The sequence below is a fragment of the Dipodomys merriami genome, unplaced genomic scaffold (genome assembly GCF_024711535.1).
Source record: "Dipodomys merriami isolate MVZ:Mamm:240054 unplaced genomic scaffold, mDipMer1.0.p SCAF_7, whole genome shotgun sequence".
NCBI lineage: Eukaryota > Metazoa > Chordata > Mammalia > Rodentia > Heteromyidae > Dipodomys > Dipodomys merriami.
Window position 1 is genome coordinate 35,594,687 of NW_027206290.1, and position 72,089 is coordinate 35,666,775.

At 37.3% G+C, this 72,089-nt stretch overlaps 2 protein-coding genes across 5 annotated transcripts in view; one reads left to right on the forward strand and one right to left on the reverse strand.

Annotated features, from left to right (window-relative positions):
- Positions 1-521: 521 nt before the first annotated feature.
- Positions 522-40,171, forward strand: Gtf2b (general transcription factor IIB). 3 transcript variants are annotated; one of them, XM_070006340.1, is made up of 8 exons: positions 1,362-1,461; positions 4,799-4,905; positions 20,863-20,996; positions 22,486-22,632; positions 22,765-22,894; positions 24,443-24,724; positions 26,876-27,015; positions 39,969-40,171. In XM_070006340.1, exons 1-7 carry the CDS (start codon positions 1,439-1,441, stop codon positions 27,007-27,009), a joined length of 957 nt encoding a protein of 318 aa, XP_069862441.1. In that variant the 5' UTR covers positions 1,362-1,438; the 3' UTR covers positions 27,010-27,015; positions 39,969-40,171. The 3 variants fall into 3 exon arrangements, with proteins under 3 accessions (XP_069862442.1, XP_069862441.1, XP_069862440.1); XM_070006341.1 differs by lacking the exons at positions 1,362-1,461; positions 39,969-40,171 and adding an exon at positions 522-621 and having other exon boundaries at positions 26,876-27,287; XM_070006339.1 differs by lacking the exon at positions 39,969-40,171 and having other exon boundaries at positions 26,876-27,287.
- Positions 40,172-47,936: 7,765 nt separating this feature from the next.
- Positions 47,937-72,089, reverse strand: part of Pkn2 (protein kinase N2) — a 117,523-nt gene continuing 93,370 nt past the window's right edge. For both annotated transcript variants that reach the window (XM_070006344.1, XM_070006343.1), the window contains 8 exons: positions 71,033-71,124; positions 62,362-62,538; positions 59,548-59,610; positions 56,021-56,097; positions 54,534-54,676; positions 53,279-53,386; positions 50,473-50,553; positions 47,937-50,378 (listed from right to left, as the gene is read on the reverse strand). In XM_070006344.1, the coding sequence (XP_069862445.1) occupies positions 50,175-50,378; positions 50,473-50,553; positions 53,279-53,386; positions 54,534-54,676; positions 56,021-56,097; positions 59,548-59,610; positions 62,362-62,538; positions 71,033-71,124 (945 nt within the window). In that variant the 3' untranslated portion in view covers positions 47,937-50,174. The remainder of the gene's footprint in view (positions 50,379-50,472; positions 50,554-53,278; positions 53,387-54,533; positions 54,677-56,020; positions 56,098-59,547; positions 59,611-62,361; positions 62,539-71,032; positions 71,125-72,089) is intronic.

Here is a 72,089-nt window from a genome sequence, read left to right on the forward strand (position 1 = left end):
CAACTCTAACAGGGTATATAAGGCAGTTCCTATTACCTCTTAACTCGGATGAACATGTCTAAGAATTCATAGCATGCTAGATGATGACAGAGCTTGAATGGACACTTGTTCTGGATGACGTAAGCTAATTGTTCTTTTTCTTCCAAATAACATAGTAAGGTAGAATTAGCCCTCAGGGCAAGTATGCAATGCAATCATGCAGGCCAAATTGACTCTAGGATGGAAATGGAAAGCAGTGGTTTGTGGTTGGGGGTGAGCTTTGCTCTCTCCGAGAGACCAGGATTCCCATCTTGTTTTAAGTCCGTTGAATTGAGACCAGCTATGGTGTGATCTGTTGGCAGAATTCGGAGAGCCTTGTCCTGGATAGTTCCGTCGACTTAGATTGGCAACGTGTGAATGACAGAAACGGAGTCGGGAAAACGCCAAACACAGGGCGCACGGGGAGCTCATTCTTCTTGGCCTCTCTGGCGACCCGTAGCCACGCCCGGTTCTGGGACTGCGTCAGCGACCCGCCTATAAAAACCGGCCTCGGCGCGTCCGGCCGCCACAATCGCTTCCTGTTTTCGGCGCAGCTGTTGTTACCTAAGCCACAGTGGCGGCGAAGATGGCGTCTACCAGCCGGTTAGTATGTCGGGCCGAGCCGGGGTAGTCGAGGGGCTGGCGGCGAGCGCCGGGGCTTTCTCGGCCTTCCGCGGCGGCCACGACGACCGGAGGTGCCCGGCGGAGGCGGCGAGGCGGCGCGGCCCGCCCGGACCGAGGCTCGTCCCGACCGGCGGGGCTGTCAGGGGGTCGCGGGGCAGCGCGCCGGCCGCGCCGCCTCGGCCGAGCGCCGCCCCGGGGCCGGACGAGCCTCGGTCCGGGCGGGCCGCCCCCCTTCCGAGAGGACCTCGGCTGTCCCCCACCCCCCGCCCCGCCCCAGTTTCCCCCGGTTTTGTTGTGTTTTCCCACGCGATTTTCTGTCGACGGCCCTTAACCCACCCCAAGGGGCTGGGATCCCTCTTCTCGGAAAAGCGGGGGAAAAAAGGGACGTCTCCGCGGCGCCGGCGGCCCTGACACCCTAGGAAGCTGAGCAACGTCAGCTCGGGTTAGCCGGAGGGGAACGGATCGTTTTCCCCAGTAGCCCAACCGAAGTGGAATCCAGAGCCCAATTCAAGAGTTGATTCATTTCCCACTAGACCCTTTTCGTCCTCCACAACCCCCCCCCCCACCCCCCCACTCCCCCACTCCCCTGGCCCAGTGTGGTTGTCTGCGTTACTCCTGGAGGAAATCCATCTTGACCTTGCTGGGAACTTTTTTTCTTTTTTTCTTTTCTTTTTTTAAAGCTGTGTTATAGTTTTTGAGTGTGATGCACTCCTATCTTCAGGAAATGGATGCAGATGCAGTGTCTTCAGAGACAGCCTTTAATCATGTGACCTGAAAATGCTGGCAGACCCTAATTATGTCTCTCATAATCACTATGAGGTAGATATTTGTATTTTTGCGTTAGTGTGAAACGAGTCATGTCACTGCTGACCCTTCCAAAATTAGTAATAGAGTGCAGTCTTAAATTGCCTCTTGTGGCCTCTAGTTAACTCGTAAAAGTATCACATGAAGTCCAGCTTCTGGAAGGCAGCGTTGGCATAGTTTTTCTGAGCCCATAATTATCTATGCAATGGTTAAATTTCACCATTGGAAAACTTGTTTACAAAAACAGGCTAATAATGTCTAGTTAACTGTCCCAGACTTAGTGTTTTATGATTGCACAGAGCGAAGGGGGTATTAGCAACTTCAACTGGTGTCTAGTTTGAAATCACTCTTAAATAAGTCTACTTTGTTTACTGATTCCAGTGATTTAATAGTCTTAGCACTCTAGGTGTGGTTCAGTAAGTAGGAAACTGCAGTTTCTTCAAATACCTGATGCTACCTAAATTTCTTTCATAGAAGTAAACCTGGAAGGTCAATGTAGTCATATATAGACACAACCTTTGCATAGTATAGAGGAGGAAATTTTTGTTAGTAGAGAATTAGTTGTGGCAGTTAAGGTAGTACACATAGGAAATTTACTGGCCTAGGGTATTTTCAACCTTTGTATAGTATAGAGGAGGAAAATTTTGTTAGTAAAGAATAAGTTGTGGCAGTTAAGTAGTACACATAGGAAATTTACTGATTAGGGTATTTTCGTTCAAAAAATTTTTTGAAATAAAAATCTTTTGGCATCCAACTTTTAAGTGTATGTGTTATTGCAACTACTCATTTCTCAAGTTTTTCCTGCCAAAGGAAAGAACAACAGTGAATATCACACCAATATGTTTAGCATTCTTCCTCCTAAGGATTATTGGGTTGTGAAACTGCCTGGTGTTCTCACAGACAGCAACATGGTTTGGTTCGAAATTTAAGTCTACCATTTATTCCATGACCAGATAAATAATTTTCTGAGATAGTCCTTTAAGAGGAGATAGTCCTCTTTCAGGATTGTTGTGAATACATAATAAATGTATAGTGCTAAGAAACCCAATGGGCATCCAGTAAATGATAACCATATAATGAGGTTCTTGATTATCTGGTCTCTTGGTAGTCTTAAATTGTTTTAATATCAGTTGGTGGGGTTTTCCCTGTCTCTTCTCCATTGTTTCTCTACTACTGCCATTCCATTCCTGATTCCTTCTTTATATTTGTGGATAACTTGATTAAAAGTTTACTACTTTTCATAATTTCATTTTATTTTGGATCTATAATAAAAGTATAAAAGATTACACAGTAAAATAATAGTATGCCTTCTCTTTGTCCCAGACATCTAATTTCCCCATAGCAGCCTTTGTTACCCATTTCTTGATGTTTCTCAGTGACTATGCTTTAACAAATGTGCAGTTTTAACTTCTTTTCCACCAAGAAAGTGGTCTGCTGTAAACCTTGTTTGCTTTCTTGATTCCTTGCCTTTTTATGAAGTTAGCACAAAATTTAATTATACACAATTCATCTATAAGGTGAGCACATAAAAATAGCCGCCTCCCAGGTCCAGTCAGTTGTCATTTGTAGTCTCCCTTGTGTCCTCAGCCATTACTCCCCATCACAGAAAAACCACATGTTAACACCAGAGATTTGTTTTGCATATTTTAAAGTTTAAATAAATTATGTAAGTTTTCTACTGTCTGACTATTTAAGAAATTAGATGAGATGCTTACTCATCACTTAGTATATCTTGGAGATACTTGAATAGTGAAAAAGGTATCAAGTCTTTGCATAGTGTGTTCCATATACCTTCCTGATTTAATTTACCCATTTGTAATTACTTAGGATAAAATAATTTTCCTTTATGTTTGTTACTTTTGTTTTTCATAATTCATTAACATTTTTGTAACAAATTTATTGGATAAATATGAATACAAAGCAACATCTGCCCATTTATGTAAATTTTAGCAATATGTAAATTGAATTTTTGGTTCACCTTTTCAATCGGTAATTCACATTCTGAATTTACTTGCTAGCCTAAGAAACTAATCCATTTACATATTATAAGAACTGTTGATTTTATCATTTAGATATGTCTTTGAATAGTTATAACCATATCTAGGAACCACTTACTGTATTGCTTCAAGAAATTTTAGCAAAGGACTTTTTTGTTTGTTTTTTGTTTTTGCTTTTCCTGCGACCTGCTTGTCCTGGGCACTGTCCCTTAACTTTTGTCTCCAGGCTAGCACTCTGCCACTTGAGCCACACTGTCATTTCCATTTTTTTTTTTTTTTTGGTGGTTAATTGGCGATGAGAGTCTTGTGGACATTCCTGTCCCAGCTGTCTTTGAACCACGATCCTCAAATCTCAGATCCTGAGTAGCTAAGATTATAGGCATGAGCCAGCAGCACCTGGCTAGAAAAGGACTTATTTTCATCAGACCTCTTAGAAATCAAATTAAGCTGATTTTATAAGGTCATCACACTGTCTTCCTCAGACTGTTTCATTACTGAAAATAAAGTAATTGGACAAATTATTAATATTACAAAGATATTAAATGTATTACGGTTTGGTTTTGGTGGTATGGGCGTTTGAAATCAGAGCCTCACAATTCCCATGCAGGTGCTCTACCACGAGCTGTGGCCCCAGCCAAATAAATTGACTTCAGACTCATTCCATTTTGCTTTCCTTCCTTCTTTCCCTCCACTCCCTCTCTTTAAAATTTTCTGTAAGGTTTCTACTGCCCAGACTAGTCTCAAATTTCTGGACTCAAAGGAATCCTTCTACCCCAACAACCTCTCAGTTGCTCAGACTATTGACACGTCACCATTCCTGGCAATGCCATTTCCTGAATTCTAAAAATCTCAGTTGCAAATTAATTGCAGTCTTTAGGTTTTCAGTTCATCAGACTGCATCTCCAGTTTCATTTATGTACATATTGTATCCATGTACTATTCTAAGTGTGTTATTCAGGTAACAAACAAGTAGAAAAATACAGAGAATACCAGAGAAATAAGTGACAGCCCAAACCAGATGGTTATATATATAAATGCCTCTGGCTATTAGGAACTAGTCATTATTACACTAATCAGTTTTTAAAAATGTTAGTACCTTTCTTAAGAAACACTTGTTTTCTAATTAAGTTTTGAAAGCCTTCTATGTCTGCAAACTGATACCAACCCTAATCAAAATAATCCCAGTGGAATCTATTCACTAATTAGTAACTAGAATTTAATCTGAGATGTTTACTTTGAAATTTTAGCCTAAATATGTTAAAGTATTAGAAAAGCATTAAATTCTTTTCTCCCCAGAAGACTTTTGTTATGTGTTGGTTGGGTGGATATAAAGATATAATTCTTTCTTCATTTAGTTTGGATGCTCTTCCAAGAGTTACATGTCCAAACCATCCAGATGCAATTTTAGTAGAGGACTACAGAGCTGGTGATATGATCTGTCCTGAATGTGGCCTGGTTGTAGGTAAGTACTATTACAGGTTTAAGTTTCCATTTAGGATACTTCTCTTTTGTATATTTTATAATGCCATGTCTGTCTGTTGTTGGTTGTGGAGCTTCTGGGTCTGGGCACTGTCCCTGCAGCACTCTACCACTTGAGCTACAGCACCACTTCTGGTTTTCTGGTGGTTAATTGGAGATAAGAGTGTCAGAGACTTTGCTGCCTGGGCTGGCTTTGAACTGCAATCCTCAGATTTCAGATTTGTGAGTAGCTAGGATTACAGGCATGAGCCACCAGCACCTGGCTATAATGTCTTTTAATGAACACATTTTCACTTCACTTTATAGTTCGTATTTATGTTAAATAAAAAGTTTAAGCTAGGCACAATGGCTCATGCCTGTAATAGCAGCTACACAAGAGAAGAGATTGGGAAGATTGAGGTTTAAAGCTAGCCCAGGCAAAAAAGTGAGACCCCCATCTGAAGGCATGGTAAGGGTCTGTGAACTCATCTATATGGAAGAATAGTAGGAGAATGTTTGTCTGAGTCTAGCCCCCAGTGAAAATAATACCCTACAAAAAACTAAAGAAAGAAAGCTGGGATATGGTTCAAGTGGTAGAGCAAAACTCCAGTGGTAGAGTCCAAACTCTAAGTAGAGTTCAAACTCTAGTACTCAGGGAAAAAATTAGAAAAAAAATGTAAAAATTTAAGAAACAAATAAAAGTAAAATCCAGAGTAAGACATTAACGACTGTTCTAATTACATTTTCCATTAACAGCTATTTTGTACAAAGTATTTTAAATCTATTCTGTGTTATTTAGATCAGACCTTCATTCTTTTTGTCTATGAATTGTTTTTAGAAATAAAAGCTGAATATATTCCTGAATTGCCACACAGTAATTTGTTAGCTTACCAGTGTTGTTGCTATTCTTTTGGGTTTAAGACCAAGATTGAAATCTTTCTGAATCATTACTTCTATGACTTCTAGTACTATTATAACAACTACTACTATTGAATTAGGTTTTGCTGCAGACTTACTACTATTTTTGAGTTAAATACTAACAAATCTTACTTAACTTTGCAGGGCAAAATTAGTGCTTATTTGTGAATCCCACACAAAATCGTCAGTTTTGACAACAGCTAACATTTGGTTCAAAAGTAATGTGAACTTGTTTGTTTTTATACACATCCATTGCTGTTGGAAGTTAAAAGCTAGATCTTCATTACCATGTAGATTGGCAGCTAATATGTTTTCCATCTTGTGCTATATTTGCAGTTTTGTTAGACCTAGAAGTGAGTGTAAAGTTATGTGTCATGCTTCAGAATTCATTTTGCCCGTGTAAAGTTTCTTTCTGACTTCCAACTGGCAGTGATAAGTGATCAATGTAACAATATACTTGTCATTAGTTTTTATCAGTATATACTCAGCAGATGAACTTTTTTTTTTTGTCCGTCGTGGGGCTTCAGTACTGTCCCCAAGCTCTTTTTGCTCCAGGTTACAGGCTAGTGCTCTACCACTCTGAGCCACAGCGCCAGTGGTTTTCTGGTGGTTAATTGTAGATAAGTCTCACAGACTTTCCTGCCTGAGCTGGCTTTGCCCACAATCAATCCTCAGATCTCAGCCTTCTGAGTAGCTAGGAGCCTGACCATGTCAACATTTATAATTGATCAACTCTGATTAAATGATACGTTACTAACAAAAAGAATCCTTTTTTTTTTTTTTTTGGGTCTGGTTGTGGGGCCTGAACTCTGGGCCTGGGCGCTGTCCCTCAGCTCTTCAGCTCAAGACTAGCACTCTACCACTTGAGCCACAGTGCCACTTCCGGCTTTTTTCTTTTTTTTTTTTTTTTGCTTATGTGGTGCTGGGGAATCGAACCCAGGGCCTCAGGCATGCAAGGCAAGTGCTCTACCACTGAGCCACCTTCCCAGCCCCAAAGAATCCTTTCTTTTAGTATTGCTTTATTGACTTAGTAATTTTGAACATCAGAACTATATTGCAGCTAAGCTATTAAGTTAAATTAATAGTTTCAAATTTTCTATGATTTATAGCTGTATTTCTTTATGAAATTGATTCTTTTTTTTTTTTTTTTTTTTTTTGGATCCGGTCGTGGGGCCTGAACTCTGGGCCTGGGTGCTGTCCCTCAGCTCTTCAGCTCAAGGCTAGCACTCTACCACTTGAGCCACAGCACCACTTCCGGCTTTTTTCGTTTTGCTTATGTGGTGCTGAGGAATCGAACCCAGGGCCTCAAGCATGCAAGGCAAGCGCTCTACCACTGAGCCACAATCCGAGCCCCATGAAATTGATTCTTATGACATAAATGTAACAGCTGAAAATTCAGCAGGCTTTTTGTGACTGTGTAATTAAGTGTACTGGAAGGGAAGAATTCATTCTCTGGCCAAACAGTGGCTGCCTTAAAATTTAAATTCCTGTGGGTTTTCCTCAATAGTGGTCTCCTTGGAAACAAACATATATATCTGTGGATACCAAGATCTGCTCTATATACATGTATGGAAATTCATAGTAAAACACTCACATTGTACGAGTAATATGTGCTAATAAAAATGTGAGGAAAAGTATCATTAAGGTGAAAAAAACCATCTGAATCTTACAATTATTTTTGTATTTTAATATTCATCACCAATTTCCCTTAATATCAAAGATAAGCAAGACTAGATACTGCCCAACTTTGATGTTCATATGCACCTGTGTGTGTATGTATATGTCTATGGATGAGTAATGCTAGGGATTGAATCCAAGATCTTGTACTTACTAAGCAAATGCTTACTGAGCTACATTCCCAGCCCCCAACTTTCTTTTTTACAACAGTATATTGTCCCTTCCAACTTAGAAACTAGGAGAGTCTGTTCCAGCTTCTACTAACCATCACTTTCTCACTCCTTTACTTGGTCTCTTTGAGGCTACCACCCAGTTTCAAAACCAGTACAACATGATTTTTATTTTTCTAAAAGGAAATAATTTGTTTCATTTTCATAACAAACCACCTCAAAAATCTTAGGAGGTGGGCTGGGAAAGTGGCTCAGTGGTAGAGTGTTTGCCTTGTGTGCATGAAGCCCTGGGTTCAATTCCTCAGCACCATATAAGCAGAAAAAGCTGAAAGTGGCACTGTGGCTCAAGTGATAGAGCACTAGCCTTGAGCTGAAGAGTTGAGGGACAGCGCCTAGGCCCAGAGTTCAGGCCCCATGACCAACAACAACAAGAAAAAAACCTTAGGAGGCTTTACCCACAAATTTCATTTTGCTTATGTGTATTTATTGCTCACTTTTTTCAGAAGCTTGACTTTCTGGTGTTTGTGTTCCATAGCTTTCCTGTGTGGTCACTCATCCTCCAGGATGATAGTTGATTGCCAAGAGCAAGTATTCTAAGAGAAAAAGTGTAACCTAGACTCAAGATAGTTTAGAGCTGTGCCTAGAACTGGAGGAGGATCCCTTTAGTATTTCTGTGTCAGTTAGTACAATCATAGGACCCACCTAGATTATGAAAATAGAGAAATAGGCTCCACTTCAACTTGAAAGTGACAAGATCATATTGCAGAAGAACATACATAGAAGAGATGCTCTGCTATCTTTGGAAAATACAATTTGTCTCACATTTGTAGTGGAATTTTCTAATGTAGTATTATTCTCCAGTATATAAGTAATGTGAAATATTTGGTTTCTCTAATAACTTCTAATTTCTGTAGCTTTTAGAAAGTTATTAACTATTGCCAATGTTAGTCGTTATTTAACTTTTCCTCTTTGATAAGAATTTTCAACATATGAAATGTCTATCATATTAACTATTTCATATTACAGTGACTTTAAACAATTTTAAAGCAAAGTTCTGTTGATTTCATGAAACTATTGGTTCTACCAGCATTGTTTTTGTGGGGGTCCCCCTCCCACCAAATTCTACAAGTATGATCATGACTCTGATGAAGATGCAGTGAAGATGCAGTATACTCAAACTGACATGTTGAATTGAAACCCCTACAACTATTTAAAGATAATTATATTAGTAGTTTTTTTGTTTGTTTTTTGTTTGTTTGTTTGTTTTTCCTGTCATGGGGCTTGAACTCTGGGCCTGGGTGCTGTCCTTGTGCTCTTCAGCTGACAGTGAGCACAATACCACTTGAGCCACACTGTCACTTCTGGCTTTTGGTGGTTAATTGGAGATAAGAGTGTCACAGACTTTGCTGCCCAGGCTGGCTTTGAACTTCGATCCTCAGATTTTAGCCTCCTGAATAGTGAGGATTACAGGCATGAGCCACGGGCTCCCAGCTAAGTAAATATTTTAAAAAGCAAAAAATTAACAACAGGTGTTAGTGTAATTATATTTGGATCTTCAGTACATAAATTTGACCTTAACATTAATTTGTAATCCACAAAGTATTAGATTAGCAAGATATTACAGTATACATGAAATTGATGTTTGAGGTGAGTATTTCAAGTATAGAGCATGTGAGGCCTGGATTCAATCTCAGGCATTTCCCCTCCCTCCTAAAAAAAATAATATTGATATGTCATCACTTCTTTAAAATAGGATTTCATAGTAAAGGGTCATTTAAAACTATATAATTTCTAATTAAAGTCATTTTAATGTACTATTTTAGTTTAAATTCAGTTTTCTAAAAAGCAATATAAAGATGATAGAGTGAAAATAGTTTAAGTAGATTTTAAAAACAAAATAAGTAGCCGGGCGCTGGTGGCTCACGCCTGTAATCCTAGCTACTCAGGAGGCTGAGATCTCAGGATCGTGGTTCAAAGCCAGCCCAGGCAGGAGAAACCATGAGACTCCTATCTCCAATAAACCACCAGAAAACCGGAAGTGGCGCTGTAGCTCAAGTGGTAGAGCGCTTGCCTTGAGCTGAAGAGCTGAGGGACAGCACCCAGGCCCAGAGTTCAAGCCCCACGACCAAAAAATAAAAATAAAAAATAAAAACAAAATAAGTCATTTTGATATCTTTCCTAAATTCATTCTGGATATTATCTTTAAACATGATTTCATGAATATACATTAAAAATGAGCTGGGAATGTGTTTTAAAAGACTAGTTTCAATTTGCAGAAATTCTAATGCACTTGAGACATTGGTAGCATACTTAGGAACACAAATCTATACATTTTTAAAAATTGTTATTATAAAGGTGATGTACAGAGGGGTTACATAAATCAGGTGAAGATGTATTCTTTAACTTTATAACTTTTGAGACCTGTATTTTTACATTTTTAAATCTCTTTATATTTTCTTTGTTACCAGACCTAGACTTCAATCTCCTATAGAGCATATATCTTCTAATTTTGTGTTTCTGTTGCTCTTTATGTAACTAGGGGACAATTGTTTTACAGATTAGGCTTAGCTTTACTATTTAATAAATGTTTATCTGAAAATGGAGAGACAAAGGGTGAATAAATGCAGCAGTTGTACTCAGAATGTTGAAAAAGAACTATATAACATGTGGCCAGGGATGGGATGGGGAAACTGGGAGAGAGCAAAGGAAGGGATGACATTGCCGAAAAGAAATGTACTCATTACCTAACTTATGAAATGGTAACACCTCTGTATATTGCCTTAATAAAATATTGCCTTAAGAATAAAAATTTTCCTCCCTCCAAAATGTCAGGTTAGTTTGTAAAATACATAGTATAGTTAAGAATAAGAACAATATAGTTCAGTATAAGTTCAGTACAAGTCTACAAGCATGTGTTTTGGAAATACTAGTGGTCTTTCCCCTTTAATCTTGTCCAAAATAAAAGAGCAATTTGAGTCTGAGATTCCATTCTCAATAGCAAGTCACTTGCTACATATGTTTGAATAATTGCTGTGAATTAGCATTTTTAATATGCATAGTAACTGCTTTTTAGAGAGGAAAGATTCTGAATTTAGTTTAATTTAGCCAAGTTACATCTTAAAAAATCATATTTCCTTTCATATTCTTGCTTTGGCATTCCTTACAATCCTTCAGATACAGCATTCTTGCCTAATTTGTAATTTTTAACTAGTGTGCAATTTTCTCTTAATTGTTGGGTAATTTTACTTGATAAACATACTGCTCTTACAGGTAATTTTTTTTTTCATTTTACAGAAAGAGAAACCAAGGCTCTTAGGTAATTAGCTCAATAATCCACATGTAGAAAAGGATTCTGCATCTAGTAAGCAATACTCCTTGTGTCTGTCATGAGCTGGTCACTGAGAGGGATAGAGATGAGATATTCTAAACAAGCCCTTTTGGTAACAGCTGTGTCACAGCTCTTCCACGTAAGGTGAAAACACAAGGGAGGGAAGTCACGATTTCCTGGGGAAATTACTATTGAATTTACAGTGACTCACAGGATTAAGAATGAATAAAGGTTTATAGAGGAAAGAATAGAGAGAATAAGAATCCTGTGACATGGAGTAGTGTGAACGACTAAGGTGGTTAGGGTCTCCTCAAGTTAGATGCTGCTGCAAACACAGACCCCACTGTGTCTGAGAAAATGAGTTACAAGGAAATATTCAGAGATGGAACTCACAATGTATTTTCCTTTAGAAAACTTGCCAGGATGGCAGTTTACACTGTTAATTTGTCCAGTTGTGTTTTATTTTGTGTGGGTCTTTATTGGGGGACAATCTTGAACATCCTAGGTAGATTTTTTTAAATTTATTTTTATTTATTGTGAAAATACTGTACAGAGGAGTTACAATTATATGGGCAAGATAATGAGTACATTTCTTATCAAGCATTGTAGCCTCCTTTGTTTCCCCTTCCCATCCCTTCCCATCCTCCCCCCAACCCCCCCACCGAATCCTCTTCCCTCCTCCCCCCCTCACCAAAATTGTATAGTTCGTTTTTTGCCATAATGACTTGTACATCTCATTGTTGCAATGGGTCTATCTGTATTCCTGTTTAAACGATTTGTTTTTTCCCTTCCCCTCCACAAATTATACCAACATCAAATACAGTGAGAGCAGGTGTTATACCGTGGGGGAGGGACATACAAAGCAACAAAGAAATAATCTTATAAATATGTTAGAAACAGTCACATGAAAGAAAAAAAACATTTAAATACATATCTTAGGGTTCATTTTCCTAACATCAACTTATCTGACCTTTAGTTATTTATTTTTTGATTGGTCGTGGGGCTTGAACTCTGGGCTTGAGTGCTGTCCCTCAGCTCTTCAGCTCAAGGCGAGTGCTCTACCACTTGAGCCACAGTACCACTTCCGGTTTCTAGTGGTTTATTGGAGATAAGAGCCTCCTGGACTTTCCTGCCCAGGCTGGCTTTGAACCGAGATCCTCAGATCTCAGCCTCCTGAGTAGCTAGGATTACAGACGTAAGCCACTGGGCACCCAGCTAGATCACACAGATTTAAATATAATAATATGGAGTTAAAGAGCTTACCATCAACTAAACTGCATAATGTGTATGGGAATTAGTTTTTTCTTTTTGGCAGTACTAATGTTTGAATTCAGAGCATTGCATTTGCAAGATAGGTGCTCTACCACTTGTGCTAAGCTCTCATGCTTTTTGCTTTCGTCATTTTTGAATAAGTTGTCATGTTTATGCCCACACTGGCCTGGACCATGTATGATCCTTCTATTTAAAATATAGCTGGATAACATCTAATTTTTTATTGATTGAAGGTAGGGTGTTGGAAACTTTTGGCTTGGGCTGACTTTAAACCACAATTCTCCCATTTTATGCCCTCTCTGGGACTATAATGAGAGCTACTGCCTGTGTGTTTTGAACATTTTTTTCTTTTTTTTTTTTTTTTCCAGAGCTGAGGATTGTACTCAGGGCCTTGCACTCGCCAGGCGGGCACTCTTCCGCTCAGCTAAACCCCCAACCCCTTGAACCCCTTGAAAATTTTTTTCTTTTTGACTGTTTTGTCAATACTGTGTAATATATGTGTTAAAACGGCAGGCTTACTATATATAGGACTTTTATACAACACTATTGAAGACTGATGGTATGGCTCAAATCATAGAGTGTAAGTCATAAGCAAGAAAGCCAAAGGAAAGCACAAGGCCCTGAGTTCAAGGCCTGGTATCAGCACAAAAAAATAAAGTAAAATAAAACAGTTGGTATTCAGTTTATAATGTCATATTGTTGGTTTAGTAGTTATTTTTTTTTTTTTAATTTTTTTTTTTTTTTTGGGTCCGGTCGTGGGGCCTGAACTCTGGGCCTGGGCGCTGTCCCTCAGCTCTTCAGTTCAAGACTAGCTCTCTACCACTATGAGCCACAGCGCCACTTCCGGCTTTTTTCTTTTTGCTTATGTGGTGCTGAGGAATCGAACCCAGGGCCTCGAGCATGCAAGGCAAGCGCTCTACCACTGAGCCACCTTCCCAGCCCCCTTTAGTAGTTATTTTTAAGTTCATAAGTAATGTATTAATGAAAACCAGTGAAGTCATTGAGGCTCTATACAAACATTAAATGGTCTTTTAAGTGTTGATTAACTGATTTTACTTTTAGTAGAAATTTTATCATTGGGTGTTGGTATACTTTGTGGAGGGGAAGGGAAAAAACAAATTGTTTAAATAGGGATACAGGTGGACCCATTGCAACAATGAGATGTACAATACGTTATGTCAAAAAACTAACTTTACAACTTTCATCCTAGATAGATTTATGGACAGGTCAAGGAAATAAACTGACATGGTTTATTTCTAGGACTGAATTAATTATGGGTTTTTACCAGTTTACAATATGAGAACATAAACTGATATAGAGATTGACTATATTATATATTATTAATAGTATTTATAAGGGGGCTGGGAAGGTGGCTCAGTGGTAGAGCACTTGCCTTGCATGCTTGAGGCCCTGGGTTCGATTCCTCAGCACCATAAGAAAAAAGCCGGAAGTGGTGCTGTGGCTCAAGTGCTAGAGCACTAGCCTTGAGCTGAAGAGCTGAGGGACAGCACCCAGGCCCAGAGTTCAGGCCCCACGACCGGACCCCCCCCCCAAAAAAAAAAAAAGAAAAGAAAAGAAAAAATAGTATTTATAAGGTGTGTGTATGCTCGCACATGCACGTGCATGTCATATGGCATATGCTTGTGCTGGTACTGGGGCTTGAATCAGGTCCTTGCCCCCTCTCATGGCTTTTTCTGCTCACTTGAGTTATTCCTCCACTACTGGCTTTTTGGTGGTTGATAAGAAGTAAGAGTCTTGTGGATTTGTTTGCCTTGGTCTGGTTTTGAACTGAGATCTTCAGATCTTAGTTTCTCAAATAGCTCTGGAGCCTGGTTTGTAATATGGTATCTCTTGATCAATCAAGTTCTCTTCAAAATTGTCTTTATTGAAGTTTCTGGTAAGAATGTATGGTGGCATGACCCCAGATATAGCCAACTCTACATTCCACCCTGAAGTGTAATGAAAAAGAATGGGTGAAGAAGTCTTAAAATAGAATCCCCAGATTACTTGTTTTCACAGCTCAATTTAAAAACATTCAGCTTAAGACAACAGATTCCTTGTTCTCTTTCAACATGTTCTGATACATTGAAAGCACTAAAAATACTTGGAATAAACCAGGTTACTTAAAAAAAATCCTAGGCAAGTTTCTTGATGAAAAATGCCAAAATACAGTAGATTTAACCCCAGTTCTACTTTTTGTCACTTGGTGTGACAGTAGGTCCTGGAACTTTTTTAAATGAATGTATATCTAAATCCCTTTAAAATTCTGTTTTCTAAAGCAAAATTTAGGGAGGGAATATGATACAGCACTTTGGGAGGGAATATATGATGCAATGGTACTCCATGAGTGTGAAGTTAAGTTTGATTTTTCTGGTTTAGTTTTGGCCAGTGGATATAAGTAGAAGTGTTAATGTCATTTTGGTTCAGAAACCATATGTTAGTGCATAATTCACTATATAGCCTTCCTTCTCCCTATGATGGTGACTAGCAGTATCTTAGATGGAAGAGATTTTAGTCACCTTGAATAATGGTAGCATAAAACCCCCCCCAGCTATTCACCTAGGTACATGTAGTGTGAATAAGAAATTTTCATCTTAAGAAAACAATATCTAAAATATCTGTGGTCTGCAAAGATAATATTTAATGAACTTAATCATTTCTAATATAAAATATTCAGAATTAAAAAGGAACCATGCTTTACTAGAAGGACTATATAAATTTGTCATTTTTATGTAAAGATGTTTCCATTTGAAATTAAAATCATTGTTCCAAAAGTTAGGACCAGTGCTTTTTATATAAAAGAAATGGAGCTCAAGCATTGAAAAGGGAGGTGGTGCCACTGATGGAGTTCTGTGTCTAGAATATTCATATCAAATTTTAAAAATCAATGGTCTGTTAAAAGTTAACTGTCAGGCCTGTGAGATAAAAGTAGGAGCACCAGTTCAAGTACAGTCTGGGCTGCAAAACAAGGCTCTGCTCCAATCAATCAGTGGAATATAAGCATATCAAATAAAAGAACTGCAAGTTAACAAATGAGTTTGGAATTTGGGGTTGTATTTTGAGACAGACAGTCTCTTAGTATACCCAGGATAGATTTGAACTCAGAATCTTCCTGGCTTAGATTTCAAATTAGATGATTTTTTTTTTTTTTGTCAGTTGTGGGGCCTGAACTCTGGGCGCTGTCCCTCAAGGCAAGTGCTCTACCACTTGAGCCATAGCACCACTTCCTGGCTTTTTTTTTGCTTATGTGGTACCGAGGAATCAAACCCAGGACCTCATGTATGCAAGGCAAGCAATCTATAGCTGAGCCGCCTTCCCAGACCCTCAAATAAAATTTTTAAGGAAGGAGAAATATCAATACTTTGAGATCTGAAAAACCTTTTCTTTTTTTTATTTTTGTGCAGGTACTGGGGCTTGAACTCAGGGCCTACACACTATCCCTGAGAGCTTCTTTTGCTCAAGGCTACTGTTTTACCTCTTGAACAACATCACCACTTCAGTCTTTTTCTGAGTAGTTTATTGGAGGTAAGAGTTTCATGGACTTTTTTGCTTGGGCTGGCTTCAAACCATGATTCTCAGATCTCAGCCTCCTGAGTAGCTAGATTAGCAGAGTGAGCTTCCAGCTTGAAAGAAGATCTTAAGGAAAGATTATTCCTTTGTCTAAGATGGTTGCTGTAAGCCAGGTACTGGTGGCTCACACTCAGGAGGCTGAGATTTGAGGACTGCAGTTCAAAGACAGCCTGGGCAGAAGTGTTCGTGAGATTCTTTCCTCTTGCTTATCAGCAAAAAGCTGGGACTCAAGAGGTAGAGTGTTAGTCCTCAGTTAAAAAAAAAAACAACTTAGAAACAGTACCCAGACCCTGAGTTCAAGCCCCAGGATTGGCACAGAAGAAAAGAAAAAAACAGAGGAAGACGATTGCTGCCACAAATTATTTCATTCCCTCTCCCCGCCCCCCCAAATTAGCCTAGCTAATTTTGTCCAGGCTGTCGTTAAACTTGAGGTCCTTTTGCCCTATCTTCCCAAGAAGTTGGGAAAACAGGCATGTACCATGTGTTTCTATACATAGTTTAAAAAGAGATTCATAAACATGTTCCTCTTGATGAATATTGAAGTGTTTTCTAGTTTTTAGCTAATGCAAATAATGTGGCTGCAAACATTCTTTTTTAAAATTAAATTTTTTAAATTATATTTAAGTGGTTATACAAGGAAGTTCCCATTCTACAAAACAGTATATGAATACAAAGTATCTGATAACATTGTCACGCATCGCTCCTAACCCACTACAAACATGTGAGATTTTTGTAAATGGTTACTTAAAGGGAGAATTTTCAAGTGATAAGGTGGATTCCAGAGTGATTGAACTACCTTAAACTGTTGGGATATAGTTGTATCCCAGAGCAACTTTTAAAATCCTACCTCATTTAGATTTTCTTTAAATTAGAATACTTTATATATTCCCATTTTTTTTATCTGAATGGTTCCTTCTGGTGTGATTCTCAGTTTGATCTTAAAAAGTTAAATTTATATTTCCTTTAGAATATGATAAAATTTTGTAGAACTGCTTAGATATCTTAGCATATAGATTGAAAGCCCCATGTTTGGAAGGCATACATATGCATATATATGATATACATACTTTACTGGATAAGGGCCTTAATTAAAAGTGTTAAAGACAGGGCTGGGAAGGTGACTCAGTGGTAGAGTGCTTGCCTTGCATGCATGAGGGCCTGGGTTCGATTCCTTAGCATCACATAAGCAGGAAAAGTGTTAAAGATATAAAATAATATAAATATATGTCATATATTTTGGATGTTATAACCTAATATAGATTTCCCATCAGTGTAAAATTATATAAAGTAAATTAGTGTATAGTTTAGAAGAGAGAGAAGCTCATGTTTCTATTTCAAGAGGGTTTAAGTATATGTGAAGTTTTTTTTGTGTGTGTTTCCTAATTGGCAGGCTTCCCTGACAAAGGTTGATTATATCAAGCATTATGCATGCCTTATATCACTTATCCCTTCAGAAGATTCTGAGATGCAGTTGTCTTCCAGAGCAACTTTTAAAACCTACCTCATTTAGATTTTCTTTAAATGAGAATACTTTAAATAGTTCCATTTTTCTTTATCTGAATGGTTCCTTCTTATTTCTCATTTATTTTTGTGTCTAATTTACTGGCTAATTGCTTCATGGTATACTACTTGAGTGAGTTATTTGGGGAGTTTTGTTTTTTTGTAAATAGTATTTTGACCTGTTAAATATAAAAAGACATAATGGTTCTTATCACAAACCACAGATCCTGGAAGCTGGAATTTAGATTATTCCCTTGTATGTGGGAAAATTACATTGCAATAGTCTTATAATTATCATTTTCTAAATCCATTTTATCTTTTAAAAGGTAACATAAAGTAAGCAGTAAAAGATATTCTTGGTGAGGTACTTTCAGACCATAGGAAAATGGTGTCAAATGATAGCAAAACCACATCTTGGCTTACTATTAGTAATAACTCTTCATGGGCATACTCACCTGCCTTTTCATTTGTACTGCTCTCTTAATATATCTATCCATGTTACTTAAATACTTCAAGAGAATGATTGCATTTCCTTAAGTCTTTTGGATTTAACTATGGTTTGATCCATGTGCATGTTTGTATTTTTATTTAGATAAGTAGGAAAGCATGAGAGAATTAAGCATGTAGGAACCACATGCTATCCCTTTAATTTTTGGATTCTACAAAGGAAATTAACTTTTTCTTACAATGCTATTGTGAGCTGGGCCACTGGTAGCTCAGGCCTGTAATCCTCACTTCTCAGGAGGCTGAGATCTGAGAATCTCAGTTCAGAGCTAGCTGGGGCAGGAAAGTCTGTGAGACCTCTGATCTTCAGTTGACAACCATAAAACTGGAAGTAGCACTGTGGCTCAAAGTGGTAGAATGCTAACCTTGAGTGCAAAAGCTCAGAGACAGTGTGCAGGCCCCGCGTTTAAGTCCCAGAGTGACAAAAACAAAAACAAAAAATGCTGTTGTGCTCATGAAATGAATTTAGTGAGAACAACGTGTCATGAAAACAGTGTCTTCAGTGAACTTTGAGGCTTGTTTGTTAGAATTCTAGTAAAGTTCTAGTGCATAGACAGATTTTAGGATACTTTTTTTAAGTTTTTAAAATTAATTAGATTTGTTTCTCAAATTTGTGATGTTCATCTTTTAAGGCAGACATCTATGATTGTCCTACCTTTTGAACCTTTTTCTCCTTACTTTGGGCCAACCAATGCAACATGAAATGTTAAAATTTTAAATTTCTTTCAACTGATCTCCCTGCTTTTGCTTTCCCTGACTCTTCTCATTGTATATAGAGATGGTGGGTGAAGAACCTCCCCTCTCTCTTAACCTCAGTTCGTTCCATTGTGACATAGGTATGTTACAAATGTTAAGCTGCTTACTCCCAGATGTTTTTGGTTGATCAAAGAAAATTGAATTTATCCAGTCTATGAGAATTAATCATTCTGTTACAGGTTTTCCTGTTTTCTTAAAAGTATATCACTAAGATTAGATTGAGATCAGTCCACTCTGTTATAAAAGATTTACCATGATTTGTACCGAGATGCTTTGTTCCCTCCATTCTTCTTTTTCCTTTGGAAAGATCACTTCTATTATTTTAAAGTCTTACATGCAGATTTTAAAATGGATGCCTCTCTCAAGTCCCCCCCACCCCCCCAAAAAAAGGGAGAAACATTTACACCATCTGCTAGCTTTTTCGTAGCAGTAAACAGGTAGTATTAAACACTTACTTTGAACTATATTAAGCACTTGACACACAAATTAGCTCTTTTAATCTTTATAATTTTTAAAATACAAAGTTATGGATGAAGGCTAACGCTTAGGAAGTGGTGGCATTTAAATGAAATAATTTGTCCAAGGCTGAGCAGCAAATGGCAGAGACAACACTTCTACCCATCATATTAACTGTCTGTACCATAACATCCTATAATTGCTTAAGGTAAGTAATTTCTGCCACTCCTTTTCCTTTTCTAATTGTGGTGTATGAGAAAGTTGTTTTCTGCTTCCATTTTTATGGCAGTTTATTGAAAGATCTTATATTTTATAAATTCAGTGTAGACTAGACTCTGGAATCTGATGGGCATTTAGGTTCACAAGCAGCGTGATCCTCAATAATTAGTGTCATTTGTAAAGTGGCAATGAGGGCATAAGGATGAAATGAGAGTACTTAAAAAGGGTGCAGTGACTACCATATGTAAGTGTTCAGTGTGGCCTTTCCACACTGAAAGTATTACCAGATACTTAGCTTTTCCCCCAAAGCAGTCATCAGTGCCATGTACTCTTGTCCTGTGTTTTGACATGGTATACTTAGTTGCTTCCTCTATATGGAAGAAAAGTTTCCTGTCTGGCTTGTTCCTGATTGTAGGTTTAATGTTTACTTTATATAAATTATTTGTCTCTAAATATTTTTTATCCAACAGTACAAAACATAAGGTTAGACATATTTTTAGGCTTATTTTCTAGAGGAAGAATTCCCTATGCATATTTAGTGATTATGTGTATTAATCTAAATGTTTTATTTTGTTTGTTTCTTCCCAAGTTGAAAACAGTGATTTATGTGTGTTAACCTAATTGTTTTCTTTCTCCCATGTTTTGTACCAAACTGGAATCAGAATCATTATTATATATAAAAACTTTGCCTCATGTAAGAATAGCTTTATTAACTGGATGCTGGTGACTCAAGGCTTATAATCTTAGCTACTTTAGAGGCTAAGATCAGAGCATCATGGTTTGAAGCCAGCTGGGGCAAGAATATCTGTGAGACAAAAGCTGGAGCTGTGACTCTAGTGGTAGAGCCTTAGTCTTGAACAGGAAAAAGTTCAGGGACTGTGCCTAGGCCCTGAGTTCAAGCTCCAGGACTTGTAAAAATGTAAAAAGCTTATTTTTGGGAAAATAGCTTTATTTTGTTTTTATTTCTTTCTTGGTGCTGACCCGGGGGTTTGGCTTAACTGCTGGCTCTCTACTACTTGAGCAACACCTCCATTTCTTTTAAGATTTTGCTGTGGGGGCTGGGAAGTTGGCTCAGTGGTAGAGTGCTTGCCTTGCATGCCTGAGGTCCTGGGTTCGATTCCTCAGTACCAAATAAGCAAAAGGAAAAAAGCCGGAAGTGGTGCTGTGGCTCAATTGGTGGAGCGCTAGCCTTGAGCTGAAGAGCTGAGGGACAGCGTCCAGGCCCAGAGTTCAGGCCCCACTACTGGACCCCCTGCCCCCCCAAAAAAAAGATTTTGCTGTGTAGCCCGGTTGGTCTTGAACTAAATTCTCCTAGCTCAGCTTCCATTGAGTGCTATTATAGGTATGTACCACTGTACCTGACCTTCTTTATTCCTAATTCTCTTCTAAGAGTTATGGTTTAAGAGGATTATTATTACACTGGAACAGTAGTTAATGCTTTAGGACAAATGTTTGAATTATGAAATTTAAGCTGGAGTCTGCATGTCCATGTTGAAATTTCCTGGGAAAAGAAGAGCTGATTTAGGGATGTTAGAGGTATGAGGTAAATCCTGTCTTGACTAGATGATTTAGATATATGCTTCTATTTTAGGTGACCGGGTCATTGACGTGGGATCTGAATGGAGAACTTTCAGCAATGATAAAGCAACAAAAGATCCATCTCGAGTTGGAGATTCTCAGAATCCTCTTCTGAGTGATGGAGATTTGTCTACTATGATTGGCAAGGTAATGAGTCCATTCAGCAGGAAATAACCAAGTACGGATTGACCAGTAATCTAAGAGTTTGGGATCTTTGCAAAAGTGCCATTTACTGCCTGCCTCTGGGGATCTTAATGTAGGAATAAACTTTGCTAGTACTAAAATTATGAATGATGTGGAGGTAGAATATGAAGTCAAAATTTGAGTCTGTATCTCAGATCTTTTTCTTCATAAAGCATGTGGCACAAAAAGTTGAGTTTACTGTTATCTTTGAGTTAATATTAGTATATTCTGTGAATATCAAGAACATCCTCCTTTTTCTGTCCATACCAAATATTGTATAGAGATAATAAAGGTCTAAGGGAAATGTAAAATATTAATAACATAGTATGTAATCTCTACTATGTGCTCAGTAAATAATAGCAGTTATTATGTCACACTAATTTCCTTGACAACCTGGACTTTTTTTTTAAACTGGGTTATCTAAATTGAAAACAGTGGTGACAATATTGATCAAGGAAGTATATGATATTTTAGTATTTACTTAGTCTGTTTATATGATGAAAACAATTGTATTTTCATGTTTTTGTTATTAAATTATATATTAGATTTGCAAAACATGGTACAGAATAAGGTTTAAAATATTTAACATTAGCTGGACGCTGGTGGCTCACACCTGTAATCCTAGCTGAGGAGGCTGAGACCTGAGGATCGTGGTGCAAAGCCAGCCCAGACATGAAAGTCCCTGAGACTCTTATCTCCAATAAACCATTCAGAAGACTGGAAGAGGTGCTGTGGCTCAAGCGGTAGAGTACTAGCCTTGAGCTGAAGTGCTGAGGGACAGTGCCTAGGCCCAGAGTTCAAGCCTCACAACGGACAAAAAAAAAAATTAATTAAAAAAATAAAAAATTATATCAAGAAGTATCAAGTAAATTATGTTTGTCTTGTTACGCCATACAACATGGCAAAAAAGTATATTACAGGCATTTAAAAAAACATAGTATCCCAATTGATAGACTTTTTTTTGATGCTTAATGCCTTCTAGGAAGTACACGTCTCAAAAACAAATGTATAAAAAAAACAGAGGGTTCAAACATGTAATCCTCACTACTCAGGAGTCTGATATCTGAGGATTGCAGTCTGTGAGAATCCTATCTCCAATTAATCATCAAAAAAGCTGGAGGGCTGAGAATGTAGCTTAGTGGTAGCTTAGCATGCAGCCTTGGATTCAATTCCTCAGTACCACATACACAGAAAAAGTCTGAATGGCTCAAGTGGTAGAGTGCTAGTCTTAAGTAAAAGAAGCTCTGGGAGAGTGCCCAGGCCCTGAGTTCAAGCCCTAGGACAGGAGAGGAAAAAAAAAAAAAAAGGTGGAATTGGAGCTGTGCCTCAAGTGTAGAGGACAAGCTTGAGCAAAAAAGCTAAAGCTGAGGGACAGTGCCCAGGCCTTGAGTTCAAGCTCCACAACTGACCAAAAAAAAAAAAGGTTAATGTTTTAAAGCATTGTTTTATATAGGGCACAGGAGCTGCAAGCTTCGATGAGTTTGGCAATTCCAAGTATCATAATCGGAGAACAATGAGTAGTTCTGATCGAGCAATGATGAATGCATTCAAGGAAATCACTACCATGGCAGACAGAATCAACCTCCCTCGAAATATAGTTGTAAGTTCTCAACTATGTCCTTTAAGCCATTCTGGCATTGATTTAGCATAATTTAATGAACATATGAAATTTTGATAATGCAACTAATGAAATAGCCTAGAGTTAATTAAACTTATTTTCTCTGCATTGAAGGATCGAACAAATAATTTATTCAAGCAAGTGTATGAGCAGAAGAGCCTGAAGGGAAGGGCTAATGATGCAATAGCTTCTGCTTGTCTGTACATTGCCTGCAGACAAGAAGGGGTTCCTAGGACATTTAAAGGTAAGTCTTAAGTTGCATAAAGTAATGGACAAAAATCAGTTTGACATTCAGAAGGTAAATAATGTCTTCATTTTTATGTACAGTAATCTACCTGCACATATTTGCTACTGCCTGATTATGTTGTTCCTTGACAACATAGTAGAGTTATTTTAATCCTGTGAGTCTTCTTTGCTAGTGAGGTCTTTCAATTGACTGCATGCTTTTCAAGCCTGGCGTCATCTTACAGTAGGACTTTTGTAGGAGGTCTGCGAACTTGGTGATGAAAAAGAGCTTCTACTCCTAGCACAGAGGGAGTCAAGTCTTAGAAAGTACCAGTGAAATTTTTTTCTCTTGAGGGGTGGAATTTGCAGTTTTATACACATTAGAGGCTTTAAGTTATCTGTTTTCATTGATTTTTCATGCAGTTTCCCATAAATATTGTGAGAATCTATTCATCGTTTCATGATACTTACACTTTTACCCTTCATTAATGCACTGAATATGTTTTCTTATGGCAGTATGAAGATGGTGTCACCATTGTTTATTTCATTATTGAAGCTAAAACAGGCTTTTGTTAACTGTATTCCGAAAGTGTTTAGTGGTTGAATATTTAGAACAATAGCTCCTATTGAGCTATGGAACCATAGCAATAAGGATTTCATGTACACATGGCATTGTGGATTAGGGGGCATTCTTTAGTATCATATTTTCATTGTCTTTGTTGTTGTTGTTGGTTGTGGGGCTTGAACTCTGGGCCTGGGCGCTGTCCCTCAGTCAAGGCTAGCGCTCTACTTCTACTACTTGAGCCACAGTGCCACTTCCAGTTTTCTGAGTGGTTTATTGGAGATGAGTTTCATGGACTTTCCTGCCAGGGTTGGCTTTGAACTGTGATCCTCAGATCTTAGCCTCCTGAGTAGGTAGGATTATAGGCATGAGCCACCAGTGCCTGGCTTTCCTTTTTTTTTTTTTTTTTAATAAAACTAGTCCTGGGGCTTAAACTCAGGGCCTGGGTGATGTTCCCTTAGCCTCTTGGTGTTCAAAGCTAGTGATCTACCACTTGAACTGCGGAGCCACTTCCCAATTGTTTTAAGTAGTTTATTGGAGGTAAGTGTCTCCCAGACTCTTCTGCCTGGGCTGCCTTTGAACTTCTATCCTCAGATCTTAGCCTATTGAGTGACTAGCTAGGATTATAGGTGTGAACCACAAGTACTGGCTGGCTTCTCTTGTCTTCTTGGTACACTGCTTAAAATAGATTAATGTTTTGTACTAGTTGACTAGTTGAAGAAATTTATTACATAAATTGAAACTGAAGAGTAGTTCACATTTTGAAAGATTAAGCCCTAAATTTATCTTTAAACTGTTAAATAATTAAATTAAATATTCAAATTAACCAAGAAATTTCAAATGAGCTGTATGGGACATATTGCTAAGAGTGTTAGAATTGCATCTTTATGACATGGCGGAAACTTTTTCAGCTATAAAATATATTATTTGTAAAGTTGGAAACAGTAGATTTTAAAATGAACTATGTATGGCTTATCTGAATTCATTTACTTTTTTTTCTTTTAGAAATATGTGCTGTATCACGAATTTCTAAGAAAGAAATTGGTCGATGTTTCAAACTTATTTTGAAAGCACTTGAAACCAGTGTGGATTTGATTACAACTGGGGACTTCATGTCCAGATTCTGTTCCAACCTTTGTCTTCCTAAGCAAGTGCAGATGGCAGCTACACACATAGCCCGTAAGGCTGTGGAACTGGACTTGGTTCCTGGGAGGAGCCCCATCTCTGTGGCTGCAGCAGCTATATACATGGCCTCACAGGCTTCAGCTGAGAAGAGGACCCAAAAGGGTAGGTTCTTTATCAAGAAGGGAGACAATGTTTTAAGTTAAATACCCAAAACCCACTAGTACTTTGCCATCAAAACTTAAGAAAATAACTGTTTTGCTTTGATCAACTTGTTTCTTTATGCAAATGTCTTTTTTCTTTTTTCTTTCTTTCTTCTTAAAGTATGACTGGTGTTTTTTGGGCTTGGGGCTTCATGTTTGGTAGGCAGGCACTTTACTACATGAGCTACATGCCTCATTCTTTTCTGCTTTAGTTATATTTAAAATGAACCTCACATTATTTTTCCTTGGGACATCCTGAACCTCAGTGCGTGACAGGCATACACTACTACAACTTAGCTATGGTTGAGATGGGTATATCTCTTTTTTTTTTAATTGCCAGCCCTTGGGCTTGAACTCAGGGCTTGAGTACTGTTCCTAAGCTTCTTTTTGCTCAAGGCTACTGCTCTACCACTTGCGCCACAGAACCATTTCCTGCTTTTTCTGAGTGGTTTATTGGAGATAAGAATCTCTTTGATTTTCCTGCCTGAGTTGGCTTCAAAATATAATCTTCATATCTCAGCCTCTTGAGTAGCTAGGATTAAAAATATGAGCCTCCATTGCCCAGCTTAGATGGATGTCTTGTAAACTTTTTGTCTAGACTGGCTACCATTTTTCAGTTTTAGGTTTTTGTACTTTTCTTTAGACATTCCAGATCATTTTGAATAGGATTCTTCCCTTCCCCTCCACTCCCTTCCTATACCCAACTTAGCTTTGTAAATCTGGTTGGTCAGAAGCCAGGACATGCTGTGTCCCACTGGCTGGTATATTTCTCTAGCAGTCACCCACACCATAAATGTGTTGGCCATCACCTTTAACATTTGGTGGAGCACATTATTTTTTCATTCTGTACAGTATTATTTACAGTTTCTTAATTAAAATCCTAAAGTATGTAGACACAAATCAGTATTGCAGAAAGATATTTTTAATTGTAGTGTTGTACAGAAGCTTTGTGAGAACTGTCAAGTAAATTTATTTTACAAGTATATATTTATAGATTACTTGAGTGATTTTGAAAAGGAATTAAAAAGACAAGGCAGCAGTTTGCTTTCTGTTTAAGAAGGCCATGCATGAAATTTTATCATCAAGAGTTTTCTACAAATTTAAGAACCTTCTCAGGCTGGTGTGGTGGCCCATGCCTATAAATGAGTGCTAGGGAGGCAGAGGCAGGAAGATCCACTAGTTGGAGGACAATCTGACAGGGAGAACTGTTTCAAAGAAATAATCCTTTTTCTCTTTGTCATTAAACAGTTTCTATTCAAATGGTTATTTATCAGTATTCATTTCAAGAATACTGTAAAGCAAGGTAAGATAGGGAAATTTTAAATTATGTAATGATTAAATTAGTTAATTAGTTAATTGTGTAATGATAGCATGCATCCACACAGATAAATCAGTAAAATTTTACCAAAAGACTTAAACTGTTCTAAAAAGTGGTGGATAAGAGCCCGAAGAGCTTGGATAGTGACATACTTAAAGAGCTCATGGCTAGCTTTCCTACTCTAATTTCAGTCATATTTGAACTGATTGAAAGGTTATAAAATGAGTTTGAATTAAATATTAATTTTAATTAAAATTTAAAATTTTAATTTTGTGCAATTTTAATAAATTGCTCATAATAGTTAAATATTATAGTGGCAGTTCTTTGGTGGTTTACTAACTGTGAGCAAAAAAGCTTAGGAACAGCATCCAACCCCTGAGTTCAAGTTGCAGCGTGTGTGCCTGCGTGCATGCGTGTACACACACACACACATACACACACACACACACACACACACACACACACACACACACATATAATGTATTGTGGATTACTTCTGTTAATTCTCAAATGGATTTATAAAAACCGTAACAGTTCAAATATCATACCCAACATTGCATCTGTAACTCTCATAGTGCCATATCCTGAATTATTTTCTGAAAATTAAATCTTTTAATACTATGAATAAACCTTTGAAATATTAAGTAGTATTAACACTATTGCCCCTGCTTTCTACATGGCAGTGCTATTGTATTATCAGTGTTAAAAATCAATATTCTGGGTTTTATTTTTCCTTTTGTTAGTAAGGAGGAGGTAGACAGGTAGGTGTGCTTAATACTTGTTTTTGTCTTTTAGAAATTGGAGATATTGCTGGTGTTGCTGATGTTACAATCAGACAGTCCTACAGATTAATCTATCCTCGAGCCCCAGATCTCTTTCCTTCTGACTTCAAATTTGACACCCCAGTGGACAAACTACCACAGCTATAAATTGAGGTAGTTAAATTTAAAGGTCAAACTTCTGTACTTGAACTTTGTCTACTGTATATATTCTATACACAGTGCTGGGGTTGAGCCTTTAATGAGGACAGAGACATGGTACGCATTCCAGAGCTAAATATTATTGCTTGGCATTCTGTATATACTAGTGAAACATATTTAATGATTTTAATTTCTTACTGAATTGGCTTTCTTTTGTAGTGATCTAGGAAACTGTATTTTGGAAGATGTTTGAAATTATGTAAATCTGAAATAAAACTTTTCAAAACTAAAATTTTTGTTATAATTACATGCACTGTCTAATTAATCAATAATTTCTATTACAGCTTATACAACTTATCAAGGTCCTTGTTTTCCTTTATTTTTTGTGTATATGTATATACACATAATATATACACACATACTATATAGTTTTTTTAAGTAGCAAGAGTTTTTTGAAAACCAGTTAACATTTATAGCAAAAATGATATGACAAGGCATTAGCTTGAGAGATTTTTATATATATTTTCTCATTGAGTTATTGAGCAGCACAGATGATACTAGTAAGAAAACAGTAGCAGCTGATCAGCAGATTTGTAATGTTCTTATTTCATTTTGTAGTCAATGTCTACAATTCTTTTCTTTATTCTTGTTTGGATACTTTTTTGATAGATTATTTAAAATGGAGATTCCTGGTAATGGCCTAGAATTTTTTTAGCCAGTAACTGTAGGTGATTGTTGTATTGTAGGTATTTTGCATGTCTCACTGGGAAACATGGATAGGTGGACAACATGAGAGAAAACTAACAAAAATTTGCTGTTTACCTACCATTAGCAAATTTGTATGGTTGGCTAAATCCATGTTAAGATATCACCCATGTATGACATAGGAAGAAGAAATTTCTAGTCCATATCTTTTTCATGACCACCACCTTTGATCTTTAGCACTTCCCATTCTCCTAACCCATTGGTGGACCTAGAGCAGCAGTGCCTTCAGGTATTCCTGGTACTCTTATGGTAGACTGTACAACCAATTCAATGAGGACTGTAGACTGCACCCACAGCAAGCTCTTAAATTTTTGTAGCCACCAAAGGTCCAGAACAACTGGAAAGTAAAACAGAACCAGAAAATTTGGACAAGTGAAACAAGTCATTAAAAATAATGACTTTGGTATTTTCTTTTTAGCTGTTTTGTTTTTTAAAAAGGTGAGGTCTTATGATGTAGCTTAGCAGAAAGGTACTTGTTTAACATGTGATAAGTGCTTGGGTTAAGCCTCATCACTAAAAAACAAACAGTTGTTGTAATATGAGTACGTAGTAGGAAAAATATAGATGAATGAAAATAAGTCTGTTCATTGCCACTTGGGAAAAATCAACATTTTGGTATATATTTCACTGTGTATACATTTGTAAAATTTGAATCAGATTAATCTGTTTGGGTTTGTTGTGGTGGTGGTGGTGGGGTTTTTTTTGTGGGTTTTTTTTTTTTTTTTTGGTGCTGTGAATTGAACACAGGACGCTGTACTTGCTAGGCAAGTACTTTGCCACTGACCTACACCCCAGCCTGAATCAGATTAATCTGAAGATGGAGGGATGCTTGTGGCTTTTGTTTTTTGAAAATGAAACTTACATTCTTGTAGATAATTATGAACAAGGAATTAAAATTTCCATTTTTCTAAACTCTGCTCTCAAATAGTTAAGTCAGCTTAATCCCAGATACTGAAATGAGGAAGAATACCTATGAGAAGGATGAGCAGTGGTACTGTCAGCTAGCTTTCCCCACAGTGTATGTGTTCTGGAATGGATGTGTCTGGAATTGGGTGTCTGGAATTGGATGTGGGTTTTTTTTGTTGTTTTTTTGTTGGTTGTGGGGCTTGAACTGTGGGCCTGGGCGTTGCCTCTCAGCTCTTCAGCTCAAGGCCAGTGCTTTACCATTTGAACCACAGTGCCACTTCTGGTTTTTTGAGTGGTTTATTCAAGATAAGAGTCTCAGGCTCGGTCTGGTTACGAACCACTATCCTCAGATCTCAGCCTCCTGAGTAGCTAGGATTACAGGTGTGAGCCACCACACCCTGCTTTGGATGCATTCTTGAAGAGCCTTGGGGAAGTCATTTCCTCTGACAACTAAACCATCCTCACTTCTAACAGAGAAGTGTGTCTGTCAGTCAGTTCCTTTTTAGTACTTGGCCTTCTAGGGTTCTTTTTCTTTTTTTTTTTTTTTTATTGTGAACATACTGTACAGAGGGGTTACAATTACATGGGCAAGATAATGAGTACATTTCTTATCGTAGGGTTCTTTTTCTAAGTAGTTATTGTTTTCCATTTCTTCTGAGGCTGTTCAATCTTTTTAATATACATTGAAAGAGATGGTCAGAAGGTGTTCTCAAGTCTTCTCTGTGGGCAAGGGGTTAGCTCAGTGATACCCTGCTTCACTATTGTGTGAGACTGTGTTCCATCCCTTAGCACTGCTACCACCACACACACACACACATATATCCCACTCAAGATGGATTTGGGTTTCTTTGAAGCTTCTTATTTTGTCAAAATCACTAATATTTGGAAATTCTTAGAACTGTGATGCTCATCATATCTTATACCAGTGATTGTGACCTCCTTTTTTGAGTTATGAAAAACCCTGTACATAAGTGGACACTCACCTCACTGATACACTTGAGACTTGAAGAGAGCTCCAGTTTGGGCTACATTTTAGTAAAATTGTAAAGAAAGCATAGCACAACCATTTCCATGGCTCTGGAAATCTCCAAAGGCTCCTTACCCCTAAAACACTAGAATCTACTTCCACTAAGTCTCTGCTATTACTCTTGGTGCACAATAATTTGATTGTAAGTTTCATGAGTTTCAGCACTCTACAATCTCCCCATTTTTTTGTCAAAGAAACTTGGAAAAATCAAGAAAGAAAGTGGGTGCCAGTGGCTCATGCCTGTAATCCTAGCTACTCAGGAGGCTGAGGTCTGAGAACTGTGGTTCAAAGCCAGCCCATGCAGGAATGTCTATGAGACTCTTATCTCCAATTAACCACCACAAAACTGGAAGTGGCACTGTAGCTCAAGTGGTAGAGCTGAAGAGCTCAGGGACAGCACCTACAACCAGAGTTCAAGACCCATGACTGACAAAAAGAAAAAAAAAGAAAGATCTATCCTAGTTTACTTAATATCTGGGATGGGACTGAGGTCTTAAGCAAGGCTTAATTCATAGGGCGTTGCCTCACTGGACTGTACCTTTCAAATATTAAGTATGTTTTAAAAACTTGTATTTAGCTTCTTAGGGAGATTTTGAGTGTTTTTAATTCAGCCCAGTTAAGAACTATAAATGGTTTTTTAGTTATTCCTCTAAACAAAAGGCTTCTTAAACTTGATGCCTCTTGACAGTAAGTCTTTTGTGTTCAAAGCAACCAATGTCTTTTACTCATAGTTGTCTTTGGTTCATAAGCTCATATTGTGTCACAGGTGCAAGATTTACTTTAATTATCAAGATGAACAGCTGAGGGGGTCAGCCTATTACCCATCTGGTCCTAATCCAGCCAAGAGGCATCTGTGCCCCATGCCAATATTTTCAATTGTCAGTGGCCTTGACTTTTCCTGCTGCTGTGTTTTAATCTCATCTGCCAATTGTGGATATTGAAAAATTCCTTGAACCCTTAAGCACCTCCTCATTCTCCCCCTCCCAGTTATTTACACACACTTCATCTAAGCCACCACTATAAGTGCATAGTTCAGCTGATCTCTAGGTCATAGACCTCTGACATTTTTCTTAAACTTACACTCATAATCCTTATTGGCCTTTCTGTGGGACTGGGGATGATGGAGGGGTGGCATTTAACCTGCCATTTCCAGGGCTTTTTACAAAAAGAGGGAAAAGGTGACTAAGAAGAAGTAGCTATGTTTTCAATCACATACCATTTGCTCTGATGACTATTGGTGGATAAGTGGGAGGTTGGTCTATGCACCAAGCAACTCTCCAGCAGACACCAGTTCTATCACTACAGCAGAGTATTAGATCTTCGACGTAAAGAGCTCAGTCTAGCCAGAGGTGGCTCACGCATGTAATCCTAGCTACTCAGGAAGCTGAGATCTGAGAATCACCGTTCAAAGCCAGCCCGGGCAGGAAAGTCTGTGAGACCCTTTATCTCCAATAAACCATTAGAAAACTGGAAGTAGCGTTCTGGCTCAAGCGGTAGAGTGCTCGCCTTGAGCTGAAGAGCTGAGGGACAGCGCCCAGGCCCAGAGTTCAAGCACCATGACTGACAAAAAAAAAAAAGCTCAATCTACTTCAGATGCCAATTGCAGCCAGTAGGTGGCCACATATAAATTCAAACATCTGTAAATTGAGGCTCCAACTTCCTCCTCCCCAACACCAGTTCACAGAACCCAGGGAAGCACATTTAATAATAGCTTATTATAAAGGATATTACAAAAGGAACCTGTGGACAGCCATATATAGAAGAGAAGATTCTACTGCCTCAGTCACTCAAATTTGGGATTGCAGGTTTGCACCATCATGCTTGATTTTTTTTCTGGGTTTTATGGCAGCTTCCTTTGGAAGGAAGACATGACTAATTTACATCATTAGCCATTCAGTATCTCCTTCCTGGGACTTGGGGGTGGAACTGAAAATTCCAATCTGCTAATCTCATGGTTGGTTCCCTTGGCAACCTGTCAGATCCTATTCAGGAACCTGAATCATCTCATTCAGAAGATGTTTTATCATTTGGAAGTTGCAGCAGTCTTGAGATTTGGAATAAACGACCAAAGCAAAAGATTCAGTACACCCAGTACTCAGAAAATAAGTTTTAGGGTCACATGTCAGGAACCAGGGTCAGAAACATATTTTACTATGATATAGTAAATAGTCACAGTATTTCTTTTTTTTTTTTTTTTTTTGGGTCCGGTTGTGGGGCCTGAACTCTGGGCCTGGGCGCTGTCCCTCAGCTCTTCAGCTCAAGGCTAGCGCTCTACCACTTAAGCCACAGCACCACTTCCAGCTTTTTTTTTTTCTTTTTGTTTATATGGTGCTGAGGAATCGAACCCAGGGCCTCAGGCTTGCAAGGCAAGCGCTCTACCACTGAGCCACCTTCCCAGCCCAGTCACAGTATTTCTTCAGCACAGTATCAGAACAAGTCTCATGCCCTGTCTTTTCTCTCAGCCTAATACTAACAGCGCCATTATTTGAAATGATAAAAGTTTAGTTTTGAGATCTTTGAGAAAGGACAGAGATTGTATACGAATTATTTAAGATTAAGAAAGTCTGATGTAGAAATAATGCTCTTGAGTCAGGTGCTCATGTCTAATGCCTGTAATCCTAAACTGTTCAGGAAACTGAGATCTGGAGGGTCATAGTTCAAGACCAACACCTGGCAAAAGAATCCACTATAACTCAACCTGCCTGCCAAAAAAAGCAAAAAGCAAAGCTGAAAGCATGTCTCCAATAGTAAAGTGCCAGATGAACAAGCAAGCTGATTAAACTCAAGTCCTGAGTTCAAACTCCATTATAATCATTAAAAAAAATATTGTGAAGTTAGCATCCTTCCTTGTTTATATATAATATCATCTATTAACACAGATGACATATTTAAAAACCACACATATACAGGTGTACTGTTAGAGACATGAGAAAGAATAGTTCTATCTTGTAGTTTAGAAAGCCAGGTCTAGGTTAGAAGCCCTATGTGGTGGCACTCCCAAATGAATCCTGCCAATCATGATGTACCCTCATGAAGCAAGTTGGATTGATTTTTCATAGTTTGCCACATCTGTAGTTCCTTCTGACTCTAGGAAACACTAGAAAACAATAGATCTCGACTAATATCCCTCCTAATATTTGAGATATCAAGTATTATTTATGCACTCAACTTTTCACACTTGTTAATGTGTTAGAGGGTAAAACACTTTTCAGTATACAACAAATTTTTCTGGTATACAGCAGGAACTGTGCAGTATACAAGAGTTTCAGTTGTGACATCTACAGTTTAGCTCTGTGAGTCTATTATCACTTTTCCAGATAGCAAACCTGGACACTGGAAAATCAGTGACAGCTCTAAAAAAAACAAGCATCATCTAGTGCATGGATATCCAACTATGGAGGCTTGAGTGTCTCTAGAAGACAGTGAAAGAAGTGGGAAATCAATGAAGTGCTTACATTTTTGAAAAACTGCTCTAGCTGCCAAGTGATGAGTAGACTACTGGTGGATAAAAGTCAAAGCTGGAAGACCAGTGAGGAGGTTAAGAAGCCTGGTTTGGAAATGGAGACAGCTTCAACTAAGAAATAGAAGAATGGAAAGAATGAGTCTACACCGCTGGAATGTTACATCTGATTTTTTAAAATTTGAATTGATTTAGGCCATCCATGTGTACTTGTGGAAAGGACATGGAACTACTTCATTTGTGTTCCTAAATTTATCAGAATTGGGACTGGAAATAAAATTGCCCACTTAGCACATGAATGGTGTCTTCATTATTGATGCCAGAGAAGATGTGTTGGTAGAAGAAAGGGGATTAGAACAGAGCCTGAGGTCTACCAGCATTGCAAATCCCAGAATATGTAGTGCCTGTGGTAGGGGATGTGTGGACATTCATTGTCTCTACTCTTTTTTTGTCAGTCATGGGGCTTTTTGTTTGTCATAGGGCTTGAACTCTGGTTCTGGGTGCTCTTCAGCTCAAGACGAGCGAGCTCTGTGCCACTTGAGCCACAGCACCACTTCCTCTCTACTCCTTTATGTATCAACACAACAAATGTATATGCCAAAGATAATTCTACATTAGTCTTTCAGTCTATTTTTTTTTTCTGGCAGTGCTAAGATTGGAATTCAAGGCCTCCCTCAAACTTGCTAGTCAGGCAATCTACCACTTGAGCCATATCTTGATCTTTTTGCTTTAGTTGTGATGGTGTGTGTGTGTGTGTGTGTGTGAGTGTGTGTGTGTGAGTGTGTGTGTGTGTGTGTGTATGTGTGCTGGGGCTTGAAGGACCTGAGTGCTAGCTAGTCCCTGAGTTTTTGTGCTCAAGGCTAGCACTCTACTACTTGAGCCACAGCTGATGGTGTGTGTGTGTGTGTGTGCTAGGGCTTGAAGGGCCTGAGTGCTAGCTAGTCCCTGAGTTTTTGTGCTCAAGACTAGCACTCTACTACTTGAGCCACAGCTTCCAGCTTTTTGGTAATTAATTGGAGATAGGAGTCTCACAGACTTTCCTGCCGGGGCTGGATTCAAACCAGGATCCTCATAGCTTTCTGAGTAGCTAGGATTTTTATGCCCAGCATTGCATTAGTTATTTTCAGATAGGGTCCCAATCAGATAGGGCCACAATCCTATTTATGTTTCCTGAGCTTCCTGAGTGACAGTTGAGTATCACCTTCTAGGTTATAGATATGGAGGTCTTAGTAACTCTTTTTTTTTGGTCAGTTGTGGGGCCTGAACTCTGGGCCTGGGCACTGTCCTTCAGCTCTTCAGCTCAAGGCTAGCACTCTACCACTTGAGCCACTGCATCACTTCTGGCTTTTTCTGCTTATGTGGTGCTGAGGAATCAAACGCAGGGCCTCATGCATGCAAGGCAAGCCCTCTACCACTGAGCCACCTTCCCAGCCCTCTCATTAACTTTCTTGCTCAGAGTAGTCTTGAATCACAATCCTTCTGGACCTAGCCTGTGCCAGTCATTCTTGAAGCTAATTACAGGATGCTGAGATAAGTGGTATTAGCAGTTTCTGAATGAGTTTTAGCAGGGAGAATGCACGTTCTCCAGCTTTTCCATTTCCATTTATTGCAGTGTGATTGTGTGTAAGCAAGTCTTAAACTATGCAAATTAAAGCATTGGGACATGACAAAAATAAGCTAAACAAGCCTAAGTCACAATAATCTTGTGGTAAGAATGGATACAACTCTCCTTTATTCAAGATGTTACTCTTTTAGGTCTCTGTTACACCTACCACAGTCTATATTTGAATTCAGTATGTAATCATACTAAGCTGATAAAGATATGTGAACCTACAAAGCTGAGGGGCCAGACTTTGAAACCTCTAGTAATATCATTATTATGTCAATGTCCAAATGGTTTTGGGTCTATCAATCCGAATTAAACTATAATGCAAACTCAAGGCAGTAGAATCCATGTTTCAGGGACAAGCAGGGTCCCCTAGAGACAATCATTATTTTTCCTTTAATAAGAGTCTTGGGTTTGATGAGTTTATGATGATGGGTGTGAAAACTAGCACATCTCTTGGGTGTTTAGCTTGCCAGAAGTCCTAGAAGTCTACTAAAAGACTAAAAATGTGTTTGTACAATCAGAAGGCCAGAGAAGAAAATTGCTGAGATTTTTCCCCCACATAATTTCAAATTTGCAAAAGGTAAGTTTAATTACTATTTGTACATAAACACTACTAACGTGTTAATAATTACCTTCTTTAATATTTCCTGCATACCTCACAGATTGTTAGCTAAGAGGATAGTTTTAAATCATTTGCTTGTTGTTTAGCACTAGTTAGCTTATAGTTTTCAATAAATCACTGATGCAAAAAGTGGCTCAAATGTAAAAACTAAAAGCATGAAGAGCCCAAGGCTACAATTTAGCTTAAATGCTGCAAATGTTAGAAACAATGAGCTTAGTTTCAAAATATACAGTGTAGAACTATGCACTATGATAAAGACGTGTATATGTGAGTCACAATTTCACATAAATAGTTCAAAGGAACAATTTGGAACTTCTAATGAGCACCTCAAAGCTGGACTGTTTAGGACCATTGGCCTACTAAGTTGGTTCTCACTGAGGTATGAAAACAGTGGCAGAAAAACTTTCAAGCTTTTGTCTAATTTTCAAACAATGTATAGTAATCTCTTTAGTAAAATCACCAACTTTCTACAATAAGTCAAAATACTGGTTTACAGTACAAATTGTAATCACTATATAAGACTTTTGAGATGGGATCAGTTGAGAAAGAATTCTAGAGTGTTCCATTAAAGATGGAAATATGAGCATGAGCATCTTTTCTTAGAAAATTTTTTTGTTCATTCTTTTTCTTTCTTCCTTTTTCTTTTTTGATGCTAGTTCTGGGGCTTAAACTCAGGGCTTGGTACTGTTCTTGAGCTTTTTTTTGCTCAAAACTAGCACTCTTATCACTACAACCAAAGTTCTACTTGTAGCTGTTTTGGTAGTTAATTGGAGATTCAGTTTCACAGGCTTCCCTGCCTGGGCTGGCTTCGAACCATGATTCTCAGAGCTCAGCCTCCTGAGTAGTTAGTATTATAGGTGTGGGCCATTTTCTTAGCATTGTCAATTAGAGGGGATCTAGGAGCTGATTTTATATTAGCAATTAGATTTCTATTTCTTAAGTATCTTGAGAAGTAACTTAATTTTGGTGGGCAATGTATAAAGCAAGTCTAGAACATCTTTTTTATAATAATTGTCATTACTACTACTACCAGTTCTAGGGCTTGAACTCTGGGCCTGGGCACTGTCCCTGTATTTTTACTCAAGTCTAGTGCTCTACCATTTTGAGGCACAGCTCTACTTCCAGCTTTTTGTGTGATTAATTGGAGATGAGTCTCACAAACTTTTCTGCCCTGATTGGTTTGAGCCGCAATCCTGAGATCTTAGCCCCTTGAGTAGCAGGATTATAGGTGTGAGCCATTGGTGCCTGGCTTATCATTATTATTTTGAGACAGAGTCTCAAAAAGCTAGCCCAAGCTAGCTTTAAACTTTTGATGCTCTAAAGCACCATCATGTCCAGCTTCTTGGAACATCTTGTTGGGCAAGAAACACTCCAAGACAAAAATAGCAAAACAGGCGAAAAAGATGAAGTTAAAAAAGAAAATCTGTTGGGAGTGATAGGCAAAACTATAATTCCAGCACAAGACGAGAGACAGCCTTTCTCATTCAAGTCACCTAAGAACTGGAACTAGTTGTAGAGCACCAGACTTAAGTAGAAAAGGCTAAGGAACAGCACCCAGGCCCCGAGTTTAAACTCCAGGACTGACACACACACACACACATAGTGTTAATGCAGAAGAAATATTTAAAAAAATCATTTTGTGTCTCCCAATGCAATAACTTATACAGCTGAGGATAATCAGTTTGGAGGATAAAGCTATTCATACCTCATATTGTGTAGCAGCTACAAAGGGAAAAATATATATTTACACAGTGGTCACTGTGAATTAATAAATTAGCTAAATTTAGATCCAACAGTAGTGGAAAAATTTAAAACCACTTTTATCCTCATCTGACAAATACCAGGTATAATAAAATTAATGTTATAATTGTCCTGAAAACAATGTTTTGTTTTGTTTTGTCAATCCTGGGGCTTGAGCTCAAGGCCTAGGCACTGTACTCCCACCTTTTTTGCTCAAGGCTATCACTTTACCACGATCCACAACTCCACTTTCAGCTTTTTGGTGATTAACTGGAAATAAAACTTTCCTGCCCAGACTGGTGACTCAAGAGGCTGAGATCTAAGGACAATTTGAAACCAGATTGGACAAAATCATGAGACTTTTATCCCTATGTAACTAGCAAAAATCTGGAACTACAGGTGTGGCCCAAGTGAAAGAATAAAACTAGAGTTCAAACCAAGTACTGGCATTCATGTGTGTGCGCATATGCACAAAAAGTGTTACTTTACTAGTTATTTTATCAAACATCATATAGGGAATAAGGGTAGCCCTGCCTATTCCTGGAAACAGATTTCTCTTTAACACACAGTGAATAGCTTTGCTCCCTTACACGTTTACTATTTATTTACTTTGTAGTATTGGGGTTTGAACTCAGAGCTACCTTGGTGTGTGTATGTGTGTGCACGTGTGCGCGCATGCTCGCTTGTATTGAGGCTTGAACTCAAGACCAGCAGCTTTTCTTTTTTTGCTGGAGCCATACCTCTAGCTCCTGCTTCTTGCTGGTTAATGAGTTATGATTTTTCTGCTCTGGCTGGCTCTAAACCACCATCCTCAGATGTCAGCCTCTTGAATAGCTAGGATTATCAGTGTGACCACGAGTGCCCAGCGAGAGCCATATATTTTGCTAAAGCCAGCCAGCCCATGCTGGCTTCAAACCCTGATCCTCAAGATCTCAGCCTAGGATTGTAAGTATGCTTGGCATTAACATCACTCAAAAAATCAGGTAATAAGGAAGCTGACATCTGAGGATCACAGTTCGAAGCCAGCCTGGGCAGGGAAGTCTGTGATTTACATCTAATAAAATACTCAGAAAAGGCTGGAAGTGGTGATATGGTTCAAGTAGTAAAGTGTTAGCACTGAGCAAAAAGGCTCAAGTATTGAGTGCCCAGGCCCTGAGCAAAAAAGCTCAAGTAGAGTGCCCAGGCCCTGAGTTCATGCCCTAGAACTGGCACAAAAAAACTAAATACTGCAATACACTTTTTAACACTGTGTTAACAATGAAGTAAGATGCTAAGTACATAATATACATGAAATATTTTAGATATTAACTCATATAAAATTTTAAAACTTGAATCCTATTTATTGACACTTTTTTTGGTTGTGGGGCCTGAACCCTGGGCCTGGGCGCTGTCCCTCAGCTCCTCAGCTCAAGGATAGTGCTCTACCACTAGAGCCACAGTGCTACTAACAGCTTTTTCTGCTTACATGGTGCTGAGAAATCGAACCCAGAGCCTCATGCATCCAAGGCAAGCACTCTACCACCAAGCTACCTTCCTAGCCCCTTATTGACATTTTTTTTAGGGCCAGACTAGAAACAATATAATCTGGAACATACCTGAGTGAAGTCTGAATCACTACAGAAATTTAGTACATGTTCATTTCATCCTATGTGTTGTGGCTGGGCTGAAGAAATAATGCAGAAAAAAAAAACTCCAAGGTATCTTGGAGTATGTAATTTTTATTTTACATCTATTGAAGGTTTCAGCTGGAAGGATTGCCAAATGAAATCTTAAAAGTCCTACTGCTAACTTTTATGGAGTAAATGTACTCCACTGTAATGCAATCTGCCTTTCTGCCAAATAACTACTGATTTTCTTTTAATAGGCCTTTGCTTACAAAAGAAAGTTTTAAGCTTCAAAAACGATTACACTGCATGTAGCTTTCTATGATTAGCTTAGTCTTACACATTTTTGTTGTTCACAATACTTAGTCAAATCTCATCCACTTATTAGTAAATATTAAAAATATTAACAGTATATTTTATTAAACCACTTTTGTCCCAGGAATAGCATTTAGTTCTGAGTTTGCTTTACAAACAGAGCCATGGTTGTCCTTGTTCATGATGCTTGGGGAATGCATCAAGTGACTTGTGATATAGTACCTGAATGGAATTACTGGGTACTAAAATATGCATGTGGTCAAATGTTATAAAATACGAAATTGTTTTCCCCTAGAACTTTAACAGAAGTCACTGTTCTCTACCACTTGATATGTTCAAAATTTTAATCAAATGTTAAATGATTCAATGGGGCAAGATTATTTGTATCTGATCTGTGATTTTGTTACTCTACAGATTGGGTATGATTATTGTTCATGTGACATGTGTTGATATATTTGATCTTCCCAATTTATTTTTTATTCTTTCTCTATATACCTGTAAAGGAAATTCTTGCAGCTTATGCCTTGTCTTCAGAATAAATAGAAGCCCAGATCTATTATAGCTAAATTTATCCATCTTTCTTGCATGTTAACATTTCCTTCTGCTGTAAATATATCATCAGTTTTAAGTTTTTTTTATATTTCATATTTAACTTATTTGAAATTTTTACACATGGTATAGCACAGATACTCACTTTCTTTACCCATTTCCCCATGGACTTAGAATTTTCCAAGCTCCTTCAATTATCCAAGCTCTTTGTAGGAGCTTTACTGAATTAAGAAAATATTTTCTTAAAGCACTTTATATTAACCTTCCAGAAACATGTAAGTCTGTTCTGCTCCCTCTGTTATATGTGAAATGCGTACCAAGTCTTGGTATCTGGTAGGTAAAATTTTCTCATCTCCTTTCTTGTTCCTCAGGAATTCATTAATGATCAACTATTGTTGATCCTTAGCTCTTCTACATAAAGCTAGACTGAGCTGATGAAGACCTACAAGATTTACTGGATTCATGGTTGGAGTTACCCAGACTTCACAGAGAAACTTGAGGAAATTTGACAACATTCATAAATGATATTTCTACACTTTGTCTCCCAATAAAAGATTTTTATTCTTGTCTTGAAGATCTTTTAGTTTTGTTGTTGTTGTTGTTCTGGTCCTGACCTTTTATGCTTAAGGGTGGTACTCTACTAATTGATCCACAGCTCCACTTTCAGCTTTTTGGTGGTTAGAGATAAGAGTCTAAAAGACTATCTCGCTCAGGCTGGCTTCAAACTGCAATCCTCACATCTCAGCCTCCTGATTAGCTAGGATTAAGCCTTTAGCTACCACCAGAGCCCACCCTTGAACATCTGTTGCTAGCTTTGTCTCTTGTCTCTGAGTTTTTTGATGATGGTGCATAGACACAACTTCTGTGTCATTTTATACTTAGCATCTTGAGTAGACTATTGTTCTTAGCAAACTTTCAACTTTTAAATTTCCTAAAGAAGAGCATTATCTGCAAATAGCCATTTCTTGAATCTTACACCACTGAGTAGCTGAGTTTAATATTAAAAAGGCAGTAATGAGCAACTTAACTCTACTTGTAATTTAAGAGGGAGAAATTCCAAAGTTCCTCCAGAGGAGGTCTTCATTGGATTTAGTTTTTTTGTTTTAATATCACCTTTTGTTAGATTAAAAAACTCCTGTTTTTCAAAAGTCAGGAATCAGCTCTACCATAATCTATTATTTCTTCTTCTATCTGCCAATATGGCAAATGACATTCCAGACCTCTAATATTATGTTACATCTGCATTCTTGGAATAAGCAGTTTGCTAGTATCTTTAGTAGATAGTTCTGAAGCTGATCTGCTAGTAGTGTGCTATCCTCATTTAAAAAAAGTTATACTAATTTCTTAGTCTGGAGATATATTTTGCCATTATCTGTAAATCTTCTAATAAACTTCAAATAATCTCTTGAAGGTTTGGAAGAATTTGCTTGTAAAACTACATAAGCCAGTGTTTTCTTTGTAAAAAGACTTCCAACAGTATTTATGCCTTTTTTATTACCTTTCCAGAGCTTTGACTATTTTGTTAGCATTTTAAAGATAGACTCTTCTGTCTTTTCTGTTTTATTGTTGATTTTGAGTTATTCCCTTGTCCTATCATAAGCTGAACATTTTGATACATTTTCAACCTTCCTTTTGCTAATAGGCATTTGGTTTACTAAGTTCCATGGACGTATTACTTTTGCTGTATCTGTTTTAGTTCTTTTTTTTTTTTTTTTTAACTAAATCCAGCTATTAATTACTAGCATCTGTTCTTCCTTTGACCAGTTTATAGTTTTTCATATACACAAATAACACTGTATATAAAACCCTTTTTGCTTAATTGTTAGAAAATGTTATTTAACTATACTCTTAACTTTTTGTAATTTATGGCTCAATTTTTCCTCTATGTTTTTGGGACCAAACCCAGGTAAGAATTTTACTGCCAAGCTACATGCCCAGCCCTTCCTCATGCTTTTTACCTTAAATTTCTCTATTTATTTAGCCAGTCTGGGTACTGTCCTTAGGCTTCTTTTGACCACCTGAGCCACAGTGCCACTTACGGCTTTTTCTGTTTATATGGTACTGAGGAATTGAACCCAGGGCTTCATGCATGCCAGGCAAGCATTCTACCAATAAGCCACTTCCCAGTCTCTCTCCATTTATTATCTTTGTTTTTGTCTTTTTCAGATATAATCTTTGTTCATAAAACCTAATTGGACAAACTTTTAAATTTGTGGGTTTGCTCTACTTACATTAGTTTACTTAAATTAATTTGTACCATTTTATAGTTTGGACTTTATGATTTTTTTTTCCATCTATAGCAGAGGTTGATCTCAGGGCCTCATATTCTCACTCTGTTTGCTCACAGCTAGTTCTCTACCACTTGAGCCATGCCTCCAGCCCATACGTTGGATTTTACATGAACTATATGTTTGGTGATTATCTTTGACATTTTATAATACCATTTTAACTAAAGCCTAAAGTTAATTGGTGTTTTGGCATCCTAACAATAACTGCAGAAATCTTTAGTTCTGATTCACTATACCTTACTACTCTATCCAGAGTTTGCATTAACTTGAAAAAAAATCCAATCATTCCCTTAGTTGTTTTACCATTTGTCCATAAAACTTTATTATATCTTTTACCATCCTTCTAAGATTATTTTCCTCCTTAAAGCATATCTTTTAGAATAGTAGAGTAGCACTCATGATAATAAATACTCCTTTAAAAGTAGTATTTGCTTATTCTCACAGTTTTTACTTTCAACGTAATTCTAGGGTTTTTTTTTTTTTTTTCCATCGGTCGTGGGGCTTAAACTATGGGCTTGGGCGCTGTCCCTGCGCTCTTCAGCTCAAGGCGAGTGCTCTACTGCTTGAGCCACAGCACCACTTCCAGTTTTCTAATGGTTTACTGGAGATAAAAGTCTCACGGACTTCCCTGCCTTGGCTAGCTATGAACTGTGATCCACAGATCTCAGCCTCCTGAGTAGCTAGGATTACAGGCGTGAGCCACCAGTGCCCAGCTCATAATTCAAGGTTTACATTTGCTTACCAGCAAGCAGCAGGCCATACTCCATTGCTGCTGTTGAGAACTCAGGTGTTAAGTCTTTCTTTGTGTGAGTATAGATTCTTCTTCTGGGTAGTTTCAAACATTTTTCTTTGGTAGTCTACACTTCATTAAAATGGTTTTATGCATAGATTCGTTTATAATTCACATTGTTTGGAGAATATTATACGTATTTTTCATAATCTCTGGAAAACTTGTAGCTATTATGTATCTTTTTGTCAGTTGTGGGACTTGAACTCAGGGCCTGGGTGCTGTCCCTGAGCTTTGTTGATCAAGGCTAGTACTCTACCACTTTAAGCCACAGCTCCTTTTCTATTTTTCTGGTGGTTAATTAGAGATAAGAGTCCCAATAGCCTTTCCTGCCTGGCCTGCTCTGAATTGTGATCTTCAGAGCTCAGCCTCCTGAGTAGCTAGGATTATAGGCTTGAGCCACTGGCACCTGGCAATCTACAAGTTTTTAAACCTCCTTCTTATATTTTATCTTTTTGATGTATTTGGGACTCATTTTTCTCATTTTTCATGTATCTTTCAGTTCTCTGGTTCTCTATTGCCTTTAACTGTTCAACTTAAAATTTGAACTATTGTTAGATCCATGAACATTTTATACATAACTTAGTTATATAATTTATAACTCAGAATTTTAATATATGTGGTCATTGAAGGGATATTCTAAATGTACCGTTTTTTGTTTGCTCTTATACAAGGTAGCTGGCTGCCTTTGAGTACTGAACCATACTCTTCAATCTAGTAACAAAAAATACATCATAAACCATCCACTGCTTAATCTTAAGAAGTCTCTTGAAAAGTCATAAACCAAAAGGAAACAGATTAAAATCTTAACCTAAAGAGAAGGCTCCAGATATGTAAATCCCAGTAAAATATCATAAAACTCATGTGTAAACAAGACAGCATGTCTTTCTCAAAAGCTAACAAATACACAATAAAGGATTTAAGAGATACTAATTAAAGAGAAATTTTAATGAATTCCAAAATGACAAAAATGAAAATGAAAGATGAAATATACAAGAAGCTGAATGGATTAAAAGAGAATGCAACCATATGAGTAACTGAAGTGAAAAAGATGTCAAAGAGCTGAATGAAATAAAATATATAATATGAAGAATTCAATAAAGATAACAGAAATCCTGAAGAAAAAATTGAAATCTTGGAAATAAAGAGCTCAATAGGCTTTATTAAAAACTCAATTGAAACCTGAGCTAAGAGAACAGAACAAGTATAGAGTATCAAAGATAGGAGACAAAATGGGACTATTATATCAATCAGTGAAAGGCACTGAAACAAAATCTGCAAGAACCCTGGGATATAGTCAAAAGACAAAAACTATGAATCATGAATATAGAAGAAGGAAGTATAGTGATAGATAATCTGTAAAGATAATAGCAGAAAATTTCCCAAGAGAAAGGATATAGCAATGACAGTACTAACAAGAAAAGTTTGTAACTTTTGAGTGCCTACCTAAAGGAACGAAAGGAAGGAATGGTACCAAACTCATTCAGTAAAGTCGGTGTAACATGTATTCGCAAATCAGCCAAGAACACACCAAAAAGAGAATTGTAGACCAGTCTCTTTAGTGAAGAAAGATGCAGATATTCTCAAGAAAATGTTTGCGAAACAAATTCAAGAACATATTAAAAGGTATACCAGCTGAGTGCTGGTATATCACACCTCTATTCCTAACTACTCAGAAAGCTGAGATATGGGGATGGCAGCTTGAAGGCAACCTAGGCAGTAAAGTCTGTGAGACTTATTTCCAATTAACAACCAAAAGTCCCACAGTGGAGCCGTGGCTCAAGTAGCAGAGTGCTAGCCCAGAGTGAAAAAGGACAGACAGCGCCCAAGCTCTGAATTCAAGTTGAAGACTGACACCAAAAAAAGTCACACACCTTGATCAAGTTGCTTTTATCACAGGGATCCAAGGATGTTCCAACATATGTCAATCACATGAGGCACAGGAAAAGAATGAAGGACAACATTTACATGATCCTATCAACTGATGCAGAAAGCTTGGCAAAATTCAGCATCCTTTCTTGATAAGCACATTTAAAGAAACTAGATACAGAAGGAATGCACCTGATCATAATAAAAGCTATACATGACAGAAAAAGAGAAGTCATTTCCTCCAAAAGCAGGAATGAACTAAGTGTGTCTACTCTTATTCAATATAGTATTGAATTTCCTAGCCAGAACTATAAGGCAAGAAAAACAAATCAAAGGGACTCAAATAGTAAAGATGTCAAATCATACCCTTATCCTACCCCAAACTGCAGCAACCTAGCAGGAAATAAAATTAACACTCAAAAATATCTTTCTTCTTTTTTTTTTGGTTGGTCATGGGGCTTGAACTCTAGGCCTGCATGCTGACCCTCAGCTCTTTAGCTCAAGGCTAACACTCTTCCACTTGAGCCATAAGGCCACTTCCGGTTTTCTGAGTAGTTTATTGGAGATAAAAGTCTCATGGCCTTTCCTGTCCAGGCTGGCTTTGAACCGCAATCCTCAGATCTCAGCCTCCTGAGTAGCTAGGGTACAGGCATGAGCCACCAGTCCCCAGCAAAAGTAACTTTTCTATATACCAACAGTGGTATATAGTCTGAGAAAGACATCTGGAAAACAACTGCATTCACAATATCTTCAAAACAATATATGATAGCTAGGTATAAGCTTAACCAAGGAAGTGAAAGAATTCTACGATGAGAACTGTAAAACCTTCAAGAAAGAAACTGAAGATACCAGAAGACAGAAAGACTCCCCTCACCCTTGCTCACAGATGGGCAGAATTAGTATCATATAAAAGTAGCCATACTACTAAAAAGTATACAGATTTAATGTAATTTCCACCAAAATTAGTGTTACATTCTTCACAGAAATAAAAAAAAAATCTAAAAATTTAAGTCCCCGAATAACAAAAGTAATTCTGAATCAAAAGAGCAATGCTGGTGGTATTATAATACCACTATTCAAATTATACTACAGAGCCAAGGTAACAAAAACAGTATGGTAATAGAAAAACATAAACAAAACTGTTAAACAAAAAACAGGTAAGACCAGTAGAAGAGAACAAAAGACCCAGGAATAAAACTACACAGCTATTACTATCTAATTTTTTTGTGTATGTGGGTGTATGCCAGTATAGAGGCTTGAATAGAGTGCCACAAGCTTTGGCTTAGTTGTACACAACTAGCACTCTGCTACTTGAACCTAATCTCCAGATGACTTTTTGCTTCTTCACTGGAAATCGATTGTCTCAGACTTTTCTGTTTGGGTGGCTTTGAATTGTGATCCTCCAGGTCTCTGCTTTCTGAGGAGTTAGGCATAAGCCATTGATATCCAGCTACAAATACCAAATTTTTGACAAAGAACATAAACACATACATGGAGGAAGGCTAGCCTATTCCATAATGGTACTGGTTAAACTGGATATCTACATGCAAGTGACTAAAAGTAGACCTATATCTATCCCCTGTTCAAAAATGAACATCAAATGGATTAAAGAACTCAAACTAGGGCTGGGAAGGTGGCTCAGTGGTAGAGCACTTACCTTGCATGCATGAGGCCCTGGGTTAGATTCCTCAGCACCACATAAGCAAAAAGAAAAAAGCTGGAAGTGGTACTGTGGCTCAAGTGGTAGAGTGCTAGCCTTGAGCTGAAGAGCTGAGGGACAGCGCCCAGGCCCAGAGTTCAGGCCCCACAACCGGACCGCCCCCTCCCCCCGCAAAAAAAAAAAAAAAATAACAACTCAAACTACAGGAAAATACATAATAAACTCTGGGAGTTATTTAGGCACAGGTAATTATTTCCCAGAAAATAAGAACTGACACATGGGACTACATCAAATTAAAAGTTTTCTGCATGGTAAGGAAAAATAACCAGAAACAACAGACAACCCAAAGAATGAAAGAAAATCTTCCCCAGTCACTAAACAGGTAAAGGATTAAAATGCAAAATATACAAAGAGCTAAAAAAATTAAACAACAGAAGGATAAATAATCCAATTAATAAATGGGCAAACAAACTGATCAGACAGTTCTTAGAAGGGTAAATAGCTAACAGATACATGAAGAAATGTTTTTTTATTCTCAGCCACAAAGAAAATGCAAACAAACTAAGATTCCACCTCATTCCAGTCAGTCACAATGACAATCAACAAGAAAACAATAAAAAGCAAACACTAGCTAGGATGTGTGTGTGTGTGTGTGTGTGTGTGTGTAAAATCCATAAACCCCGTTGAAGGGATTGTTAACTAAACAAATGCAATAAACCACTATGGAAATTAGTATGGAAGTTTTTATAAAAACCCTAAAATAGACCTACTTTATGACCTCGTCAGACCACTGTTGGGCATATTTCCAAAGGAGTATCAACTTAGAAGAAAGATACCTGCATAAGCATGTTTATTTATTGTATTTCTGTTCACAAAAGCTAAGTTGTGGTTCAGCTGAGATGCCTAACAACTGATGCATGGAGGAAGAAAATATGATACATATATTGTGGAGGATTATTCAGATATAAAGAACAGTGAGATGTAAGTCTTTTGCAGGAAAGTGGATGGAACTGGATATTGAACAAGCCAAACCAAATATTGTATGCTTCCACTCATTTATGAAAGCTAAATCCTAAAGGGCATATATGTTTGTGGATATAAATATACTGATGTGTGTAACTGCATATATATACACATATATATGTACACACAAATGTACATACTTACATATATTCACACACAGGACATGATCTGAACTATGAGATTGTTTAGAGAACTGAGGAGGAGGGAAGAAACAAAAGGGAATGACTGAGGATGAAAAATAGCAAAATATACTGTGTTTAAGTATAAAGAGGCATAAGGAATCTCAATGAGAGCTACTGACAAGGTTAGGATGGGGAAAGAAAAGAAAAATTTCATTAAAGCCTCAATTTGTGTGACAGAGAGAACATGGAATATTTTAAATTTTTATATTTCATTTGCAATTTTTAAATAAGACTAAAAAAATTGTACTGTTCTGTGTCTATTGATTGTGAACCATCCATAAATATTTACTGAATGAAAGGGCTATTGACTATACAGAAGTAAAATATGAATTTCCCCATTTTTTCTCAGTAGATAATGTTTTGAATTGTTATGTGTTTACACTTCCCCAGCCCAAAAAGTACTAGCTAAAAGGTTGCTTTTTTATAAAAAGATCTTGAACACAATAAAGCTAATAAATACTTTAATTACTAGTAAATTTTTAGAAGGAAATAATAAGTAAAACCAAAGGTATATATTTCAATCTATTTAAACTTTAATTTGTGCATTTGTGGTAATTTATGACTGCAAAACACTTTTTTCTTAGAATGACATAAAAAGGCACATTTCATTTGGATGCATAGTGTACCAATCTAAAATATCCTAATATCCTTACAAAGTGCTGAGCAGTCACATACATGTATAGTAATACCAAAATATATTTACATTCTTAAAATTTTCAGTATCACTAAAATATATATATATTTAAAACTACAGAAAAAATTAGTGCTTTCTTTAGCTTAATTATGTGAATATATCCCACCCTCTAATTTTTTAGTGATTGACTTCAATTAAAAAATTTCTGTACATTGTGTAGTTATAAAACGCTGTCAGTTTTTAATGTTAAAAGTCCACTTTAGACATTGCTTTGTATGCATAATTCAGAACCAGCAAAGGTGAACAAACTGTACCTCAAAAGTATTTAGTGTTTCATTTTAATTTGTATTAACACTGTTAAACTAAAGCCATACAATTACACTAAATTCCTTATTATCTTTTCCAAGGAAATTAGCTGGCATTTTAAAGTAACTTTAAACAACGTATTATTATTTTATAAATTTGTCTCCCAAAGGATCTTGGGTAATAATCCATTTAGAAGGCATTATCTCTGCACACTTTTAATTGTTCTCAGAGCAGAGTAAAAACATGCCAATATAACCTAGAAAGGCTTAAATATATAAAAATATTTTAAGCTTACCTCTTCATAAATCAGTATATGTTCAGGTTTTTCTCGGTATTTAAACAGTTTTAAAGAGATGAGCTCACTGTAATTTGTTAATTCAGTATAGTTAGTTACCAACTTGATATTCCTGAGGTATAATGACTGTAACATGCTAATAAGCATAGGATCAAAGATGCTATTACTGAACTGGGGAAAACAAATGAAATCCTAGACTAGAAGGGGAACCAAAGTAAATTGATCACTCCCCCAATTCTAGGCAAGAGAAAGTCATGATTTACAAAAGGACAGCCAATAAGGGTAATTAAAAAACCACAAATCTATCTACTGAAAAGTTGTAAAAAGTATGTGATCAAATTGTTTTTGAGACTTTTGAGGTACAGCTTTAGTGTTATAATATTTTTTTATAAAATATAGACTGTTTTATCAAAAATACTTATACATTCTGTTACAATATATTGCTTTTGCCCTCAGTAACTGCCAATATAAAACCTGGATCCAGTGGCCCAAAAATGTACAAATGCACTTAATATAAATGCTGTAGTTGAGGTGTCTGCTTGGCCACTGTACAAAAGTGATGAAGTTGTGAAATTAAATAAGCCTACAACACAGAATACATTACAACCTGTACAGATACATGTTCACAGCATGTATGTATACAAAGAAACCAAGATATAGTTCCCTTCTACAGCAGACACAGAATAAGATGACCTAGGGTGATATTTGTAGAATGCATATCAAAAAAGGGATATTCAGGGTCACTGATTTTGGAAAATGACTGGACATACTTGGTGTTTACACTCTGAGATGAGTATCACATACAATACATTGGTTCTCTTTCTTAATATTTTAAGTAAATGCTGATGTTCCAGTCTGTCAGCATCTTTTATAAAAAACTATTTGGCAAGTAGCTTTGTTTGAAAGCTCTGTTACATAGTTGGTAAAGATAAGGCAAATAAAATTTTTTCTCCTGATAAATGTAGAAAAGTTACAAAAGATAACAATTCATTGTGTTTTTCAAAAAGATCAAGCCATCAAAGGTGTATAAACTGTCACTATATTTTGTTATTATAGTAATTTCTTTAAAAAATTAAGAGCATTGCCTTAGACAATCATATTTTATGTGAATCATAATAGCATTCCAAACACTACTTCTTCCATTCTGAAAAAAAAAAGAAAATTAATATTCCTTTCACTTAAGGCAGGCTTATGGCAATGATAGGGAGAGACTGTGAAAGAGCGTCTGTTCTTCTTTTTAAGAGTAATGATCCAAAAGTATTTATTTGTAAAGGATTTTCAAGACCAATTCTCATTCAGCCTAAATGCCATGAAACTCTTTCCAGTGCTCAGATTCATGTTGAAAACACTATGAAGCCTGTTTTCAAGAAATTATTAAAATAGTACTTTTGCACAAATCTTCATGTGTTTTCTGAAAACAAAACAAACCCATAGAAGCTGTTGGTGGCACAGAGAGCAAAAGAAGGGACGCTATTTGTTAGAGGTCTTCTTCTGAGTTAAGTCAGTCTGCTTGTTTTCACAGTGTCCAGGAACTTAACACCAATCAGCAATGTAGTCGAAATCTCTGAACATTTCTTGTTCCTCTTCCGAAAGTATCCGTGGTTCTCGAGGTGGAGTAAGAATAGGTGCTTCTGAGGTAAATTCATCATCAAAATTACTAACATCTTCCCGGCCTCTGATGGTAGGTACAAATGGAGGCTTGACTTTTTTGTCTATTAGGGCATTCCAATCAACTAGCTGTATTACAAAACACAAAATGACCAGGCTTACTACTCGTAATTGTGCTAGAGATATCCACATAGATATTTACATAAAAATCTTGAATTCTTACCCGAAAAAATGGGTGCTTTTTTACATCCTCTGCATCCTTCTCACCGGCTCCAAGGCGCCTTTCTGGATTTCTTCTTAACAGCTAATATAGCAAAACAAAAAAAAAAAAACAGTTAAAACCATTAAAATAAAATAAACTTCATTGACAATCCTCATAGCTTTCAAAAAATTAGGTAGTTTTTGCTTGTATTTGTCTAAACAATGCAGCAAGTATGAACTAAAAACCTTTCAAACATCTATTGGGAAATTGTGTCCAATCTAAAATCATTAAGTTTACTTTTATTCTACTTTATTTTACTCTTTACTTCTCATTACAATATTTGAAAGGAGTAATAACAAGTTCTTTGCCCTTGAAGAGGTTTCTTTTATTCACTGATTTCCTTCTGTCACTCTCTCTCTCTCTCTCTCTCTTCTTCATTATTCTATGTAATATGGTGCATTTATTGGTTTACATATATTAAACTGTTAAATCATCTTTGTATTACTGGAATGAAACCAACTTAACTAAATCAAGGTGTGTGATCTTTTTAATGAACTACTCAATTTGAGTTACAAATGGTTCCTAATTTATTTTTTCTTTTTTTAAAAAATTTAGTGCTGTCAGCTGGGTGCTGGTGACTCATGCCTCTAAATCCTAGCTACTCAGGAGGCTGAGATCTGAGGATCATAGTTCAAAGCCAACCTGGGCAGGAAAGGCCAAGAGACTTTTTTTTGTCCGTTGCGAGGCTGGAACTCTGGGTCTGAGCGCTGTCCTTCAGCTCTTCAGATCAAGGCTAGCGCTCTACCACTTGAGCTATGGCGCTCTACCACTTGAGCTACGGCGCCACATCTGGTTTTCAGGGTGGTTTATTGGAGATAAGAGTTTACAGACTTTCCTGCCCGGGCTGGCTTTGAACTGGCTGGCTTTGAACCGCTATCCTCAGATCTCAGCCTCCTGAATAGCTAGGATTACAGGCGTGAGCCTGGCCCCCAGCCCAAGAGATTCTTATCTAATAAACCACTCAGAAAACCAGAAGTGGTGCTGTGGCTCAAGTGGCTGAACACTAGCCTTGTGCTGAAAAGCTGAGATACAGCGCCCAGGCCCAGAGTTCAAGCCCCACAACCGAAAAAAAAAAAAAATGGTGCTGTTATATTGAAAATGAACTATATAATTTGTGTGTGTGGGGGGGGGGCGGTTATGGAGGGGAGAAACTGGGAGAGTGAGGGAAGGGGTGACATTGTCCAAAAAGAAATGTATTCTTTACCTTACTTATGTAACTGTAACCCCTCCATACATCACCTTTGTAATAATAATTTTAAAATGTTAAAAAACATTGGTGCTGGTAGTGGGTCTCGAACTCAGGGCTTATGTTCTCTTAATCAGCTTTTGCAGGTGGCTGTTTACCATTTGACCTGTGTCTATGTATGTCAAAGAGACTAGTCTATATTTGTCTTTTATGGATGTACATTTGTCCAGTTTTAGAACAAGTTAATACTGGTTCCATGTGACCATTAGGGTACAATTCTTTTTTTAATCATAATTTTTTCTATTTATTAAAGAAATTAAAATATTAAAGGTTTATATAACAGACAAAAGCAACAGTTTTCTCACATTCTTCAGTAAGATCTGAGTATCTAAATTGATAGTTAAATTTTTTTTGTTATCTCCTCCTTTATTTTCCCCCTACCATCACTTCCCTCCCCACCTCCCCAACTCCTCCGTCCCTCCACCCCCGACATTCTAAAATTTCTTTTCAGTATAGTGTCCTGTACATCTCGTCATCACAATGGGTCAGCCTGCATCCTAATTTAAGCATTCTGCAATATCTCTTCCCCTCCCCAAATTACAAAAATATACATAGAAGGTGCAGAGCACCAGCATCAAATCCAGTGAAAACAGGGGTTATACCATGGGGGAAGAACATACAATAGAAACAAAAGAATCACATAGTGCATTGTAAGTACATTAAAAACACTAGCAAGAAAGAGAAGAAAAAAAAAAACCCAAAACTCTGTGTCTCTGTCTTGGGGTACATTTTGGTTAACATTATCTCATATAGTTGTATGTACATACCCTTTAATCTACTCTGCTTGTCCTAGACATGTACTAGTCACATGGGACCTATGTTTCTTTGGGTCTGGTTTACTTCACCTAATATGATTTTTTCCAAGTCTTTCCATTTCCTAACAAAAGAGGCAATGTCATTTTTTCTGACGGAGGCATACAAATCGTGTGTGTGTGTGTGTGTGTGTGTGTGTGTGTGTGTGTGTCACATTTTCTTGATCTATTCATCTACTGAGGGGCATCTGGATTGGTTCTATATCTTAGCTATGGTAAATGATGCTGTGATAAACATGGTTGTGCTGGTAGCTTTGGTATGACCTTGTTTGTGATCCTTTGGGTAAATACCCAAAAGTGGGATTGCTGCGTCATAAGGGAGCTAGCTTATGTGGAGTCTTTTGAGGAACCTCCACACTGCTTTCCAGAGTGGTTGAACAAGTTTATACTCCCACCAATGCAGTAGGTTTCCCTTTTTTGGCCCCATCCCCTCCAGTATCTGTTGTTATTAGATTTCTTGATTATAGCCATTCTAGCTTGGGTAAGGTAGAATCTCAGTGTTGTCTTGATTTGCATTTCTTTTATGGCTAGAGAGGTTGAGCATTTCTTCATGTGTCTATTGGCCATTCTTATTTCCTCTTTAGAGAAGTATCTTTTTAAGTCTTTACCCATTTGTTAATCAGGCAGTTGTTTCTTTGAGGATCTGTTGTTGGGGGATTTAGTTAGGGTACAATTCAGCTAAAAAAATTAGCTTAAATTTAGTTCTTACCCTTCTCATTATGGAAATGGCTTCTGTAGATAAGAATCTTGGATACCTTACTTCATCATTTACAATGCTGTCGAAGACTTCCTCTTCATCATCACCAGGAAAAGGAGACTAAGAAGAAATATTTTGGGGTAAGTTAAAATAATTTTTGTTGTTGTTGATGCTGGTTGTGGACCTTGAATGCTGGGCCTGTGTGCTGTCCCCCTAAGCTTCTTTTGCTCAAGGTTAGCATTCTCCCACTTGAATCACACCACCACTTCCAGCTTTTTCTGTGATTAAATGGAGATGAAAGTCCCATGGACTTTCCTTCCTGGCCTGGCTATGAACTGTGATCCTCAGAGCTCAGCCTCTGAATAGCTAGGATTACAAGCATGAGCCACTAGCACCCAGCAAAATTATTTTTATTCAAAGTATTTTTTAATACAATAAAAATGTTATCTCTTCAAGGTACAATTAAGATTCAAGACATGAAAAAAAAACAAAACCAACCTAGTAGAGTAACAACCAAAAAGTATTATAAGAGGTCAAAACGGTTATGTATCTATTTCCCAAAGGCTATATATTCCTACTGAAATCTTTATATTTTATAGAATCGTAGATTTTTACTGAATTCCATTCCATTTTATTATACTTATCCCATTTTATTTCAATCACTTACTCATCTACCTGGCTATATTTTAAAACTGTCTATTGGACAGTGGGGAATATTTAGATACATGCTTTGTTTTCGAAGTCAATAGCAAGCTAGATTATAGACAGTGATTGCACTAAGTGGCACCTATTGCTATTGAAAGGAGTTCAGAAAGCACACATTACTATGTATATTTAATGTTCCAAATTCAATAGCGAGGGCACTTAAAAATTATAACTAAGCTGGGTGCCATGGCTCACATCTATAATCCTAGCTACCCAGGAGACAGATCTGAGGATCAGGATTTGGAGCCAGCCTTGAGAAACAAGTCCAACAGATTCTTATCTCCAATTAACTAGTAAACAGCCAGGTGTGGCTCATGTGGTAGATAGAGTGTAGCCTTGACTGAAAAAGCTAGTCTCCTACAATTTTCCTAAAGACTTGATCAGATACCTAAATATAAACAACTGTTTTCAAAGCATTTGACAACCAACTGTTAGCTTATTACAAACCTTTCAAAAGGTAAGTTCACTTATGCAGAAGATATATGGGGTGGCTTTATATATGACATGCTTTGTTCTTTCAATCATCTTTCTCTTCCCCTCTTCCCTCTTCCCAACTGCTTACCTCACCTACAAGCATTTCATATATAAGTACACCAAGGCCCCACCAATCTACAGCCCTTGTATATGATGTTTCTGTTAATACTTCTGGGGCAAGGAATTCAGGAGTGCCACAAAATGTGCTTGTTCTATCTCCATATCCCATTCCTGAAAAAGATAAAATTTCAATTATGTATTTGCAAAGAAAAACTAGCATGAAAATGAAATGCTATACTTATGAAGCAGAATTAAAGTTGTTATGCATGGAGATCAAATGCAGACATACAAAAGACTTTTTAAAACAAGTGTAAAGGAAACTGTGCAGCAATGCATAGGAATCTTCTGTTAAAAAACTAGCAATGAAGAGCAATGAGATTTTTTTTTTTTTTTTTTTTTTTTTTGGTTGGTCGTGGGGACTGAACTCTGGACTTGGATACTGTCTCTCAGCTCTTCAGCTCAAGGCTAGTGCCCTACCACTTGAGCAACAGCACCACTTCCAGCTTTTTTTTCTGCTTATGTGATGCTGAGGAATTGAACCCAGGGCCTCATGCATGTGAGGCAAGCACTCTACCACTGAGCCAACTTCCCTACCCGAGCAATGAGATTTTAAGAAACAAAAGCATTCATAACAATAAGTGTCCAATACCGAGAAATCCAATTAAAAAATCTTTAGTGGGTGCAGTAATTAGGTCAGTGAATACATTAACAAGGTTCATTCATGCATTGTGCTACTTATTTTTGAACATTTACTAAATATGGTACCAAGCACTGTTCTATGTGCTATTGGAACAAAACTGATTAAAGAGCTATTAATGTAGAGAAGGAAGAGAGAGAATGTTCATTACAATTAAATGTAAAGATAAGTAAATCTTACTTGTAGCATATTGAATATTATGTCGCATATTAATCTGCAACAGTACTCCTGAACAGGAAGGACTATATTCATTTTATAGATGAAGAAATGGATGCAAAGATTCAAAGCAAGTTTTTCAAAGACATACAAGTGAGTGGAATAGCCAATTTTGAAACTTAAAAAGATGGTTTTATGTGTAAGCCCATCAACTTTAATTATGCTTTGTTATTTGAAATCTGATTCAAATTTCCTCAGCTTATTTATTTACTTTTGAGTGTACAGAAAACATTCTTGTGATAGTTACATATCTACAGATTTTCCAATTTAAATGTTAATAGTTCTAAAAAGCTGGAGAAAAGTTATTAGGCTTATGTAATTTGCTCTTAAGAGCCCAAGGAGAGTAAACAATTTGGTGCTTAAAACTTTAACTTTTAAGTGACAAAAGTATTAGTCATAAAAGAGAATCTTATTCTTATGTTATGATTTCTGAAAGCCTACTTTGTATCCATAAAGTCTTGGTGTATAAATTAGGTTATAGGAAAATTAGTTATTTTATGAAGAATAAAAATAAAAATACGTTGTTTCCACACATAAATCTGAAAACTACCAAAGTACAAAGGAAATATACTTTATTAAAAGAAACCTTAAAAATCAATTACCTTCTTTGCAAAGACCAAAATCAGCAATTTTCACAAAGCCCTCTGTATCGAGCAACAAGTTATCCAATTTCAAATCTCTGTTCAAGATGGAAATATTAAAAAATGAAACAATTCAGATCACATAGTAAAAAAAAAATCAACAGGAACCTAATTTTCTCTTTACTAAGAAAAAAATCTTCCAAGTTATAATTTGATATTTAAATGCTGTATCACATTATGTTTTTATCTTTTTATCAAATTTATTGCCCTATAATAATATGGTTTCTATGTTACTTCGTTATATAGAAAAGAATGTATTTTTCAAAGAAATGTCTTGTCTTTTTCAATATATATATATATTAAAGAAAGGTTTCAAGTACCTTTAACTCATCTATTACTAATTTATTATTTGTGATCATCTGATATAGCCCAACACTGTAGTTTTTCCATATACTATCATAAGGAAGAATTAAGCCAATAGTATAAACAAGCTACCAGAAAAGAGTCCCTCCGTGTACCTCCTGCTTCTGCCCAAGGTACAGGGAATGAATTCAGTGCCTTGAGCTTGCCAGGAAGACATTCTACCACTTGAGTCATGAATCCAGTCTTCTTTCTTTTTGTAAGGTGATTTTTGAGGTAGGGTCTTGATTTTTTATGCCCCAAACAATTCTGGGCTTTTGAGTTTTGTGTCTTTTCTCCCACTGTCTAGTACATCTAGAGATTCAGATGGACTTCTACATAAACCTTTCTTTAGTGACAGTGCCGGGGCTTGAACCCAAGGCCTGGCATTGTCAGAGCTTTTGTGTTCAAGGTTAGTTAGCACTCTACCACTTCCATTTTTGTCCACTTTCAACTTTCTTAGGTATTTAATTGGAGATAAGAGTCTCATGAAGGGCCGGGAATGTGGCTTAGTGGAGGAGTGTTTGCCTAAAGTTTGATTCCTCAGTACTACATAAACAAAAAAACCTGGAAGTGGCGCTGTGGCTCAAGTGGTAGAGTGCTAGCCTTGAGCAAAAAAAGAAGTTCAAGGACAATGCCCAGAACCTGAGTTCAAGCCAAGGATTGCACCCTCTCCCCCCTCCCCCCATTCCATCTCATGGATTTTCCTGCCCAGGCTGGCTTCAAACTGTGATCCTTAGATCTCAGCCTCCTGAGCAGCCAGGATTACAGGTGTGAGGCACTGGCGCCCATTCCTGCTTCATAAACTGCTGTTAATGGTCTGGCATCAAACCACAACCACCTGCCTCCCACCCCTGCATCTCTGCCTCCCAAGCTAGGATTATAGGCAGGCTTTCTACCACTTGAGCCATGCCTCCTGAACAGAGGGAACACTTAACTTTCTAAAAGAATAATTTGGGAAAAAAGAGAAAGCTGAGTACAAATTAAGCCAGTTGAAATATTTCATCCTTTAAGCTAAACAGAATCATGAGGAAATCCTCATCTTGAGAACATTATTAATTGGTACTGGTTTTTACATAATTTGCTTTCTCTTGAGCAATATTATTCAATCTAATATTTTGTCAGGTGTAGAGCAGGGCTATTCAAAGTGTGTTAGAAACTAGTTACTGGGCTATGCACTATTTGTTATGATATGCAATTTAATAAAGAGCTATGCCAGTATTAAAATTGATTATGTCAGCAATAAATTTTAAATTCAAATGATAGCAAGAAGACTGTGTGTGTATGTGTGTGGGCGGGGATGGGGGGGAGGTTAAGAGACTGGGCACTGCTGTCTTTTAGCTTTTTCACTCAAGTCTGGTACTCTACACTTGAGTCATTAACTCCACTTCTAGCTCTTTGATGATTAACTGTGGTAAGAGTTTCACAGACTTTGCTGGTAGCCTTAGTGTGGTCTAGTTTGTGGTCATTTGGGTAAATGCCTCAGATCTCAACCTCCTATGTAACTAAGATTACAAAACATTTTGGATACAGTCTGTGAGTGTGTCTATATACTAGAGACCAAACCACAGAAAGTGTTCTGCCACTGAGTTCCACACTTGGCTCTAGAGACTTCTTACCAAAATAAGTATTATGTTAGTTTGCACTCTGGCATAAGCTATTTATCACATGAGGAGCATCTCAAGTAGTATAGAGAGATTTTCTACAGTGGATTGTTTACATGCAAAACATTCACTAAAATGAATAGTTAATGAACTCTGTTATCATAGGTAAAATCATCATTTCACTGTTTTTAACTGTACATACTTTTTGTCTTTTATTTTTTGGTACTGGGGACTAAACCCAGGACATTGCACTTGCTAGGCAAGGGCTTTGCAACTACTGCTGCATTGGTTCACCCTTTGTCCCACCATTTCTGTGATTACCCTTCCCTTCCCCAAATCAGATAAACTTTTATATAAGACAAAGGGTACAGAAATAAAAAACACTGACAACAGGAAATAAACCAAAGGAGAAAAAAAAAAGAAATAACAAAACAGCACACTAGAAAAACCTCGTTTCCATGTCTTAGAGGTCATTTTGATAAGCATCGTTTTATATGTTCATGTGCACATAGTTATTGAGCTATTGTGATCCTCTGCTAAGAATATCCTAGACATGTTCTAGTTATTACAAATGAGGGAAGCCATGCATCCTATGTTTCTTCAGATCTGGTTTACTTTGCTTACTATAATTTTTTTTCCAAGTCTTTCCATTTCCTTACAAATGGGGCAATGTCATTCTTTCTGATGGAAGCACAGAATTCCATTGTGTGAATATACCACATTTTCTCGATCCATTCATTTACTGAGGGGCATCTAGATTGATTCCAATCTTAGCTATGATAAATAATGCTATACTAAACATGGTTGTGCTGGTAGCATTAGTGTGGTCTAGTCTGTGGTCATTTGGGTAAATGCCCAGGAGTGGGACTGCTGGGTCATAATCTCCCAAAACAAATCACCAAAGAACCAACAATTCCATTAATAAGTGGGCTAAAGACTTAAAGAGAGACTTCTCTGAACAAGAAATAAGAATGACCCATAGACACATAAGAGATGTTCAACATCTTTGGCCACAAAAGAAATGCAAATCAAAACAACACTGAGATTCCATCTCACCCCAGTTAGAATGGTTATTATCAAGAAAACTAATAACAAATGCTGGAGGGGATGTGATCAAAAGGGAATGCTACTACACAGTTGGTGGCAATGTAAACTTGTACAATCAAGCACTCTGGAAAGCAGTATGGAGGTTCCTTAAAAGACTATGACCCAGCAATCTCACTCCTGGGCATTTACCTAATTTTACTATTTTTAATTAGGCAACACGCAGAAGATAAAAAACAAAGAAATTCATCCTGAATTATTATATTGGTCATATATCTTGCAATGATGGGTCTTAACTTTTTAAATTTCAAATAGTTGCACAACAGAGTTTAAATTTCACATGTCCATTTATTTTTGTAATGCATCTTGATGAGTTATGCCTTCATCATTAGAGCTCACTTATTACATGAAGGAGAAAACTAAGAAAATTTCCTTTTCAATTATCTTTAATTCTATTTAACACCAAAGGAAACTAGTAAAAACAATAAAGACTTTACTTACCTGTACACAATTTTGTGTTCATGTAAATATTGCAACCCAAGAACTACACATGCAGCATAAAATCTGTTTGAAGAATTAAATCAAAATAAGTTTAATAAAGTTCACCGCACTTGAATCCTAGTTTATATTTTTATACTTCAAAGGATAACTCTGTGGTTAATTAAATCTATAAATATTTACTAAGTCCTATATACAACACATTATCTAGGTATTAGGGGGTGAAACTTTCAAAAGGGTGGATGAAAAGTACAGTCTTGATAATGGAACCCATTAAATTTGCCTGGTAGATTCCCTGAGGAGCGTAGAGAAGACATGGTATAGTGCTGTGATGGGAACTACAATGTGTCATGAGAATGGAAAAACAGAGTCAAAATTAGAAGTTTCACTAGGGAAACATAAGGTGTTCCCTCAGAAAGAAAAATAACAGAGGAGAGAATGGCAAAACATGTTTGACAACTAATAGTGAATTTGGTGTGGTTAAAAGGATGGATATAGAGGGAAGAAGACAGACTGGATGCAGGATCTTCAATGTCTTATTATAGATACTGAAGCTTCTTTTAGTGATAGGGAATCAAACTATATTAATCAGGAGAGAACTATCACACTTATGTGAGCATACTCTAATAGCAGTGTAAATGTTGGGAGTAGAAATTAAGGAGAAAAAGAACAAATTTTAGGTGTTTGTGACAGTACGGATGAAAGATATATGACAAGAACATCCAATGTAGTAGGAACAAAGAACTTAAGAAAAGATTAGAAATTAAAAAAAAAAAACTGGCATGATAGGATAGGGTGCTTCATTAGGTAGTCAGGAAGAGCAGGAAGAAGAAGTGGTAAGAGCTAAAAATGACTGTTTTGCTCTTGAATAAGGGTACTACTGAGTTTATGGTTTTTCAGTTTTAGCAGTATTAGAGTTCGAGCTCAGGGCCTTGTGCTTGCTAGCCAGGCATTCTACAAGTCCAGCCATGCCTCTGGTCCCTTCTCCTTTAGTAATTGTAACAGGATCTTCCCTTTTATGTCCAGGGCAGCTTAAATCATGGTGCTCCTTTTTATGCTTCCCGTAGTAGCTAGGGCAATAGGCTCATGTTATTGGTTGAGAGGGGGTCTTGCAAATATTTTTCCCAGACTACCTTAAACTGCAGTTCTCCCTATCTCAACCCCCAAAGTAGCTAGGATTATAGGTGTGAGCTATTGAACCTGGCTTGAGTTTGTATTTAGTATTTTTATTTGGGTATATTTTGGAGACAGAATAAATTGGACTTGCGAATGGATGTTGCAGATGAGGAGAACAGAGGATCATGAATAACCCACTGTATTTTGGTTTGAACAATACATAGGTAGTATTGCTGTTGAAAATATGAAGACTAGGGGCTAGGAAGGTGGCTCAGTGGTAGAGTGCTTGCCTTGCATGCCTGAGGTCCTGGGTTCGATTCCTCAGCACCACATAAGCAAAAAGAAAAAAAAGCCAGAAGTGGCGCTGTGGCTCAAGTGGAAGAGCGCTAGCCTTGAGCTGAAGAGCTGAGGGACGGTGCCCAGGCCCAGAGTTCAGGCCCCACGACCGACCCCCTCCTTCCCCCCACAAAAAAGAAAAAGAAGACTACACGAATAGCAGGGCTTGGAAATGTTAGGTAAAGCAGGGAAGAAATGGCAAAAAAAACAGGGTTTCAGTTTGAGATTATGAGATTCTTTTTATCCTTACAAATGGAAAAAAAGAACTGAAATTATAAATTTGGTAAATAGCAGGTAGGATTGTAGCTCTTAAGACTAGTTCCCTAGATTCAAATCCTACCTCTAGCATACAAGAACTTTAAAATTGAGAATAAGAAAAATAATAGACTGTACATGTATCTGTATTGCCGATACATTAATTTTAATCTCGTTAATTTTAATCTCAATTGTTTACTACTATGTTTTATATATTGGTTAAACAAAAATTTAAAATACTATGAAATTTTACAGGTACAAAGGGAGTTTACAGTAAAAAGTCTGCTTTCTACCTTTTTTTGGAAGCAATATTTATACAGGTTGAATGTATCCCTATACCAAAACTCTAAAATATAAAAGGATCCAAAATCTCCAATGTTTGAGTTACCAACAGATACTCAAAAAGGTTTGGAATCAGGCATGGTGATATATGCCTGTAATTATAGTACTCACAAGTCTGACATAAGAGTTTTGTGAATTTCAGGCAAGTCCGGGTTGCACATTAAGATTGAGCCAAACATGGCTACATAGAAAGACACTGTTTTCAAAATGTTTTGGATATTTTTTATACGTTCAATCAGTAAAGTCTTTTCAAATTTCAAAATCTGAAAAAACTTCAAAAACCTGTAATACTTTCAGTCCCAGCCATTTTGGACAAGATACCCATCTACACCAGTTCCCTTTATGTTATGTAAGGACAAGACACCAAATATTGACATATGCTCTTTTAAAAGGTAAACATAAATATTCTATATAATTATCTAATACAAATTCCTTAGTACTTTTTTTTAAACTATGAATTGAATATAATTTTTAAGGTAATAGTCCTGGGATGTCATTCCCTTAGAGGGGAAAAATCTAATAGATAAAAAGAAAAAATATATTAAAATGAATCTAAGTTGTACATTCAAATCATCATATATGACTTAGATTAAGTCATGAGATTTTCAATATGGACAATCGAGTTAATAAACAGAAAAAGTATATGGCAAATAATACATAGCAACTCATTTTCCTTTCAGAAAAACTTCTGTCATAGAGAGTTCTTTTTATCCCAGAAAGAAATCAGTCATGGAAAAATCTCAGATGAATTGTCTAAAGCATACTCACACAGCTCTTGGTTCAGAAAAGACATCAGTATGAATGTGCATCATTAGGTCCCCACCGGCAGCATATTCCATTACAAAGCAAACATGCTCTTTGGTTTGGAAACATGCAAAAAGGTTCACCAAAAAGGGATGCCTTACACTATTCACAGTTTCAAAAATTCTTTTTTCACACATCAGGCTGTAAAAGAAAATATTGTAAAATGAATATTTTAAAACAATTCTAAGTGGAAATAACATTCATTATAAATCACTGAACCTAAAAATGAACAGAACTATTAATTAGTATAATTTCAAAATGATAAATTATAAAATTATCAAAGTATATGTTGAAATATATGCTCTGAAAACTGTCTTCTGGAATGTAGTACAATGTATTAATAGAAACTAAATTATGCATAGTATGACAAAGGTTGTAGGGTTCACCTTAGTAGTACCAAAGAAACACAACTAAATGTTGAGTTCATTTTAAAAATGAAAAAGATTTTATGTTGATACCCAGGTTCCATTGTGAATGAAATGAATTTGGAAATTAAGAATTATATTTGTATAATACTTCATAGGAGTATAGCATTTTCAATGCTTTATTAATATAGTGTTTTCCAGGTTATAAACTAAACATCTGTTTAATACTAAATACTGAAAAGAAACACAGCTATTACGTAGTGTCATTTTTTAAAAAAGAAATTCAGTCAAGGATAACGATAAATTGATCACTCTTACTATGCAGGAAGTGCCACATTCTATATGGTTTCCTACTTAATTTTATTTCATTTCATTTTATTATATTATTTTATGCAGCACTGGGGTTTGAACTCAAGAGTTTCTTACTTGCTAGGTAGACACTCTACCATTTGAGCCACATCTTTGACCTTCTGTTCATTTTGTTTTGTCAGTGTCTCCTGTTTTTGCTTCAGATTAGATTCTCCATCCTCCTACCTGTTGCTTTCTAAATACTGAGATAACAGTCAAGTGTGACCAGACCTGACTTACTGACTGAGATGCATCAAAGTTTTTGCCTGAGCTACTCTTGGAACTTGATCCTTTTAATCTGTTCCTCCCAAGTAGCCTGGAATTAAAATTGTGTGCTACTGTATCCTACATAATTAATTAATTACTTTTAAGACAGCGTCACAGTATGTACATGTAGCTCCAGGTAAGACCCAAAACTCACTAGGTAGCCCAGGATGGCCTTTAACTCATGATCCTCTGCTTCAGCCTCCTGAATCCTGGCATTGCAGATAGAAGCTACCACATTCAAACCTATATTAAAAGTATGACAAGGCTGGGTGCTGGAACCTCACACCTGTAACCTTAGGGACTCAGAAGTCAAGTCTGAGATCTGAGGGTCGTGGTTCAAAGTTAGCCCTGACAGGAAGTCTGTGAGACTCTTATCTCCAATTAACTACTAAAAAAACCTGGAAGTAGAGCTTCAGCTGATGTAGTAGATAGAATGCTGGCCTTCAGGAAAAACAAAAATCTCAGAGACAGCTTGTAGGCCCTGAGCTCAAGTCCTAGGAAAACTTACATTGCATTCTTCTCAAAAATTATGTCAATAATCTAATCTTATTTAAAACTTTAGTATCTTTTATCTGCCTGAAACAGCACAAATGTAATTTCTCTTAAAAAGAAATATCTAAGATCCAGCTGTACACATAATATCTGACGTGTCTAAATGGCTTATTTTAAGTCAAAATATCTAGCCTCTTCTATTGACAAATTTAATGTCTTGTTTCCCTAAGTGACTAGTTTCATCTTAACAATTCTGGAAAACTTCCTTCAGTTCCTTCGATAGAAATGATAGAAACTTTTTAGTCAGCAGAAAACAACACTTCCCCTAAGGCTAAAAACCTCAGAATTACACCAGACAGACTTGTCACCTATTAATTTGTTCTATAATACAAAAATGTATTTCCAGTTTTACTGGGTTTAATATGAACTTGTAAGAACAGAGAGCTGAGTGGGCAGGATTAACAATAACGTGGGTGGTGGGAGATACGATTTAGAGCAAGTGCTCATGCAATGGGTAAGCGACCTATGTATGATTTTTGTACATGGATTACTCTGGCTTTGACACATGATTTATGTTCACTTAAAAAAGAGATTGATTTGAAAGTATCTATGATCTATGTAAAGGACAACTTTCAAAGTAAAATAATCCAAACTACAGAAAGAAAATTTAGACTCTGTAAGATAACTGTCATTGAGGATCATTAAGTATTCTAGAAATATCTATTAAACAAATAAGCAAACACATAGAAAAGGATCCTCTATGTGTAAGTGCTAGTCATACTTACTCAATAAGATGAATCATAAGGATGGCAAGTTTGAGGCCAGCCTGGACTTAAATAACAACACTCTATGCCAAAACAAACAAAAATAATACTAACACACAATCACATCAAACTCAATGGGTCTACTAAAAAATGAGCTAGAATGTAAATATAAAGGCTTTTGTTCATTTGCAATTACTTTAGTTTGGATTATTTTCTATTTATATTTGCAAGTAATATTTTACTTTAAAAAAAAAAGCTTTCATTCAAAGCCAGCCTAAGCAGAAAATTCCTTGACATTCTTAGCTACAATTAACCACCCGAAAGCTGGCTGTGGCTCAAGTGGCAGAGTGCTAGTTTTAAGGAAAAACTCAGGTACGGTGCCCAGGCCCTCAGTTCAAGACCCATGACACGCGCGTACACACGCACGCACACACACACACACGCACACGCACATGCACACGCACACACACACACACACACACTCCCCGTCCCTCCTTCCCCTCCCCCCCCCACTCTAGTCTGCTGGTTATGGTAGCAAATTCTTGAAAATCACTGCACCCAGGAGGCTGAGGCAAGAGGATAGAGAATTCAACATCAGCCTGAGTTGCATAGCAAGATATAGTCTCAAACGAACAAACAAAAACTAATCCCTAAAAGATCAGGGTTTTTGATTTTAGATTAAAAAATAATAAATCTTTACCACTCCTCTTCTTTTTTTTTTTGTGCTGAAGCCTGAACTCAGGGCCTCTCACTATTGCTTAACTTCTTTTAACACTGGTGCTATACCACTTGATCCACACCTCCTCAAGTTTAAAAAAAAAAAACAAAAACAAGAAAACTCTTTCTCATATTCTTCAGTTACAGAAACAATAAACGTGGTCTTCCTATCTAAAACTATCCAGAAAGGATTTTGCTGAATACTTATAAAATATTCTGAGTGCCATAATGAATGCTGATAATTATGTTTTTGTGTGTATAAGGAGAAGATTAAAGCTAATCTTTGATGTCACTTTCAGTTTATTTATATATGGAATAACAGAAGGGTCAAATAGTTTTTCCTTTTCTGGAAGAAAAGGTTTAATCCAGATTTGTAAATAGCAGCTTAAATGGTTTGTGTCGTTCCTTAAAAGGAAATCGGTTGGAGGTTGAGCACTGCTAACCTCCAAAACCTAATTCCAAAATGTTAAAAAATATATACAATAGACTTTGAGAATAGATGTGATGCCACAAATCTTAATAGTTCAAAGTACACATTGTACAAAATGTGCACTAACTCTTAAAAACAGTTATATTAAATTACCTTCTGGCTTTGTATATGAAGTTTATATGGAACATGAATGTTATATGCATTTGCAACTGCATTGTATTTCCGTGATATCTCTGTGTATATGCAGATATTCCAAAATCAGAAATACTTTGGTTCCCAAACAAGATAAGGGTTATAGTTCACCTATATTACTGTCAATCCTGATGATTTATACAGCTTTTTACTACATTTTTACTATGTAGTACAAAGTCTTCCTAAAAGAACAGATGCATAATAATAACAATAGCATAACTATCAAGCTAGCTATGATTTACATCCCCATAATACCAACTCTTATGAGGAGGAGACAGCAGAACAATTTTGAGTTTGGAGTCAGTCCGGATACAAAGTATGACCTTATTGTAAAAAACTGAAACCAACAAAAAGTCAAAAACAATACTATCATGAAAAATGGAAAAGAAGTCTAGGTCAGAGGATGGGGCTTGAGCCAGAACGTGGCAGAACGTGGCTATTGTCTCTACTAAAAATGAATCCAGGCTTTAGAAATAAGTTGATAAATGACTGCAGTTTTCAATGGCCACAATTCCCAGTGACACAGAAATAAAACAATGTCAAGTTGACACCTCTTTCCCCCTGCAAAAAGACTCAGGAAAACAAAAAGATTCAAGATGGAGAAATAAAACTCCCTCCTGGAGCAATATGAGATAGCAGGAAAATGAATCATTTAAAATTTCTAGCATTTCTCGAGAAAAGCAAGAAAAAGAATTTTTTAAATAGATTTCACAGGGTCTCACTATGTAGCTTAGGCTGGTTTTGAACTCAATACCTTTTATGCCAAGGATCACAGGAGTGTCACCACACATAGTAACCTATCCCAACTCTGAAAACCACTGACAGGTTGGATAAATGTAGCAATTTAAGTCAGTAAAACATACACACACATGCAAAAAATCAGGACTAGAAAAATTAGTATTTTAGTAGTTTAGGTCAGTATTTTAGGATTCATTTCCTTATATGGATCCCAGCAGTATAAGAAAAATACTACTGAATACTGTATCAATGAAAGCCTATGTAACAAGGTACTTTATACAATAAAGTACATATTAAAATTTTTTTTCTTCTTTCTTTATGGGCCCTGATAGGTGACCCTGCATCCTTCACAATGGCATAGAACATGAAATACTGATATGCAGGCAAGTGACAGTTTGGTCAAGCCAGCTTACTTGGCCTGTGACTCAGGAACCAGAAAGATGTTCTCATGCTGTATTCAAAGGTTTTAAGTGTCTCTGCTGAGAAAGTACTATCAACCCACTCTCAGTTACTCATTTTGAAGTGTGCTCCCATTTCCGTGTTTGAAAGATCCATTCTTTTTACCCCCTTAGTGTGACACTGAGTCAGCCCTGACCCTGAATGTGCCAAACAATATATGGAGCGCGGAGGCAGGCCTGCAGGAATATTGGTGATGAACCTGTTCCAGCCTACCAGAAAGGCTCTCTCTTCTCTGTTGGAAACTTCCTCCATAATTACAGAAGTCGGGGACAATGGAGCAAGTGCTGGATATTCTGTTTAAAAATTGAGTGTTCCTCTTTAAACCCAGAGCTGCTCAGCCCCTCCTGGCTGAGTTGTAGAATACTTAACGCCTCTCTGAACCTGTTCATTTCTTTGGAGTATTCTCACTGGCGCTTAGCATGAGACAAAGAAGTACACACCCTGACTAGTTTCTTAGTACTGGCCTGCCCAGGATATTTCCATCAGAAGTTACTGGAGCCTCAGAAGTCTGCTTACTGAGAGGCTAGGATTATAGCTATGAGCCCATCCACTGCCTATCCACAGTGAAAATTTTGGAGAATTGTGTTTCATAAGCTTCTAGAAGTGGGTTGTGAAGATCAACTTGCTCCCAGTGTTCTCCTCCTTCTTCCCAACATGCAGATCTGCAGACAGTGGTCCTGCCAGAAACGGGCTATGCGAGGCTCAGGATGAGGAGGAGGGCAGGCTGTCACTGTTCTTGTCACCAATCTGCCCACAGCACCCTTTGTCCCATCTTCACTATGTGGATGCACTTCTACCCTAATGATTTCTGTGAATGCAAGAACTGAGACACTGTAAAAGAACTTAGGCACTATACCATACTCCACATACCCTCCTCAGACCTGCCACTCTGCCTACACATTCTTCTTGATGAGCTGGAGGAGCTGGTGAAGAATGAGACCAAGAAAAAGAGGAAGTTGTCTTTGTGTAGGCACCTCAGAGCTTGTAAGTAGGGATGGAGCCTGGGTCTCTAGGGATGATCCTGATTGGCCAGAAGCCCCTATTACCACCCAGCTTGGCAAAATGTCCTTTTATGATATTTACTGCCAGGCAATGTTGTCCTTTTGAAAGTACCTGTGCATAGCCACTCATCAGAAGAACCCTAACTTCTCATCAGTGTTCTGTCCAAACTTAAATTCTACAGCTTCCTCCATTAGATCCTCATGGAAGTTTAATCCCACCTTAACTTCCAGAGTCCACTCTAAAAATCCTTTACCTATTTCTATTCTCAGGTTTCGGCCACCATATAGCAGCTTCTCCTGACATCCAGATAAAAGAACACAACGGGAATGTCAGGGATAGTGATGGATGGAGATCTGGAGCCATCACTGGACTCCACAAAGCATGTGCACATAGAGGAGGTGGTTCAATTTGTAGAAAGACCCAAAAAGGTTTTGAGTTGTGTGGACATCCCGCTGGTTTTGAACCCCACATGTAACACAGATGAACCTTCAGGCACCCCGGACAAAAAAAGATGATGATACATAATGTCTTCCCCTGACTTTTCAGCCGGCGTAGGTCAGCTCTGAGTGAGTCAAATCAGCACTCCTCTTGGTGTGTTGGATAAAGTAGCACCCGTGGGGCTAATGGAAAATATCCCCAGTCTATGTTCAGGAGAACCAATAATTGAGGCCCAAAAAGTAGATTCAGTTGAGGAAAGTGAATCTGTCCTGCTACAGGAAAACCAGTCTCCAGTTAAGATATCAGAATCTGCCCCTCTCTCAACTCAGGAAGAAAATCCAGTCTTTAATGAGGAGGTATATCCCTTTGAGGACTCCGAGGTACAATTTATTCCTTAAGACAACTTAGAGGCTGATCTAGGCTTAGAGATTCCCTCCCCACTCCCTGGGAAAATCTTTTTTTTTTTTTTTGCCCTGATTGTTGTGAGATGTTCATTCTACTTATTCTTCTAAGTTTATTAAAATGTCAATGTTTATATTATGTTGTACAATTCACAAATCCTAAATCTGGGTTTTTTTCCACCTACAATCTTATGCCCCAGACACATGGCTCCTGAGTGGGGGAAAACACAGAGTGACCTAGAGCTGTACAAGAGAACCTATTGGATATATAGGAACTGTTAAATGCATAGGGACTGACAAGGAATCCAGGCCATGCCTTCATGGAGTGAGACAAGGATGTTATAAAGGGTCTAGATCGTAGTAGACCAGATATCCTAGTACGGTGTTCTGTCAATTGGGGCAAATGCCAGAGTAAATTTAATATGTGTAACTCTTCCGATAGTGAGTTCAACTCTGTATACACATCCATCATGCTTTGTGCGAATATTTATGAAAATTTCACTTCAAATAACATCAAAAATCTACTTTGGGGAGAAAATATGTATAGTGAAAAATAAAAGCCATCTTCAGTAGAAGAAAGTTTTACATAGATGGACAAAGACATGCCATGTGTGATGGCCCATCTCACTAATTCTAGCTTCAATAATGGCCCATTCTAAGGACAGAGGCTCAAAGCAGCCAATAATGTCCATATTTATGAGTCATTTAATACTACATTCTTACTCCAATGTCATCTTTATTCCCACAGCCTTTATGCTTTAATAACTGCATCAAAGATATAGTTGGGTGCTGGTGGCTCATGACTGCAATCATAGCTCCTCAGGAGGGCTGAGATCTGAGGATCATAATTCAATGCCAGCTCAGGAAAAAAAGTCCATGAGACCCTTACGTCCAATAAATTACACCAGGAAAATTGAAATTGGAGCTGTTGCTTAAGTGGTAAAGTGCTAGCCTTGAGCAATAAAGCTCAGGGATGGCACCCAGGCCCTGAGTTCAAGCCCTGGACCAGCATTAAAAAAAAAAAAAGATGTATGAACAATGTACAGCTCTGAAACTCTTTATAAGGTAAAAGGAAAAAATGATTTTAAAAAAAACAAAGAAATGTACTCATTACACTACTCATGTAACTGTAACCCCTCTGTATAACATCTTTACAATTAAAAACAACAACAACCAAAAAAAAAACTGAGGCTGGAAGGTAGATCCGGGGTAGAGTGCTTGCCTTGCATGAATGAGGCCCTGGGTTCGATTCCTCAGCACCACATAAGCAGAAAAAGCTGGAAGTGGTGCTGTGGCTCAAGCGCCCAGGCCCAGAGTTCAGGCCCCATGACCGACAAAAAAAAAAAAAAAAAAAGAAAAAAGAAAAAAGAAGTGCATTCCAAAAAGCATATACTGTAAGCCAGAAGCTGGTAGCTCAAGCCTATATTCATAGCTATTCATGAAACCGAGACCTAGAAGATCACAGTTTGAAGCCAGCCTGGTTAGAAGTTCTATGAAACTCTACTTCTAATGAACCACCAAAATGCTAGAGTAAAATTATAGCTCAAGTGGTAGAGTGCCAGCAAGAAGCAAGAAAGCCAAGCAAAAGCTCCAGGCCCTGGGTAAAAGTCTCAGTTCTGATATACACACAAATATATACACACAAAAGCATAAGATATTAACTATTCACTTAACTAAATATTATGTATAAATGGTATTTTATTACCTCATTTTATCAGCCATATGAAATGAAATGGAATCAACTTTACTGAACCACAAATGAGTAAGTTTCACATAAACAAAATCTGAATTAGTTTGCACTTATTTCAGTGTTTTTCCTTGGTATCCGTATCTTCTAACAAATTAATTGTAGAATGGGGAAAAAGTGACTAGAGAGTATTAAAACAGTATTCAATTAATGTGTATGTCAAGTATGATTATATTACTATTACTATGAAATTAGTGACTCTTACTGTTGTAATATTTACATCAATTCTCTTACTTGACAACTTCAGAGCAACAATTTCATTTAAAAAAACAAACCTGTCTACTTCGTCTCGAGCCACAATGTCTCCTTTCTTTAAGGCTTTAATAGCAAACATCTCATTTGTGTGTTTATATTCAGCCAAAAGCACCTGAAATGAGATTAAAATAATAATTTCCATTGCAGCATTATTCACCATAGCTAAGATATGGAACCAACCCAGATGCCCCTCAGTAGATGAATGAATCAAGAAAATGTGGTGTGTACACACACACACACACACACACACACACACACACACACACACACACACACACACACACACACACACACACACACACACACACACACACACACACACACACACACACACACACACACACAGTGGAATTCTATGCCTCCATCAGAAAGAATGATACTGCCCCATTTGATAGGAAAATGGAAAGACTTGGAAAAAATTGCATGCATAAGGCCCTGGGTTCAATTCCTCAGCACCACAGAAGCAGAAAAAGCCTCAAGTAGCACTGAAGCTCAAATGTTAGAGCACCAGCCTTGAGGTGAAGGGCTGAGGGACAGTGCCCAGGCCCAGAGTTCAATCCCCACGACTGAAGGAAAAAAAAAAAAAAGAAACATAGGTCCCATGTTTTCCCTTATTTGTAATAACTAATCTATGTCTAGGATAGTCTTATCAAATGAGCAGGAGAGCTCAAAAGTTATGTACATATGACCATATAAAGATGATGCTAAGCGAAATGAACCCCAAGATAGGGACACAGACGTTTTATCTTTGTTACTGTTGTTTTTAATGTACTTATAATGTACTATGTGATTTTGTTTTTGTTTCTTTTGTATGTTCTTTCCCCATGGTATACCCGTTTTCACTGTATTTGATTCTGGTGCCCTGCATCTTGTATATACAGTTTTCTTGTGGGGAGGGGACAGGAAATAACAAAATGCTGAAACAAGTATACAGACTGACCCAATGTAACAATGAGATGTACAAGACACTATGTTGAAAAGGAGGAGTTGGGGAGGTGGGGAGGGAAGGGATGGTAGGGGAAAAACAAAGGAGGGGGTAACAATGCTTGATAGGAAATGTACTCACTATCTTACTCA

What these genes read in the sequence shown, in the direction of transcription:
- Gtf2b (XM_070006340.1), top strand. Translation starts at nt 1,439, where the DNA reads ATGTCTCTCATAATCACTATGAG. An exon ending in TGAATGTGGCCTGGTTGTAG is followed by an intron (nt 4,906 to 20,862) that starts GTAAGTACTATT and finishes CTTCTATTTTAG; the next exon opens with GTGACCGGGTCATTGACGTG. An exon ending in GGTTCCTAGGACATTTAAAG is followed by an intron (nt 22,895 to 24,442) that starts GTAAGTCTTAAG and finishes TTTTTCTTTTAG; the next exon opens with AAATATGTGCTGTATCACGA.